Here is a 72,089-nt window from a genome sequence, read left to right as displayed (position 1 = left end):
CTCTTCCCTTGTGCACCCCTCATCCTTCAGTCATCTCTTTCCTCATCCTTTCCCTACTCTTTCCCTTTCCTATGCCTTCTGCTTTCCTCTCCTTTTCCTTCCAGTTCTTGGGTATACTGTTGCCCCCAGGCAACATGCCTCTGCCTCCTTGCCTCCCACATTCTTGCTGTCTTCTGCCATGCTCCTGGGCTGCTGCTACCTCCTTCTCATCCCATTTCCACCAACTCAGATCCTCAAGTAGAGTTTCTTAGATTGGGCTTCTCCCTACTCAGTGCTAAGTCTGATTTTTCTTATTGCTGTGTCTCATTAGTGGGAACTGTTGAATTATATATAACAGCTTCTTGAAAATTTGAAACAAAGATTGAATGTTTACCAAACCACTCTTTGGCAGATACCCAGATTTATATTCATATTGTTGGACTTCTGCCATAAATTGTTTTCTATAAAAATAGAATACCAATAGTTTTTCTGAAGAATATATACATCTGGAGAATAAATTCTTCCAAGATAATCAAAGGAAATATATAGTGATATGGCCTTGATGCCACCTGTCTAGGTGGGTTAGGTCAAGTTCTGAGGATGCTTATTTAAGCCCACTTAAATGTTTGGGTCCTCAATATTGCTGGCTACTTGGTGCTGCTTTTGGTGAGGGGTGTGTTGAGGCATCATTACTCATATTTTGTTGCGTTCACTGCCCAATTCGGAAACCAGGAGTTAAACTTTCAGCAGAAGTCTAATTATGATTCAGATCTGGAACTGTATTTGACTTGCAAACCAAAGTGGGGTGAAATTGTTTCCTGCAGGATTCCTTCCTCCAGCCTCCAGCATCCTGAGTGCACAGACCTCTCGTCATTTCCTCCACTCATCACCAAATTCTTATTCCTGGCAAGTGGCTTAAATTCTGCAGGCATAAAAAAACCAAACCAAACCAAAACAAAACGCCCACATTGAAACATTCTTTTTCAAAGCAAAACCCGATCTACATTAATTGCCAGGGAAAGGAAGTTTCGAAGAAATAGCTGTAGAATCAGGCTACTGTGAAAGTACATGGGAGGTCAGGAGCACACAGATGTCCTAAGATCATATGGCAAAGGTTGGGACTGTGAATAAATGTATTATAGGGTAATGAGCGTAATACAGAATTTCAGTGTAATTGCAGAACTCCAGCTAGCCTCTTAAAAGAGGAGGCCTGAGGTAAATGACCTCAGCTCTCCTCTTGTCCCTCTAATTTTCTCAGTGTTCAGGTACAAAAATTTATGTCTTAGCATTTGGATCATGACTAACAAATGCTTTTTTTGACAGAGGTATTTGAATTTCCATATGGAGCCAATTGCGTATTTTGTTAATATCTTGCAGTACTCTCAGGTCACAACTTGTGTGTGTCCTCTGATAGGAATGGATTTGGAGAGATGCGCTGGTGTGTTTGTGAGAGTAGTTCCCTGACCATTAAGTGTGTCATGGTTCAGTTGAATGAAAATCTCACTTGCCCGCCCTGCCTTGCCAAAGATGAAGTAAGCATTGACAGCATTGCTTTCATCAGGCAAAATATTTCTTGAGAACATTCTTTCCAGGTCACTGAGAAGCTCATGCAGAGTACCTTCCTTTCATTTTTTTGTGTGCTTTCATATATTTTGCCTATGTGTGCATACATGTGTATGTTCTGACTTGTAACTTGCTCTAGAAGAGTTGCTCAGTGATGATTTTCACCTGATTAGAAGAAAAGAAATCTTGATTTTGTAATAACTTCATGCTCCTTTACCAGTTTTTTGAGCCAAGCACATTCACAAGGTTCAGAAGCTGTTCATTTTTTGTCAAGTTCCTGAAGTACAAGCACAAAGATCTTGAGTTCTTCTCTTGGTCTCATTGATGCCCCATTGGAATCTTTTAGGCACCACCCGGATTCAGTGTCTTTGGGGAATTTGGCCTTTGTAACACTCTACTGTCAGTTATTTTTTTGTTTACCCAAAATATCAAATTATCATATGTTTTGCCAGTGATTTCTTCCCTTTGAGTCAGTACACTGACCCCCTCCTGCTCCACTCAGCCCTCATAAGACACAGCTGGAGTGCTGGGTCCATTTATGGGCTCCCCAGCACAAGAGAGACATGGACGTATGGATTGAGTTCAGCAAAGGGCCACAAAGATTAGGGCATTAGAACATCTTTCATACAAGGAAAGGCTGAGAGAACTGGGACTGTTCTCCCTGGAGAAGACAAAGCTCAGGGGTATCTTATTAATGTGTATAAATACCTGATGGAGGGGTATAAAGAAGACAGAGTGAGACTCTTCTCAGTGGTGGTCAATGAATGGAAAAGAGAGAGTGGGCACATATTGTTTAAACATAAGAAAACACTTTTTTAATGTAAGGGTGATGGAATGCTGGACCAGCTTACCCACACAGGTTGTGGAGTCTTCATCCTTGAAGGTTTTCAAAACCTAACTGGACTAAGCCCTGAGCAACCTGCTGTAGTTGACCTTGCTTTGAGCAGAGGGGCTGAGGTAGATGATCCCCAGATGTCCCTGCCAACCTCAACCATTCTGGGGTTCTGAAATTCTTCCTCATACCTCTACAAGATCCTAACTTTTGTCTCATTTTGCATGCCTTCATGGTCTGCTTTTTCTGAGACAGTTCAGCTGAAGAGCTTTTCTGTGTACATCACATACTGGTGTGATTTGGAACAAGCCTCTTGTTTTGACACAGGTCACATCTTGAGAACAGTTTGCTTAGTGATTTTCTTTTTTTCACATCTGCTTATGCTCTTAAATAAAAGTTAAATTCTTCTTGATCAAGCTTTCTGGTCCTTTTTTGGACTGAATATATCTCATTATTCTAGAACAATTTGCTCAGTGCAATTTTCTGACTCGCTTCTCACTGACATTTCCTTTTGCTTGTATGAGCTGCCTGGCTAGGTCTTATGGCACGCAGTGCCTGGGAAGTTGTATACGTACAGATATCAAAGCATTACTTTGTCTCAGGTTCTGCAGTCCCATGGAAGTTTTCAAACAAATTCTTCACAGAGCCTTTTGTACACATTTGGATAGAAAAAAATAACTCTGTATTACCATCACTGCCTAAATGTCATCAAAACCACATCCCTGTATCTGTACCAATGTTCATTGCCTATGAAGAAGTCAGAGCTTATATGTGGGTGGCTGTGAGTTTCAGCTCCTTCTCTGAAGGAGGGAAGGGGGCACCAGTTGAAAGGAAGGAAGGAAGGAAGGAAGGAAGGAAGGAAGGAAGGAAGGAAGGAAGGAAGGAAGGAAGGAAGGAAGGAAGGAAGGGAGGGAGGGAGGGAGGGAGGGACGGAGGAAATCAGTGGAAACACAGATTTCCTAAAGAGCAAAATAAAATCTTGGTGAATTGAACAGCAAAATTTCCAAAGTCTTCTGGCGGTCCACAGTTTTATCTTACTTGGCCTCACTTTATCACCCCATCAGTTTCATTCTCCTCTAGGCTGTTCATCAGCCCCTGCCTTTCAGTACCAGGAAAATCCTTCTCAAAACACGTGAAGTTACTCACGTAACTTCTATTGTGCTATTGATCACTTAATGAAGACATTTCCACAAAGCAGTCCTTCAGAAATGGGACCAAGAGCTAGGATTATATCATCAATGCAAAAACATGACCAGAGTAACAATATTGCATCTTCTGATCTGCCCACTTTTTTTTTTTTTTTTTTTTTTGGTGTGGGGCTGGGGCGGGATAAATATGTATTGAGCGTCTCTTTTTCTTGCTACAAACACTTCTGAAAAAGCAGGGTTTTTTTTCATTTTCTTCCTGACTATAAACTGACAACTGAGCAAAATGGAGAGGGCAATGGAGCCCTTCTGAGCCGTGGCAGCTGATAATTACCTTGCTCGGCGCAGGGCTCTCCATAACCCCAGCATTGTGAGAAGTGTACTTGATTACAGTGTGTAAGCCCAGCTCGGTGTGAGAGTTCTGCTTCATTAGGGAAATAGAGCTGCAGTGCTTTCGCTGATCTCAGTTCCATCTCCATTTTTGCCCTTGCGTGTAGAGCTAAACTACCTTTATGCTCAAATAGCTGCCATCCTTTTGTCCTCGGAGAGCCTTACAGGTAAATGCATGGAGCCAAAACAATCGGTGAAGTATTTGTAAAAGAGGGTAGGGTGAGGAGAGGATAACCTGGAGGACCTCTGGGTGCTCTCCAGAAAAGAAAGAATAAAATTGTGACAGGCTGTCTCTGGGGAAATAATAGTCCCTATCATTTGAGTGAGTTTATTTGTCCAGTCCTTGGATAAAAAAAAGGAAAACCCATCTTTATCCCACAGGGAAAGAGGAATGGTCTCCTTGTGGAGTAGGCAGAGACTAAGTGCAATGATAATGATGATGATGATTAGAGGCCTTTTAATTTAGAAAAATGGGTACACTGAACATTGTGGCTCAGCAGCCTGGCTCCAGCAAGGTGCAGGGAGAGCCCGTGGCACTCCAAAACACTCTATTAAAGTAAGTAGGGACTCAGGGCATGAAGGGGGCTTACCTGAAGAGATTGTTTTTACAACAGACTGACGTTTGCCAGGATGCATGTTTACTTCTGCCAGTGATCAAATATTTAAATTATAATTGTGTGGGTTTATGATTTGTCAGCATTTCAGGACGCTTATAATGACATTTGAAAGGTATCTGCTCTCAGCCCTGGCACTGTTCCTCAGCACTCAGAAGTGAGTGCCCGACCCCGAGACCAAAGCAGAGAGTTTGTCTTGGACAAAGAAAACTATTTAAGCATCTTTGGACCTAACTTCAGGTTTGGGATTATTTATTCTTTCATGGCCACAGTGTTCAGCTCTTAATGAGGTTGTGAGGGTAGCTCCGTTGGCATTTAAGGGATGGTGCAAGCTAAGGGATAATTAGGGTGTATCTACACTTTGTAATGGAGCAAGGAGATCGCTGAGCTCGGGCAGACTGAGGCTGGCGCACGCACATTACGGTGCAGTCAGCAGCAACTAGCCTGGGGCTGAAGGCAGATAATATCCTCCTGAGACCGTCTTTCTTCCAGTTTATTCAAGCACAGATGGCAAGTGAAGGTGGGAATTAGGAGGAGTGAGTATCCCCCTCCAGGTAATGTTGTTCTCATGCTCTGTTATAAGATACATTGCTGCCACATTTTTTTGTGGCTGTGGAGTCCCTGTGGGGTCAGGACTGGGTACCACCATGGCTGTTGCAGATCCAGCTTGGCTGTCACCCTACTGCTAGTGTAGACGTGCTGTAAGCTTTTCAAATCTCACACCTATGTTGCACAGACTATGAAGAAAGCTACTCAATCCACTTTCCTCAGTCACGTGCGTCTTCAGCTGATATTCCAAATTCTGCAGTTCAGCTCACAGTGATTTTCTGGATGGTTTTGAAATCTGTAGCTACAAAAAGCTGGTTTTTTTGAGCCTAATTTTTTCCTCATTTACATCATTAACTTTAAAAGAGCTCCTCACAGTTAGCTGTACAAAGGGAAAGACTCTGATCTGACTGTCAGAAAATATAAGCCTTAGCTCTCATTTACATGACCATTTACATCCACTCCTAAGACTCCTTTATCCTGATGGGCCTGCTGTGAATTTGGTTAGTGCTGGGCTGCAGCATATTAGGCATGATAAAAACAATGACATGGTGCTCTTGCTTTGCCAGCAACCCAATCCTGGTTTGCTGCACCTTCATGGAGCGACGCAGGTCCTCCCCAGCCTGGTGCCATTCTCATGCCTGTATACTCTGTAGCTTCTTCTTTGTTAATGTATAGAAGAAGAAGGTCCACCACGTCAAATCCATTCATAAAGCTACCTTGAACTGAATAGTGCTGCTCAAATGAAGTTAACACAGAAGGAAAGAATGGTCCGTGCTATTACAACACAGAGCAAGGTAGTGTAACTGGAAATTGGGTAAAACAAACAAAAAGCTGTCATTGTAAACAAACCTCTAACCTACTTTTTAACATTCCTCCAAAGAAGAATGAGTTTTATTTCCACCAGTGGCTGAGGTTTAAAATAAGATCTTTCCTATTATGCTGCTCATGACCTCCTTAGATCTTGTCTCAGTCATAGTACGTAGAATGAAATGGAGTATTACAGTGTTGGCTCCCAAGGGACGCTTGAGTCTTAGTTACCTTTTGAAGTAACTAAACCTTTTGGAAAGATTAAGCCATTCCCATGCTATTGTGTTTCATCTGGTCATTTTATTGTTTTAGTTAGCATTTTATGTTTTACCAACTTTGATCAATATTGTCAGGTCTCTCCCTGGATCAGAAGAATCATGAAGACAGTTCACCTTATGAAATTTTTCTCAGCTTTCTCACTTCAATACAGTCATTGGCCATGTCATGAGCAGCACACGTGGCTCCTGATTTAGTCTTTTCTGCCTTACTGTCAAAAGTGCTGTTTTTCTAGGACTGAGGATATTTATAATGTAAGGGCTGCAAAAGCTGTCTAAATCAAATCCTTGCAATATTTTCATCTCTTTCTATACAGTAAATGTGGTGGAGCCCTTGACTGCATACTATATTATATCTCCATTAGAGTATTGGCCTCATGCTCTGGTTGTCAGGCAAAGTTCTCTGCTTTAAATCATGAACGGGCGCAGAAGAGATATAGGCTAAACTAGGTTTGTAAGTCCATTTTGAGGCCTTTCTGAAGCAGTGCCAAGGCCTGCCTGCCTCATTTACATCTATAGCATTCTGAGTTTTGATGTGTTGAAGCACAGTCTGCTTTCACTACTCCCATCACACCTGAGGAGCAGAGTGTCACCAACAGAACAGACTCTTCCTGCTCCTTGCCTGCATCCTCTTTCCAGCTCCCCCTTGGACATTTCATATTCCTCTACACTGGGGTCTAAATTTATCAAGGCTTTTGTATAGAACCTAGGATGTCTGGAATTGCTTTCACAGAAATTGGATGTCCCCTTTTTTTCGCTCTTAAAAGCCAGGGTTCTACAGCAAGACCCTTGAATAACTGTAAATCAGCTTCAGTACGTGATTTTCTGTGTCCCCTTGGGAGGACAGAGCCTTGTGGAAGGAAATATCAAGCTGTGAGAGAAAACCTTCTACAAGCAGGGTAGGTGTTCCTCTATTTCCAGCTAATGATATTGGGGAGGGGGTAAATTAAGACTACTTCCTTAAGACTACTTTCCTTCCTAGTGTAGTAAGGAGTTAAAATCTAGAGGGCAATTAAAGCATTTGATCATTCAGCAATTACCTTCATTTGATAGGTAAATAATTAACAGTGCTTAGGTAGGCACTTGTGTGAGACCCATGGCAACTGGATCATGCATTTAACAGTGTTTGTGCCCCTCACACAGGTATGTCTACGTTACAAGCTAGAGAGATCCAGGATATCTTTTAAATCAGCTAGCCTGAGTCTGGGAAATGGTCTGGTTGTGGTTAGAGAGGGTAATTCAGCCTGCCAAGAAACAGGGAAAGAATCACATAAAGGTTTAGGGGGTGCAGGCTTGTGCTCTGCAGGTAAAAAACAATGGTGTTTTAGTCATGTAAAAATGAAATGAGAGAGTGTTGAATCAGGCTTTTTTATTTTTAACCATGGGAAACAGACGTTGAAATGTGTATGGGAAATGCAGCAGAATGTGCTATACAGCCTAGGAATCTCAGAAAGCCTGCTTTCACATTTTGGATAGACTGTTAAGGTAGAAGAATTAATAGCATTAGCAACCTCTGAGGAGATACACAGCTTTCAGATTTCCTAAGTGGGTGGGTGTTAAAGCAAGGTGGATGATGGCAGGATGATTTTCAGTTTTAAAGAGAGCACCCAGAGCTCCAGCAAACAGCTTTAACAGCACAAACAGCTCGCTACCAATCTGAACAGCAGTGCTAGGGCTGGGGAGGAGGAATGGGGAAGGGAAGGGAAGGGAAGGGAGGGAGAGGAGAGGGTTGGAAGAAATATCCTGCAGATTACCATCAGTCCCTGGCCGAGTTTACTGAAATACAAAAGGATGACTCTGTTGATTCAGTTTCACCTGCTGCTGGGAACCTTCTCCCCTGCCCTCCCTCACATCTGATCTCAGCTCTATGTTTAAGAGCATGTGTCAAGCACAAGGGAGAAAAGCTGCTGAATATTTTGGGCATAGACTCTTTCTTTGTGAAAAGTATGAGATATTTTGAAGCTGAAGCATGTCTCCTGGAAACACCTTTTCCCTTCTCTTTCCAAATCACATTTACTTTTTTTCCAACATTTATAATCTGAACTCAGGTCAATCTAATTTTAACCGTAAAGCCTACTCTGCTTTATCTTCTTTCCTGGCTGCTGTTTGGTAAATTCTTTCTTTTGCAAACACAATTCACAATACTGCAGCAATTGTGGTCTTTTAGTCCTCAGCATTGACTATGTAGTCAAATACCCTTTTTGTAAATCTGCCTCATGAGTATGATGTTGTGAACAATAAAAGTACCTCACATTTAGTTACAGTCCTCCATCTCTAAAACCATCAGACACTGGTAGGTAAACATTAAGATATCAGAATAAAGAAAACAGCCCCCTTCAAGACCCCCGTTCCCCGCTGAGAGGAAGCCCTGAGTGACCAGGTGCCCCAGCCTGCACTCCTGGCTGGCTCTGGACACCGCTGAGGGTTGCATCCCCAAGTCCCTGCAGCTGAGAACGGAGATGGAAGGGACACCTAGTAAATGCAAACAGATTTGATTCTGCATTTCTTTTTTGAAAATTATTATTATTAGTATTTTTTTTTCTGCTTAGCCTGGCAACAGCACGCATGATGAATCTCTGCTAGCACATGTTCCTCTTGCTGCCACCCCCTCTTTGTCTGTTCAATGTCCTTGTCAATTCCTGCCTTAAATTGGGCTGCAGCATCCCAGGTAGGGACTCTCCCTTCCTCAGTTTTTGTGTGTCCAAAGCCACCAGGACTATGGGGCTTTATTCCTGACTAGGGCTGGATTCAGTATTGCTGTAAAAGCAGGTCTTCTAGCTCCTCCAGCTCTGGGCCCATTACCACAGACTTTTGTCAAGCCCTCTCCACAGTTACAGCATGAAAGTAGGAAAGTGTCATTTTTCATGCCCTGATTGTACTAGCTTATCTATATTTTAATCACTGTTAAAGTGGCTTTTCCCCCCTGGGAGTCTCCTTTGGAAGATCAGCCTGTGATGGCTGGGGCTCCCAGACATGCTGCAGAGGAACACGGTTATGCCATGAGGCCCTGTCCTTTCTGCCACTAGGATTCTGGTGGCAACAGGCTGCCTGAGAGACCCTACAGATACGCGAGGCAAACGTGAAATCTCAGTGACTGCAGGTGCTATGTGTGTGCTAGGTCACAAAATTCGGCAGGAAACCATGTTCTGGTTAAGTGCCTCGGATTGGGTGATGCTTCTCACCCTCCCTTGTTCGCGTCAAAGCCAGCAAAAGACCAGGAGGTGGTGGGGACTTTCCCATGGGCCTGGACCTGGGTGACAATGGCCTATACCTGATGCTGGGTGGGCTCCAGGCATGCCATCAGGGACCACCAGGCACCCCGAAGGTGCCACATGGCATAGGGAGCACATGGGGCTGTGCTGTGGCATGATGGGCGGTAGCACCGTGCCACTGGGAAGGTCACTTCATGCCACCGCGCTTGTCACCCCATGCCAGGCAGGGCAGTGTCCCCATGCCGTGTCCCACACAACCCAGGGTGTCTGCAGAGCTCCACGCTGCTCTCGCGCCGCTCGCCGCCTGGGGAAGGCGAAGCAGGGAGGCCCTTCCTCTCCTGGGATATATAAATAGCTCTTGCTGAGGGGAGTGGAAGGGGCCGCCGTCTTGCCAAGAGGACAGAGTCGGCACGGAGAGGGCTGGCAGCAGCCTCCCCGCCGGTCTGCGCCTCTCAAAGCCTCCTCTGTCTCTGCTGGCTCCCTCTGAGCAGTTGCTAGGTAAAGGCAGGTGTGTCAGCTGAAGTAGTGGAAATTTCTATTCATCTTATAAATAGTTGAACAGCCCGACTTGGTGAAATGTGAAACGAGCAAACATCCCATCTTCTCCTCGGAGGGCAGATCGGGATTCAGTCTATAGTGCTGTCATGTCAACTGTGTCAGTGCTGCTGTTCATGATGCCAAGGCCCTATAAGTTATTCATGTGAACACAGCAAACAAAGGTTTAGCTTAACCGAGGGATGAACATTCCTCCACCTGCAGCTTTCTCCACAGCTAGACGCAAAAAGCACAGAGGTCACTTAATCTGTGACAGAAATAGATTGCACCGTCTTTGGGGTCAGTATGCTCTGCAAGTATAGTAATATGACTGCAGGCAGGCCTGAGGGCTTCTGGCACAACGTCCTTGGTAGTAAGAGAAAATGTCATTAAAAACCTAATGCAGCTTGGCTGGTTTGCTTTAATTTTGTCAGGGAAAATTATAAATTTCCCTTATAAACATGTTTATATACAGGCTTTTAGAAGGCCTTTTTCCTTCTGCTAATCCCCCACGCGTCTTGTCAGACTACATTGACCGTTGTTCTCTAGTGTATTAAGACAGATCCCCACCAGAGGTTAATACTCCCTTTGACACTGCGGGAGCTCTTCAGGTCTTTCTCAGCGACTGAAGAGTTTCTGCTCTTGAAAAGATGAGACTTCACAGACTGAATTTGAAGCTATATGTCAGCTTGGCAATATATTAAATGGAGTTTATTGTAGTATTTCAATCACAGTCAATTTTAAAGAAAGGAGGTAGCTCCATGATATTGCCTGAAAACAGAGGTGTCTGAGCAAGCTTTCATATTACCTCAAAGAATCGAGTCATCAACATCAACTAGCAGTCAAAGCAGAGGGATGGGAGTAAAGGTAAGCAGATCTCAGTTCTGCCACAAACCCTTTAGCTGGGCTGACCAAGTGAACCCCTTCTGCACCTTAGATGATCAGACTGCCGTGGGGACACTAAGAATGACACGCACAGGAAAGCATGGTGTACTCATTAGATGAAAGGGTGTCTGTAAGTATGAGTTTTTACTTGCTTTTGTTCCCATTTGATGTTGTTAACCAGGCAGTAGGATTACCCCGATCCATGGCTGATCTGCGCTCACACCTCCATGGGGAGGCGAGGACACCTCAGTGGCCTTGGGTAGTAGTTGCTGCCAGTTGCTCCAGTGACAGTGACTGAGCGATAATGTCTGAAACTGGACCAGCATTACATTTGTGTGCAAAACCAAACATATCCCTTCAGCTGACTGCTTAACTGGTGAATAAGGCCCTGCTCTCACTTGCCCAGGCTCTGTGTGTAGCTGCTTCTGGAAAAGAGTGGCTTGTGTCAGGGCAAAGGAGGGTGCTATGATGAGGAGTCAAAGGGGGTATGAGAATGAAAACCACGCAATTTAATACTGACTTATGCCTCTTCTGTACTCTCTTTTTTGTTAGACTCACATCCACAAAGAAGGAAAAATTCAGCCTTGTCACATTAGCTGTGACTCTTTACCCAAGTTTTACCGGAATCTGATCAAATAAATACAGGCAAAAGGAAATCAATCAAAATTAAGACAGATGACAATGCTCAGCACAAAGCTGGTGCTTTACCCCTTAACACGTGATGTAAGCCGTAAGTGAGCCTTGCTACCTTTCTGGGAGACAGGTAAGTAAGCGGAGCAGTCATATTTAGCAGATGTAGGAACATGAAAGCCTATAGCTACAGCATGAAGGGGGAGGATAAACAATTTATAAGTACTTGTAAGTGATGATGGCACAGCTCTGAGTTGCAGTTCTAATTTACTGCTCTCTGCTTGTCTCCCCCGCAAGCTCCAGCCAGCAGATTGCAGGGCCATCGCTTTTTGAGCTCTGTGCAGTCTCAGACACATGCCAAGGGCTATGCTGTATGAACCGCACTTGAGTTTTTGAGAACGTACACAAATAGCCTCACTGAAGTCAGTGGGATGCTTTGCATAAATACTCAGTCTGTGTACGGCTTACATAGCATAGTGCTTACGAGGTGAGCCACTTAGCCACAAAACTTAGCAAAGGCATAAAAATACAACTACTTTTTATATAGAGCTACTGCAGCCCATTGGCCTCAAAAGTCCTTGTTTTTAACATGATAAATGGCTAGCTCCCAAAAGCAGTCACTACTGTTGCGGAGTACAATCTGATACAGAATGGCAAACAAGGGTTTATTTGACGCAGTGTTGGAAGTGAATTCATGATTTTAAAATCACCTTCTCTACGGGTCTAACCCAGCACAGTGCTCTACATTGTACAATGAAATTACCTATGTGGACTTTTCATATGCATGTTAATATGGTATTGCTTAAAGTGTTATGTGGTCTCATTTAGTTAGATGCAAGAAGCCGTTTCTTGGTAGGATTCCTCATCGCCCGAATGGAAGGGTAAAGATGTTTTGAGGAACTGCGTGCAGATCAAAGGTGCTGTTTGAACTGTGCCTAAGTATTGGTGAGGCCTGGGAAATGAATTGTTATGGGAGATATATTTAACTGTGAGTGAATATATATCTTGCAGCAGGAGAAAGGAAATTGTAGTTTCCTTAGAACTTCAAAGGAAGGAAACTTTATAATGAAAACCTAATATACATCTTGACATAACACTTCAGATTTTGTGTCTCCTGCCATTGTGTAACCTTGCATCAAAGGATACCTGGGTTATTACTTGAGGGAAGTCATTGGCAAGGACAGCAGCACAAGCTATGGAGGGAGTGAGAAAAAGGGAGATATCAAAAGGATCTAGGATTAACTAAAATGAGCAAAGGATTGAATAAATTATGTTTCCCCATATTAAACCTTTATAGATGAGTAACAGCTTTAAGAAGCTGTTTAGACATGTCATGTGACATAGTTACTGTAAAAAAGTCCATAAATATTCATATATTATCAAAGTGATGCTTTCCACTGTTTTATTGTGCTTGCACATTGTGTGGGTTTTGCTTCCCACCAATATTCATGAAAGTTCTTAGGCTCAGCTACTTTCAAGCTAATGTTAAGAGATACTTTTGATCATCAAATTTTAAATTAAAAAGATATTTAATCTAGTAAAATTCCTAAAAATCTTAAATTTTCCCAAGAAATACATATATCCACCCAGCAGGTACCGTGGTGATGATTGCAGTGAGATCATTCTCAAGGGAGCAGAACCGGGTACCCAAGGATGTGGCTCATTTGTGCAGTAGACCTACAAATACAGTTTAAGTTTTGAGTATTCAACACCCACAAGAAACCACTGTATGCCGCAGATTATTCAAAAAAGATAATTAAAATAATTGTGAATACTGAATGAAAACTGCAGTTTCAGTACAGAAAAAAGAGGTAATATTAATTTAAGAGAACATTTGCTAGGGACTGTTTGACAAGTTTAATTGGTTGCCATCTTTTATTTTGCATTTTACTCCAGCTCTTCCACTGTTTAGACATTTTGTTGTTGAAAGTCCAGAACAGCAACTTAAGATACAAACAGGTACTTAGAAATCACCTAGATGGTATGTTAGTAAAGTGATTTTAGGTTTGCTTGAAATTTTCTTAATGAAAGCCAAAGCCACGCAGAAGCTACATAATACAGCACAGTTTGTGTTCTGCTGTTCAGTGAATTCAAACAAACACAAAAAGCTTACGCAGAGCTATGTGAGACAGTCCTTTCCTTTCTACAAATGTTATTTTGTACATAAAAATACAGATTTCTCTTATACCTTTGAAGTTAAATTGGTGAGCAACAGTACTACTCAAACCTGGTTTCCTATGGATTTGTGTGTTAAAGTTGAACTCATAGATAGTGACTGTGATGACAAACAAAGTATGAGCTCTCATTTTAACCTTTTCCTCAGTGAGGTTGTCATTGACATTCTCAGCCTTCACTTACTTTCTGAGAATTTAATGAATTTGGGATATTTTGCCATCCACTAAAGATGGTAGAAAATCAGCAGTGGATTCAGAAGTTATTAAAAGAACTAATAGAGACACATTCGCATCATGTAATCTTTGTTTCTTTCAGCAACCAGACAGCCACAGACAACAAAAAAAATATACTTTGGAAGTATTGCCCTCCTAGGTTTCTTCCTGGTGTCTGCAACAAAATCATGCTCCCTAAAACTTCAGGGACCACTTCTAAAAATTGACTGAGAAGGTCTTAAGCATGTGGAGTAAAAGCGTAACAGGTACTGGAATGCAAATGCTGCTTTCAAGAAAGCTAAAAATATGCTTGATGCTCTTTATTTGAGAGAGAAGAGAAGGAAGTCAGGCTGACCCACCAAAGAAGGCTGCTAGGCTGAAGGTACTGACAGTATGATTATTCAGCTCCAACTGAACAGTAGCACACAGCTTACCTCTTGTGCTATGTCTTCTGCATATTCTCTTTATCAGCAGTAAATGGGAAATTTTAACTTACAGAGACTAAGGTTAATGGTGTTGTCTTATTAACAAACAAGGGAGAGCGGTACACACCTGCCATTGTCAGTAACTCATTATTCACCACTGGGGATGCGATGTGGTGCCCACCAAGTCCTTCCTGAATGCAATGAATGTTTTGGCACCACTCATGTTGATCAGGCTCATACAAAGAACTTAAAAGGGATGGATTACTGAAAATGTGTAGATGCCATTCAGCTGTAAGGAGAGCTCACTCACTCGTGAGAGAAGATTTTGCTGTCCAAAGCCTTTTTTCCCTCTCCCTTTCTCTTTCCTTGGTGTTATGCAATAAGCAAATATGGCCTGAGGTCATGGAACAGGAGAAGGGACTCCATTTGCAGTATGCAGGAAACTGTGTATCTGTGAGAAGTGGGTGTTGTAACAGCCTATCTGGCACTCAGTAATGTGTAGTTAGTTCCCTACCTGCAAATCTCTATTTTAAAATATCCTAACTGTAACACTGAAGAGCTTTAGAACACGTCAGATGCCAGGCAGTTTGACTCTGCCTTCCTTGACTCCATGGGAATCTGTGTGAAGCATCTGGTTAGTACGCTGCTCTCTTATTTTGTGTACAACCCCACCTGCTCACAGAAGAGACTGTGATGTTTCCTCAACTCCATTTTGTGTTTCTTTCTGAGCTGTAAGAAATTCTCTTTCCAAGGATCTCAGCTGAGTCAGAGCTCCATTGAGGTTTATGGATTAGCATGGACACACGAAGGACAGAGAAAGGGGATATTGTGCTCTGTTGCACTGTTGCTTTCAGACCAGCCAGATAATTTCTGGAAACTGGGACAAGTCAGGCCAGGCACTAATACAGCTCAGAGCTGTATCACATCCTTATGGAGCTCCTAGATCTGCTGCTGAGCGGCTGCAAGTGGAGCCAGATCAAAGGCAATGAACATTTGTGTGCTGCAAGGAGGACGGGAAGCTGTACTCCACTGAGAGGCAGCTGCCCATGCTAAAGAGGATTCCGATTTTGAGGAAGCTATTTCATTTGAATTGCTTAGGTCCTGATGTTATTGTTCCAAAGCTTAGAGGATGCCTTGCATGGCTTTAAATGTGAAAACCCTGTTCTGTGGTACTCTGAAGCAGAAGGAAATGAAGCACACGATTCTTTTGACCGAAATTTTTTTCAGTGCTCCGTGATGACATTAAGGGATTATGAAAATAGCTGCTTACTCAGGTACTGAATTTTATTAATGTAAAGAGAACAGACCTTTCCCCAATTTTTCTTTTTCTCTGATAGCATGGAAATTACATGGCTGAAGGGTCTATGTTAAAAACACTTAACGTGTGCTTTAAAACAAGAGCCCAGGCCTACAGGAGTTAGGTTTGAAGGAAGGTATAAGTCATCATGAGTCTTATCAAAGGATGGCCAAAAAGATCGCACTAAGTGAACCGAATATGTTGCTTTTGGCAAGTATGTGTTCAAATGAGCTAGTCATATGTGGCAATTTAGTTCTCAAGATGTCCTTGAGGAGTGGCTAATGAACTGTATTTTTATTGGTGGTCAAATCTGCGGTGTAAATCTGTGTGTTCTACATTCAGAGTTTCAGCCATCTTACATCTCTTTACAACATGGATCTGCGTCAATGATTGTCCAGGCAATGTAAAGACAACGGTTTGGGAATAACATTGAGGACTGTATACATAGAGTTCTGGTGCTTGGTGAAAACAGAATTACTCCAGCTAGTTTTATCTCATAATTTATACTGAGTCATAAGGAATGAAAAAAAAGTGCCACAAGGTCAGGTCCTGCTGTAATTACTTAAAAGTCTGCCATCTCAGGAGTTACATTTTTTCCATTGTATCAGATCTTGTTTTTAAGCGATTACACCCTGAACACTCTGATGCCTGTTGAACCGTGTGCCTGGTCTATCTTTCTGGCAAGCATTCAAAGCATAAGAAATTATCAGTGCTTCTGGTAAGCAAATGAAATTAATGCTGATGCCTGACATCTTTATTGTTTTTGACTTACCACTTCACAAATCATTTTATGGAAAGTGCAAACAACAAAAAATAACACATACATTTACTAAAATATCCTGCTATATACAGTAGATATTGAATATTACAGGAAAAAATAAGCCAAGCTGGGCTTGTGTGTTTGCCTATGATTTGCAAGGGTAGAATAAAACTCAACAGTATACTGACAGGTAAAGACCAATCAACCACATGACAAAACTAGATTATTCCTGTTAACAGTAATTTATACTTTTTTTCGTTGCTGGAATTGACACAATTGATAAAACCTTTTGGTCTTTACAGTGCAAGCACTTGCAGTAGGAAAAATTACTAAATAATAAATAGATGACTAGAATTAGCATTCTCTTCATTCCTGCTCCATGCATTTCTGCATGTGACATTAGGAAGCTCTAGCTCTTATGTTGATGATAACAAAACAATGCTGTAAGAGAATCAAATAATAATAATAATAAAAAAGTATATATCCTGGCCTTAGATTTCCTTCCTGTTATTTTCCTAAATGTTTCTCCCCCCTCCTTTTTAGAAACACACAATGAACCTTTAAAAAAATAGAGCTGCTTTCAGAATTGCTATCGTCATCCAGATCAATTTGGAACAAAGTCCTGCCTCCCAATCTATTCTAATTTCAATGTACACACTCTGCTGGCTGGCTGCCAGCGTGGAGCTCAGGAAATGATGAATACCCATTTAGTCACAGAGGCACAGATTTCCCTGGGATGGTAGGTTGGGGCTGCTTTAATATCCCCAAACTTACTGCACATTTACACATTCACTAACGTCACTCAGAGTGATATTTATATGCTGGGTGTAGGAATGACACACGGTGGGGAAAGGACATAACTTACACATGCTCTTCAAGAGGACTGAAGCTCTGAGTCTTGTTTGCCTGCCCTGAGTTGATAGCCTTCCACCTCAAATAACTGCACATAACATGAATAGAAAATTAGGTTGGACTAATCTAGTTTGAAACAAGCTGGCCACAGCCAGATACTGTGAGTCTCAAATGTCTTACGAACTGGTTAAGGTAGCTATTTGGCACGACTATTGAGTTATTATACATATCTCGCTATTGTTTTAAAGTGCAATACACTACGCAAGGAAAATAGGCTGTATGTATTGACTTGTTTGCTCATGGGCTTGGTCTTTTTTTCTCTTTCTGAATTGCTGGGGAGATTTTTTTTTTGGTGTGTGTTCATCTGGGGTATTTCCAGAAAAGGGGTGAATTAATAGCTTTGGAGGATTTTTCCGTATGATTAAATCTTATATCCTTCTCTCCAGTTATATTGAGGACTGGATGTTTTGCAAAGGCTGAATCTAAATTCAGGGTAAATGCTTTCCAAAGTGGTTTGAATTTTTTGGTGCTTCTCTTGTTGATATGTTAGGTAGTTGAGTGCTGTTAAAAACATCAGCTTGAATAAAAGCTGGCAGCCTACAATGCAGGCAACCCCAACAACTGGAAAAATGTTAACAAAGAAGCTCAAATTTTTCATTTACGTTAACAAGTCATTGAAAGACCAAATATTTTGTTAAACAGTAATTATGGATATTTAAGTACTATTGTAGGCAAGAAAGGTCTCCACAGTTAACTCAGAGCCTTATAAACTATCTATCTGATGCGCGATGACAATGTTAAAAACACATTCCTGTTTTCACTCACATTAAATACAAACATATGTTTTGAGCTAGATTCTTTGATGTCCTGAGTTTTTTCTCAGTTTACTAAACAGGAGACTGCCATGGCCCTTCTTGGTCCTCTGCTCCCAGCTCAGTGCAGGTGAGAACAGCCTGTTCTATGGTTGCCCATTCTATGGGGATTATGTGAGTTTTGCTTCTTTTCCCCAGTCCAGTCCAATCCTTTCTCACACCCATGGTATGGTGTCCACAAAGATCCTCCTTATAATGCCTCCCCTAGACAGAAATTCTCCCAAGAGAAAGATGTGTGACATTTTTACACCATTCGCAATTCATGAGCGCCTCATTCAGAGCAGAAAAAGACAGAACGGTGGAGCTCTGTCTCTCCAACGCTGGACCAAGCGGCGCTCAGTGAAATTCCTCATTGTTATCTACAGACACAGGTACAAAAGTTAAAATAAAAGTAAATCACCAAGCAGACCATCTAAATGAAGTACACATCCATTCCTGCCTTTCTTTTTACCAAGCTTTCAAATGGCTGCTGCCTTTTAAACACCACCTCACAAGGACTGATGTGGCAACAGCCTCTCCCAGCCACCACCGTTAGGTCAGGCTGGCAGAGCAATGGTGACATTGCCTCCCACCCCTCTGAGTGGGGCTTAAAGGTTGTGATTGCCTTGCGAGAAGGTGGAAACATGCAGAGTGGTGGCAGTGGTGTTGTCTCAGAGACATAAGTGGTGGCAGTGGTGTTGTCTCAGAGACATAAGGTCACAATTAAAATAAGGGAGACAAGTACACAGCTTGCTCTGGCTCAGTGCTGGCTGTATGAAGAGATTTGTGATGGGGTCATTTCACTTAGAGGTCTACGGTGCAATGTCTACAGGTGAGCTGGTTCCTTTCAGCTTTATACAGTTTCATCAAGAGAAACGGACATTTCTAGAGCACAATTTTTAAGATTTATTTTAGACAATATGGCCCAAATCACTCTAAAAGTACCCTTGTCTATTGAGGGGAGCCCAGGGACACTTGTTCAGACATACATGTCTACATGATAGACATGTAAAATCAGGAAAATGAATCCTACCCCTGATTTCTGTTTAGGGAATAATAAAGGCAACTACCTTAAAAATTATCAGTTTGTTACTTAGAATGTTTAACTAGATGTTTATACTGGATGGTAGGGAAGTTTTAGTTTCAAATCTCCTAACAGGACATTGCTAAAGTGAGTCTGCTTTTGTAGAGTTCGTATTTAATAACACCCTGACTCTGATCGTAATGTGTCAGTAAACCAGTTTAGACTCAAAATAAGTTCCTAAAGTTTTAACCAATGGATATAGCTTTCATAAGCACTCATAAACTAAATGACTTGGGAATACAGACAAAATATGTAGAGAGACCAAAAGGAAAGAGGAAATCCCTGCTAAGTGTCCTTTTCAAGTTTCTATAAAGGCAAGCAATGTTTTCAAGTATAGAATTGCTAAGGAAGTGACTTTGTTAGCAAACTTACTTGATAATTAGTATTAATGAGTTTTAAATTTACATGTCACTTTCTTCTGTGCAGGCATGCAATATTCTTTCTGTATTTCATAGATCAATTTAGAAGAATGAACCTAATTGGAAACAGATGTTTAGCTAGGCCATCCCTATCTCCAGCCCCATCTTCTTCTAACAATCTACCAGAGTTGTTTCAATTGTCAAAATTCACCTGTCAAACATGAAATCTATTTTATAGGACACCTTTTCACTTTTTTCCAAATCGAAGTGTGTGGCTGGACCTGAGCGTGACGAGGGCTGAGTAGCTGCATGACCACAGCCATGTCACGGGATGTTGGATGCTGGGCTTGTCAAACCTGACAGTGACACGTGGGGGCTACTGCAGCCTGGACCTTAGCTTATGCCTAAATATGTTGTGTGTGAATAACTGCTAATTAAGTTGTACTGTAAAAATTAATTTGCAATCATAATGACAGAAACAAATGGGCATTTGCTTTGAAGAGTGTCTGTATTCCATATTAAATTAATCTCTAAAATGTTGCACTAAGCTATATTTTCTGGTTCTATCACATGCCAATTTTTTTGTCTTCTTGTAATGAACAATCTCAAGGGCACAGTATATTAACAAACATTACAATTAGAGAATAAGAGAGGAAAGCGAAGTTCTTATCTCAGAGAAAAGGAAATGTATTTTGGGAATGAAGTAGCTAAGATACAATAAATTAAGTTTAGCACTCACTCATATCTATACAGGGAAGTTTTTGCTTTCCTAGTATTGGTCTATGAGTCATTGCATCCTTTATCTAGTAATATGGTTAAATTCCAGGGTTATCTTGGCTTTTTCTTCCTCTTCAACAGTGACACAAAGATTTCCTTGAATGTTATATTCTCCAGGGTCAGCAAAACATTGTTTTCTTTCAGTGATCTGGGAAGGAAAAGCATTCCAGGCCTTTAAAAATATGTATTGTCTACTACTGGATTTGCAGAAGAAGCCTAATGGAATCTGTATGAACTAGAAAAGTTGTTTTGCACCAAAGCTAGTTAAAACAGAATCCAAGTTAATAATAACAACAACATATTTTGTATGCACAGGAGTGCATGTGAAATAGAAAACGCTATTCAATGCAGGCACTTACAGGAAGATTATTTCAGTTGTTACATTGATCACTATTAGAAATAAGACATATATAGCTGTCCAGGCCTAATGTCTTTTAGTGTTCATCTCCATCCTGGGATAAATAAAACCACACCATGTTTTGCTGCTCCCTGTTCATTCTGCTGAGAGGGAGCCTGGAGAACTTCTGGCTGAATTGTACAAACAAATAAAACTCGGTAGTACTTATTCCAATTTAAAATGGGCCTGGCAGTCCATTTGCTTACTAAATTTCAGGATAAGTTTTCCATGGACATTTCATTTGCTGAGGGTAAATTCCAAATATGCTCGCAGGAGGGAAATTGTAACCTTGTGTACTAATGTGCTTATAGACTGTTCACTTAAAAATTACACACATCTGTTGTTTTGGTGATGTGAGCAAAACTCTGCTAACACTTAGTACCAATAATAAATAACTTTCCTGAGGTGTCTGGTTGTTTCCCAGATATGAGCTAAAGAAACGAAGTCTAACGCTTTCCCCCAATTGCTTTTGAGATTGTAATTAAATCCGTATGAGAAGAACTGCTTGGTGGATTGGGGTGAATAAAGTGCTAATAAAAACAGCTCTAATTTCCTGGCCGGTCACTGTTTTCCTTCCCTTGTGCACCAGTGGCCATTCCAGGGATCACTGCCAGATCTGCAGCCATGTCCCCTGGGGCTTTGGTCTTGACACATCTTTCAAAATAAACAGGACAGAGGATGTGGACAAGCAAATCAGTTACACAGAACCAAGTAAAGCTTCAGAAGCACCATGAACACCCTGTGGGTCTTCTTGCACTTTGGAATCTGGTTTTTACCATGTACCATGCAATAAGGACATGGACATGGGTATTTCCAGTGAGGTAGTGCTTAATTCTCACTCTTACTTATTTTGAGATCTTTCTGACTAAACCCTGATCTTGATTAAAATGCAAGTCCTGCTGTATCCCCCTTTAAAGTTATCTTAAACATTTCCATTGCCTTAATGAAGTTGAAATAAAGCCTGTAGATTGGCATCTCAAAGGAAAATGTGGGCACTACAATAAAATGATGTGGGTGAATCAGTAGGTGTCAGATTGCTGAGTCCATAATGAATAATTATCTCAGCATAATTATGTGTGCTGTTTTTCAGGCAAGATGTAAAACTGAGGTCCTTTTGTCTCCTGGTAATTAAAAACACATCTCTTGTGTGATTGCACATTACGAAAGAGTCTCTCTTTTGCAGAATATGGTCTGCTAGTAGTATCCAAGGTTGGATAAGGAACTATTATACTGATAATTAGAATTGGCTGTTCTGTATAATTTTCTCTTCCAGCATCTCTGATATTCATTTTTGCATTTTAATTTCAGTTTATGCACATATTTTGTAGAAGAAGCTCATATGTTTTACTTTCTTTGATACTTTTTAGTTGCATGTATATGAACAGGGTTTTGATACTCCCCCTGGGTCAGCTTTGATATAATTTTGGGTTCAAAGGTCAACCGCTGGATTTCAAAAGCAACTGGATGCATTCATGGCAGAAAAATACCTGTAGGAGTGTTAAACTCAAAGGCACAACTTCTGGATCAGGAAATCCTTGAGTTACAAACTGGTAAAAATTGGGAGAATATCCTTAAGGTATAGACTTGAATGTTCTTAAACTCTTTCCTCAGTGTCTGTTGTTGACCACTGTCAGAACAAGATCTGGGGCTATACATATCTTTGATTTTATCCAGAATGGCCATGCTTAGGTTTCTATGTAATACAACTTAAGTGCTGAAAATAAATGTCCTACTGTTAGGATTTCTTACCAAGGCAAGGAAACAAATCTGGTTTTCAAAAAAAATATTGAAAGTTTAACTAGATTATTTTCTCTTGAAGAAATGTTACATGGGAAATATTTTTCTATAGAAATATTCCCAATCCCTTTTATTACCAAAATGGGCATCTTTTATCAAGACGTCTTGCACTTTCTGTAAGTTATGGTAGTTTTTTGGACATTACTCCTTGGCCTGCCCTTGGAGCTATTATGGGAAATTGGATGTAGGATAATAATTTCTTATGCTCCATCCAGCTTCTTCAGTATATCCTCTCTTGGATTTGCTAGGTGCCAATACAATTATTTTGAGTGGAAGAGTCACGAGAGAACAAATGTCAATGAGGCATAGCTGAAACCACTTTCATGCATCTATCCCAGAGATAACGGCTAAAGGATAGTTTTGTCAAGAACAGTAAGTCTGTCTAATTAAAACTGGATTTCTGACCTGCTGCTCCCAGTCAGATGAGAGAATTGCCTTAGTGTACAGTCACGAACCAGGCATTTGGGATTTTTCTGAAACTTTTTCTGTGATTATTTACTGACCACAACCTGTAAGGGCTGCTTTTGGCTTTACCCTTGACTGCCCATAGACTGCACCTGTGGTGCCTGTCAAAGTGTGAATTTGAGAAGAATGTATTTTTTTTTTCCTGGTAAAATTGGAGAAAAAAGAGTTAGAAGACATGAAACCTCCAACTCTGAAGGCAGGCACAAAAGATGGGAAGCTGGAGATGAAATCTACCTGGCATTTTTATATCTTCATAACCAGGACATGAAAGAAGAGGAGAGGGTCCCTTTCGTCAACCAGCAGCAGGGAGAAGGAAGAAAACAGACAAAGAGTGAAGAAGATGGCTTGGCCATTGTAATGGCAACTAGGAGATGAGAAGAAAACCACTAATTATTCTGTGATTGATATCACAGAGGAAGAATAGCCTCATGCTTTACCAATTCAGACATCAGATTCTCATGTGGAACTATGATAACATGGTGCATTTACTTTGTGACACTACATGATGAGGTGGCTATAAACAAAAGAACAGTTATTTATTCTGGCTGAAGTTTGACTGATCAGTGGTGAATGCAATGTTGAGCTTATCAAGGAATCATCAGGACAGTCACGTCTTTGGTTAGGTTTTGATTAAGAAGGAAACCTGAAGCACTGGAACTAATGTTTCAGACTGTTTGGAAAATAAGAGTATGTATATCCAGGTCCTGATCCTGCTACCACATTGTAAGTACCGAATAATGAAATAAATAATTACAACTTTATTATGTTTGAGTGTGTGTCCTGGGCTGGGGGAAGCGTGGAATCAGATCTGGCAGTCAGGAGCAGTCTGCAGTGAGCTACCCCTGAGGCTCAGGTGTACCCTGTGCTGATCGAATTGTGAGACTTGGGCTTGCCACGAGACATTGTCAAAATAAAGAGACATGTCATGTGCTCGGAGAGGTATGGAATAAGGCAGCTCTCAAGCAGGAGGCTGAGGTTTTTTTTTCTCTTGCATTTGCCAAGTGCATTTACACATGGAGTTCTTGGCTGCCACTTGTGCAGACTTCCCTCGGAAACATTTTCCATCTGTCATGCTCACATGCGAAAAAAAAAAACCCTGGAGATTCCACCCCCACCCCTGAAATGGAGCCTTTCTTTGTCTCATAGAGCTTTCAGCAAGACTTTTATTAAAGAGACAGGGAGGGGAGGCAAAAAATGCAGACAAGGTGCTTTCTAGCATTTCATACCAAGAGCTGCAGCCAGCAGGATCACAAATGCCTGGGATGGCAAGGAGAAAGAGATTCAGTTTCACCTTGACTCCTTGTTTCATCCGCTAGCAATCCTCCCTTTATCTGCAGCTCTCTAAGCTCCATCAGCTGCTCCATCCGGGCCTCCTAAGAATTAAGAGTCTCCTTATCTGTGGAGGACAGTCAAATAAAGTGCAGCCAGAAACTCTTGACACTGCCTCCTCCTATACTTAGAACCACATGTAAAATGCCAGCCACCTTCTTCACAAAAGTAGCAGAAAATTCTTTTAAAATATGTTTCCTAACAAGATTCCCCCTTTTAATACTTCACTGACATCAACAATAAAATAAAAAAAAAAAAAAAATCACTGAAACGATACAGTGTGAGGATGGGCATCCTAAGTGATGATGCAGAGGAACTACATGGGTCTGTATCTCCTTTCTTCAAAACTTTAATTATTTTGCAAATAAACCACTCTCTTGTCTAAAAATTGTGATTTGCAGAAGACAAACTTTGTGATAGAGCTTTATAATCTGTACAAGACATATACTGAATAGATTGGAATTTAGGGCATCAGATGGCAAGAAAGCCAATTGGCATTAGGGTAACTAGATCTTTGGACATATGGGGTCTTTCTTTAATAGAATTTCCTCAATTTACATTTCTGCTTCACATACCATGTGAAGCTGTGTATTCAGAAAAATTGAATGGCAAGGCCTGCTTAAAAGACTGGCTGCTGTGCCTATCATTGACAGTGGAATCCTGAAGTTTCTGTTGTATTTTGGTGACAGGGACATTTAAAATTATCTTTACGTATAAGAATGTTGGAAATAAGTCTAGCTCTTATTTTTCAGAAGGACTTTTTGGCCTTCCCTGTCTACTCTCCCCTCCTAACTCTACTCAAGCCATCCCCCTCAAGGTGCTGGAAACAACAGGTTAACACATTTTCCATGGAGACGTATTGGACCGCCACACATTAACTGGGTTTCTTTAGCTCTCCTGCACGACACCACACGGTGCGCCAGGCTGTGGCTGGGCTGACAAGGCTTTGCTGTGACTCATTAGAACAGGAGGCACAATCAGCTGGTGCAGAAAAAAAAAAAAAAGGTTTATCAAGGATAAAGAAAACAAGTTATTCAGGGGGAAATGATCCATAACTGCTTGTTATTAAAACCTTTAAGAATTACTCGTATAAGAAGAAAGGAATTGCATAATAAATTTAACTCTCCGGTTTGTTCTCAGAACATGAGTGAGTCAGGGCAAAACCATCCTGGGAGCCAAAACACACAAGTGCTGAACGTGCTCTTCGGCAGGCCTTTAAAAGGTGTTTTTACTAAATTTGATGTTTTACTGATTCATTCAGTATTGGAAGAAAAAGAAGGTGGCAACCATGTGAAAGTTTAATTTCTTTCAAGAAGACAGAATATGAATTGGAAAAGTTCCTTTGAGACCTCCCTCCTTACAAGTCCAAAAAATGAATATAAATCTAATGATATCATTGTTAATGAAAAACATATAGGCACAAGAAAGTACTCTCATCTTACCAGAACCAGCCCTGTTGTCATTGTATCCTTCTCCGTATCCCTTTCCAATTTTTTTCAATAGTTGCTGTACACTGTTATCCAGCACCCATGTTTCACTACAGAGGAGGCTGCAATTCAGTTTTGGCTGAAGAATTCACGGTTTGCAGGGACAAGAGGGGAAAGGGTATCACAAAATGGCAAAAAGGCAAGATAAATCTCGCAGTGCCCTCTGATCTCCGTGGTCTGCTGCCTGCCAGCAGTGACCCCACGCAGAGTGCAGATGCACACACACGGTTATATACCGCCAGCCTCTCTCTTCTTCCCTGCAATTGGCTTTGCCTTGCCAGCTGTCCCCATACCACAGGAAGATATTCCCTGTTCCTAGGCCTGCAGGAAGAGGGGAGATGAGGGAAGGAAGAAGAGGCTGCTGCCAGGATGTGGGGGCAGAGGGATTCTGCCAGACGCTCCTCCAACTTCCCCACAATGGCTGTCTCACTGTGCCCACCCCACCTCGGCAGAGACTGTTGGTCGCAGACTAATATGGGCAATTACATGGGATATGTCACACTCTGTGTGTCTGACGGACAAATTGCCATGGTACTTGCCTATCCACGTATTATATACACAGCAACGGATAGATTCCTGCTGAGCAATCGAGACTCTGTGCACATGCAATTAAAGATGTGGAAGGTTGATGCCATCTTGTTCCGGGTGCCAGAATAGCTTATTATGGTCACAGTGCTGAGGTTACATCATGTTTATATTCTAATATCCTGCTTTTAATGGCTAATAACATTAAGAAACTTTTCTCTGTTCCAGATGTGGTTTCCATCCAAATGTGATTTTATTTGGAAAGTTTGAACAAGAATGGTTCTGGTTTTTTTTTTATTATTATTTTATTTAGTTTGAGTTTGAGAAGGATGGGAAAATAAAATTGCTTTTAAGGCCAAAAAATTATTCAGTTCTGTGCTTTGGTCATGGGCTGATGAAAAAAGGATTTGAGTCAGACTAAATCCACCTGCTTTCTGTGGGGGCGTGCCTAGGGAGAGGCATCAGCAAGACTTCTGTTATAACAGCCTCCAACGCGTGTACATTAGGGCTTCATTTGTGTACATTAACTGAGTGCAGGACAAAAAATATCTCTGCCAGAGAAAATGAAAGATGTGAGGTCAGTATGAGAAAACACAAGGGCTGTGGGTGACAGAGGAAAGCGCGATGTGCTGAAGCTGGGTACGGTCTCTGAAAAAGACAGGGAGGGAGGACAGAGGGTGAATTACTCATATCTCTGATTAAAAAGGCATTACTATGTTTTAGTTGTTTCTCATTCTTCTCACCATTTTTTGGCAGTTGCATTGCCTCTGGGAAGGCCCTTGGCATCATTTCTTATTTTGTTCCTGTGAATGTCTTTCTGTCAGCTCCTGGTGAATGCTTCTTGCGCTGCTTGACTGAATTCTTTGCAGTGCTTCTCCGAGGGCCACAGGGGTGTCACGTAGTCATGTATTTTCTTTAGGTTGCCAGCATCACCTGCACTGACTCATCCATCAGGGAACAGAGAACGGGCTTTTGTTTAACAGCTGTCTCTCCCGTGCACTGCTACGTGGAATGTGAGTGCATTTTTCCTTTACTGCAAAGGGGGCAGATAACAGTCCATGATGCTGCACAGTCTTCAGTAAGTATGGAAGAGGCTGTGTGAGCTGTTTTGGTACTTTTCTGCAAGTACTCTGTGCATGCCATTTCCTGTTGGTGTGCTTGTTCTTAACAAAACATTGCAGGCGCTCTTGGGCAACATGACCGATTTCACTCCTGCTCTACCCAGGGCATTCCTTCTGCAGCTGACTCAAGTTCGTTTATGGTTTTAATGGCTTAGATTAAACCCTTTCCTGAACATTTTCTCCCTTGCTGCATGGGTTCCCCACTGCGTATGAGTATCATCTCATTTCTCAAATGGCACAATTTGTTTCTAAAACTTGTTTCTTTTTTTTCCTATCAACTCCGTGTGACCAACGCCGACCACGTACTTTGTGTGCTTAGTTATGTGACTAATCTCAACCTCTACCAATTCACTCTAGTCCACATGTTACACAAACCCTTCGGCTGACCTTTGCAGTCTCATCTTTGGAGTCAGGACCATGAGAACAGCTTTGCTTGTGCTTGTAAGCACCAACAGCAGATACCTTCTCTAGTTCCCCAGCAAATTAGTTATGCATTGTAATTAATTTGGAGCCTATGAAGAAGTGACACCTTTGTGAAATGTGATATTACCAGTTGTATGCTTATCTAATTGTTAAGTCCTTGATTACATTATTGTCTTTGATGTAGGGAGAAGAAAATTAAGTTCTGCCTGACTTAGGAAGTTGTTATTCCCAGTGTCTTAAGTTATTTGATTTTATTTTTTTTTTTCTGGTTAGCCAAGGTTCCACAGTTTGAGGATGTGAAATCACTTTTTTTTTTCCTGAAGACAAATTTAGTGGTTAAGCAGTGGAAACTGGGACGTATGGATATTCCAAATATTTGCGAATGAGCACATGGGAAGAAAGAAGCAGCAGCATCTAATAGCCTTTTTAGATGGCTTTTATTCAGTGTATTTCCAGAGTACCATTTTCCTCTGGTGCATATTTTTATATGTATATGTGTAGTTATACAACCAGCTATATGGTTGACTGTGAAAAGGAACTTGCCCTTCTGAAATCCCAAGTGAAAGGTGAGGCAAGAGTTGGGGTAGCTGTAGTGACCCTGACTGGGAGACCGCTGTACACTGAGGAGTGAGTGATCCACATAACAGCTATCCTAAGTAGGCAGAGGCCTGGGCTGTGCTGCACTGAGCTGCCTGTGTCGTGCTACACAAACCTTTTGGCTGCAGGACAGACCCCACCAGCACACTGCGATGGAGGAACCTGCAGGCACCTCCCCCTTGGTACCAGTGATTAAGCCTCCTGGAGGGCCTCCCCTTTATCTAACAGTGCAACGAGAAGTTCTCATGGGAGCATCATCTCTGTTTGACTGTAGAAATGATGGGTAGGGCTGTTTTCTTGTAAGAAAAGCCTGTAATAGCTCAAATGACGGAAATGGTGGAAATTCTTCTATGGATGGGGTCTGGCCAGTGCTGCTGCACATGGACTGGAGCCTGTTTGATGCTGCATCACTTGGGGTCCCCACCATCTAAATGGATGTAAGATTGTCTATGCTATTCTCTCCTTATTGTATTAGCTCTGATAAACAGTATTTTAAATACTCTGCAGAGTTTGTGTGCCTTTCTTACTGGGCCAGTACATCCTGTTGCAAAACATTAGTAGGAAGCAGAATTGCTGTACAGATCTCTATTTGCATCAAGATAAATTTTGATAAGACTTTTTATTGATAGGTCCAAAATATGTCTCAAGTTTTACAGACCCTGATGTGCTGAATGTAGAAACAACAAATTTAGGAGAGTGCCATAGGAAAACAGGAGTGAACTGGTAAGTAGTTTAAATGTAGGAGATTAAAAACCTACACATGAAGGAAAAGGTCAGACTAGATCAGATCAGCTTTTATGCAGGGTTAAAAGGGGGAAATAAATAGAAATTTGGTGTTTCTTCAAATATATCAGCTATTACTGTCCAATCTGGGAGTGACTGTGACACGCGACGCTTCAAGAACGAGTTATTAAAGAAGTGTCTAGCAGCTTCATGCTAGTGTTACACAGTTCATGATCAAAAGCGAGCAAATGGTCCTTACAAAGAGCAGATCATTTGTAGACACAATGACGGGGAAATGGGAAGTTGTTGATGCAAGGAAGACACCTTCAGCATCTGTTGGACTCATGTGAAGAGCTCCAGAGAGACGACTTCTCAAACTCCGAAGACACTGAGGGCTGGAAAATCACAATGCAGTTCATTTCAGGACCTGGAATAAATTTAATTTATAGCAAACAACAATGCTGAGGGGAAAACAGGGGGAAAACAGTGCAAAAAGTTAATTGTCAGTCAATAATCTCCAATCACCATAGATGACATGGGAAATGGAGCTTGCACTGAACTTGTGTCTGCGCACACTAAGGCTCTGGAGTGACTCATGGGATGAATTCATCCCATCTGCTTGCGGCACTCTGAAAAACTGAAGAGATTGGTTGGCAAAGATCAAGGATTTTGAAGATGGTAAATTTGGATGAAACCAAGTATGTGATAAAAGAACCGGAGATCTGGCTACAGAGCCTATTGCCTGTGTTTACTTGCTATAAACAGGCAAATGTACACAACAGTGCCCTGCTGTGCTCATTAGCTTGGAACTGCACCTGTGGAACACTGAAGTGGACATGCTTAGCATGAAAAGCGAGGTATGCAGGTGAGAGATGTGAAAATCAACTGTGGTGTGTGGCTTGTTGCAGCATCAGGAATAGGCACCAATCTCAGTTACGAGAGTAGCTATGCTGACAGAGATATGACTCATAAGCTTCAGTGCAGCTCATGAAGGATTATCAGTGATCTGACTAACAATTCGTCATAGGAGAGGTTCAAAATGTTTGCCAATGAGCTTATTGGCAGCAGTAGTGGAGCATCTTCATTGTTACACCTCCTTGTGTTTCAAGGTACCTTTTCAGTTTAGCGTGGCTGTAGATATTAAGTATGGGATAGCAGTTTTGACTTGGTTTACCTCTCCAGAAAGGAACATACGACAAAGGAAAATGCAACTCCATTAGCGAAAATGTCTCTGCCTCTGAGTTCATCGGGAATGACTTGAAAGGGCTGCTCTTGGAAACACCAACTGGAGATCAGCCGGTGCTGACAGCATGTGACAACTTCTCCAAGTATGAGATAGAGCAGCCACACAAGCACAAAAAAACACTGACAGTTAGAGATACATTACATAGTCCTTGTTGGCCTTTAGCCATCTTTTTTTTTTTTCTTCCCCCTTCCCTGGATTATTTTAGGACTACAGGAACCTATGTTTCCCAGAAAGACTATGTATTGATGCTGAAAGATGATGATGACGTGAACATCCAGGACACGGAACAGATGTGGCTAAGCAGCCAGAGAAAAACAGAGGGAAAAAAATCCTAGAATACTCCTTTTACCATTCTTTTACATATCTGGCATAGTTGTTATGAATCCAAAAATTTGAATTCAGAAAAACAGAGCCTGCTCTTTGCAGCAGAAGTGAGAAAGGCGAGTAAAAAGAAAACTCAGTGGATGGACAGACATGACAGAAAATCTAGAATTATTCTGGTAAGTTCTACATATCCCAATTAGTTTTGTTGCCTTGGTTGTCATGGAGCAATTTGCAGCAAAGAAGAAATTGCTGCTTTGCCACCTGAACCTCAACTCACTGCAGCCTGTATCTGCCCAGAGGATAGGCCTGACTCTGCAAACAGGAGACCTGCGACCACTGATAATACAGACATGTATTTGAACAGTGACTTTGAGGCTGAAGTTAAGGCATGAGCATATACGTTACTTAGGAAAACCATAAAAGAAGATGAACATGTGGATTCCTAGGGTTTAAAGGAGTGATAAATGCTTATTAAAGCTGTCTGGTTTGTAAGGAGTTGCAATGTTCAATGCAGGCAGCACAAATAAGTGCTAATAGTTTTGAGGTCTGAGTGATTTTATGTTTATTTACTGACATCTAAGTTATAACCTCCCTGAATGTGCTGGTGTTGGTACTCATGTTGTCACTTTAAATCAAATTGTTTCTGTTTATGGGTATTCAAGTATCTTTACAGGAGGTGAACTTCTTGGTTTTCCTCCATGATATAATGTCATGCTTCACATGGCTATAAGATCTAGTAATTGGATCTAGTAATTGTGTATGTATGCACGTGCATATGTATTTCTTTACTTAAATTTACTTTGATGACTGCTTGATACTCTTTTGGGAAAATAGAATAAACGGTGCAGTGTATTCAGATGTTGTCTCCTAACTTTTTTATGAGGATACAGCTTTCAGAACTCCTATCAGCATGTTTGATATTAAGATAGACTTTACAAATAAGAGCTGCGTTGAGTCAGCTTAAATTGCGGTGACTGGTGTGCTCCGCCTCTCGTTGTGATCTTTGCAGAAATATGAATTAAATGACATTTGGAAATGGTTGCAGAACCACAGCCATGCACATTTGAGTATTTAGTCAACTAACTGTGATTTTTAAAAATTTATCACTGAGTTTCTTAGAAATGTCCCACCAGACATCCCAGGAGAATTATCTCTCAGTGGGCAGGCTTGGCTTACAGAGTAAGCAGAAGTTGTTCCTGTCTTGTAGTGTTTTTTCTGCCCTTTTTTTTCAAGGCAGGATATTGTTGCTTTTTCATTCCTTTTGTTGAGAATTTTGCTGATAGACAAGCACAATTCCTGGTAAACAGGAGGGTACAGCAGCTCAGCAGCTGGCTAAGGCAGAGGCTTCAAAGTGGGCAAAAAAACCCCAAGGCCCTTTTTTGTAAAAGTATCATGGTTTCAGCTAGGATGGACTTAACTTTTTTGCTAGCAGCTGGTATAGTGCTATGTTTTGGATTTGCGATGGGCACAGTGTGATAGCACACTGGTGGTTTTGGTTGTTGCTACGCACTCGAGGCCTTTTCTGCTCCTCACACCGCCCTGCCAGTGAGCAGGCTGGGAGTGCACAAGAAGTTGGGAGGGGACACAGCCGGGACAGCTGACCCCAACCGACCAAGGAAATATTCCATGCCATATGACGTCATGCTCAGTATATAAAGCTGGAGGAAGCAGAAGAAAGCGGGGGACGCTCATAGTTGTGGTGTTTTGTCTTCCCAAGTGACTGTTATATGTGATGGAGCCCTGTTTTTCTGGGGATGGCTGAACACCTGCCTGCCCATGGGAAGCCGTGGATGAATTCTTTGTTTTACTTTGCTTGCATGCGTGGCTTTTACTCAACCTATTAAACTGCCTTTATCTCAACCCATGAGTTTTTTCTCATTTTTCCTCTTCTGATTCTCTCCTCCACCCAAACCAGGGGGAGTGAGTGAGCGACTGTGCGGTTCTAGCTGTCGGATGGCGTTAAACCATGACAAAAAGTGATATAGGCTATTAGGACAAACACAAACTCTGGGGAATCAACAGTGTTCAAGGAATTGTGGCACCGTATGCACAGAAACAAGGACCCAGCCAAAGCTTTTCTGATGGCACTGGAGCCAGCAACAGCTTGCGGGTCTGTGGAACGAGCTCCCGAGATGGATGCCAGCGACAGCTAATTGCCTTATGGAAATAAAAAGGGGCAGCAAAAGGGGCATAGGGTCTTAGACAACCACCTGAAGTCTTTAAAATGATTGGCTGCAGTTTAAGAATCTGGCTAGGTTATTTCCTTGAATGATTTCTTCTGCTATCATTTTGAGAAAAACAAGAAGAATGACTCAATCCCCTAGCATCTTACATGTGTCTTAGTCATTGTCAATCACAAAAAAGTTACAGTCTGGTTCTCATGTTGAATTGAAACACTTCCTGAGAGAACGGGCATACTTGGTGCAATGCTGAGTCACTCTCAGCTGCTCACCATTATTAGGTATTCAACATTGCTAAATTGATACAATTAATTTTCCTTAAGTCCCATAAAAGTCTCTTTATCCTCCTGACAGTATTATTCCTCTTCTTTTTATTATGGTAGTCAGTGTGCTGCTAAAACAAAGACAAGCCAGCTTTTTCTCTTGCTTTTATATTTTTTTACTCTCATTTTTGTTCGTTTATTTGTGAATCACTGCATCTTTCAGAATATGAATCTGTAGAACATCATGCTCTTAGGTATAAAGTGAAAGGGAAAAAAAAAACCTTAGCCATCTTCTGAGAAAGTCACGGAAAAAGAATCACTGGAAAGGCTGACCTACATACCACACAGTGTGCCTTAGAAAAAAGAGAGTTTGAATACTTTCAGTGAATTACCAAGGCAGATATTATCATTGAAGATAGGACACACAGAAATAGTCCAGAATAGTTTTCATTTAATGTTTTTAATGTCTTGTTCTTCAGTTTACTTAACCAAGTGTTCAAAAGTTATTACTTACACCCCTCATTTGCGCACAACTACCATTTATTTATTTATTTATTTTAAGTGCCCCCTCCATATGATTTTTGGCATGGGTGATTTCAAGATATAAAAGAAGAGTCTGACAAAAGCCGTGTCTGAAAATAGCTCCTAACCCATCCCTCTGGAGAAAAGCATGGTCACTGCAGATGTTCTTCTCTCCAGCCAGAGGAACTGGCTGAGGCAAGCACCTTGATCCTGGAGTTCAAGGTACCGTGACTCTGCCTGATAAAAGCAGAAAGCAGGTTTCAGAAAGAAATGCTGGGACTGGCTTGTTAGATCTGCCTTAGCTTATCTCAGCTGCCAGTCTGATTTACTGGGAAAGACTGATTTCAGGGGAGGCAGATCCCAAAATGGGGCTGGCCACGTTGGCTAATCAGCAGACAATGAGCTCTGTACGTGACTAGCACAATGCAGGGAACCCAGCTGTTAGAGGTCCACTGGAGGAGGTTTCTTGAGGGAGCAGATATTGTATTTGCACTTCCTGAACAATCTTTTCAGACCCCTTTCCTGTAAAGTACAATACTGCATTTCAAGCTGAAAGCAAACAACTCCTTCTCCCTCTGAAAAACAATTCCTGTTAAACCATGGAAAACTATTGTGAAGTCCTTACCGGGGTGGAAAATTTGCACTCTCTCCTAGTGCATTTCACATGAATGAAAAAAACATTCCTGTACTTTGGGAGCTGCTAATGGCAAAAAATGAAGAGGCTTTCCAGATTTTAAACCCAACAGAGAACAGGAATAAACTTTCCAAAAGAGAAAGGAACATTACCTCTTCTAACTGCAAAAGCATCTCTTCTCCTGAAACATCACCTTCCTTTCATCTCTCAGCACATCCACTTTCTTCAGTGCCCTTTCTTGACCTCCCCTTCTGTGGCTTGAGCCCTGCAAATTTCTGGGTCCAGGCTAAAATAAAGACTGGAGCTATGACACTGTGACTAATGAACTAGAACCCACATTTTTCTTATGGATGACGTAGAATTTGTTTTTAAGAGTCATTGCCTGTGTAGAAACTTGAGTCAATGCAGACAGTGAGTGTCAGTCCTTCCAAGAAACGGGATAATGTGTATTGCAAAAGAGATCCCAGAAAGAATAGCGGTTTTCTCACATGTAGACTGCCACAGTCTGTTTAGACCAACAAAGAAGCAAATGACATGACAGCACCAATCTTTTTGACTAGAGTTTCTCCCCGACACCTTTCATCTGTCTAATGCTGTGCCAAGAACCTATTTTCAAACACAGCTTAAATATTGTCACAACTCTTGGTTTTGTGGGTCTTTCCCTATATCAGATCATAGATTGCAGGGCTCTTGATAGCTTCTCTTTGGAAGATAAACAGGAGTGGACTTTAATATAAGTAATCTGAATTGAGTAATCTTAATTGAAAAGAGCTCCAGACTCATCACTTCCACCATTGGAAGATTCTGGACAGTTATTACTGTGTTTTCCTATTTATTTTTTTAGAAAAAATACTAAAAATGTGGGTAGTTTAGAAAGTATTTTGTAACAAATTCTGGACAGCTGAGGTATTTAAATACTTTTAATGAGAGATTTGCCTTGAGCATGTAAAATTAACTCAATTGCACTTAATTAGGTCATCAGAAGTTTCTAATCTTTTTGTACTTTGTGGATGGATTTGAAACAATATATGTGAGGCTGCAGCTCTCTTAGGAAAACTGGTGAGGTCTGTAAACTTTTAGACATATATGTGCTGCACAAAATATGAACCTGATCTCTTGATTTTCTTGTTCTCAGTTGCCTGTGGGACTTTTGGTGATTTTTCTACCCTAGGGAAGGGTGCTGCTTTCGTAGAAGACTGCAACAGATTTCTGATATGGATACACACTTATAGGAAGTATGTAGTGTGTAGTAGTAACCAAAGGAAGCATTTCTATAGTTATGTTCATGGCATAAATTCGCTTAAGGCAGGACGGATTTTTACAACTGAAACCCTCTTATAGCACTATGATTTGTCTGTATGGGGAAGTAGATGTCCACATAAAAACACAACAAACTCCATTGTCGTTCCAAGTTTCATGTGAGTTGGATCCTCAGTTGATGTAAATGTGCACACCCTCATTTATGGCAAAAGACCTTTAATATGTGTTGATAGCTGTTCAAACTTCTGCTTTCCAGAGCCTCATTTTATTATATTAAATAACAATTGGATGTTCAACTATACCATTGTTACATCCCAAACGAGCACTTTGGTGCCACTGTGTAGAAGGCAATTTTCCCCCTGTTTCTTTGCTGGAAGTTTTGCACTCAATGAGGTATTAACTTGTATAATTAGAGACATCCTGAGCAAAGCTCAATAAGTCTTCCTCTTTTTGCTAGTTCTGCTTTGGGGGATGACACTATTGGTGTTTTGCTGCCAAAACTTCACATTAAGAAGATAAAAAAAAAAAATCAATTTCCACAACTAATTGATGGACTGCTGAAGGACTTTGTTCCCTATCTGTGCTGACACCTTGAGGGTAACCAAAGCCACTTGCTCTATATTTGAAAACCTAGAGAACTAACTCATTTTCATGTTCTGTCCATTTATCAAAAGAAAGAGAAAAAAAAAATCATCAGCAGAAGCAGGAAATGCTAGACGGAGGCTCAAATTGCCCTCTGTGCCCAGGTGATGAATTTTAGTCATACCAAGGACAGTCTTGGAAAGCTCATTTTGTTCCTCTAAAAGCAGGCAATGGAGGGAGGAGAGTCACTGATTATATTCCTCATCTGACGCAGAAAGTCTGGATTCAGTTTCTTGCTCTGCCATGACCTCAAAACCTCCAGTGATCCTAGAATGATCTTTTTCTGAGAATTAAGAAGCACCCAAACCATTTGCTTCTGCAAATGAAAATGTCTTCTCTTGATCTTGCCTGTTCTAACATAAATTCACCATAAATCTATATTCTGATATGAATTTTAGAGGCTTTTTTATGTAAGCACAGTAGATGGGCAAAATGAAATTGCTTTGTGGATTGAGTCTTTCTAACAACTAGACAAGAACATGGGGTCCTATATGCTTTTATCATTTTGCCAAGTCTGTGTGAAGGACAGGCAGAATTGCAGGCTCTGTGCTAAATGTGGAACAGGAATTGTTCTCCATCTATTACCTCAAAAGGGGCAGAGGAGAATGGAGAACAGCAGGACGAGGCCTCGGCACCAGTCTTTCTTGGCTGCCTGTAGGAATGGAAATGTGCCGCAGCACTTCTATACAGGACTTGCTGTCCTCCTCTCCTAAACAGAAATTATAGGTTTTTCCTGGGTTGCAAAGGTGCCTGTTGCCCCACTGAAGGTCTATGCCTACGAGATACAATTTAATGCTCCAGTTACCTTTGAAAAGGAACCTCATATACATATAGATTGAATGAACTTTTTTTTTTTTGCATGTATGTGAGTTGTGTTTATATGAGATATATATTGTGTAAACACATACATACCAATATGTATTTATACCACTGTGGGTTGTAATTGCAGAAGACTGGGATTTTCTTTTCACTATATCTGGACATGTTGGCTTGCAATGAGGTACATCTAAAGTCTCATTCTGATTATCATTTACAGGTATTCACAGTTTGTCTCGCTGATCAGAGCAAATTTCTTAAACATTTTAGACATTCAGGAGCCTGGAGGTGCCAAACCCTTGTACTGACTTCAAGAGAGTGCTGTTGGCTCTGGAGCACTGCAATAACCACGGCTAACCAGCCCAGCTGGGGCATGCAAGGTGGTGTAGTAATTTCATTTGTTGAGATAACCAGTGGTGACCATGAAGATTATGCTTTTTTTTCTCCATGTTACCACTCTGAGTGCTGTACCTTCCCATGGTAACATTGCCACGCTGTGCTGGGGGTAGACAAACTCATGTTGGAGTGACCTGCATGGAGACTGTAACAAGAGAAATACGACTGGAGGCTCATGTTGCCCTCTCCACCTGTTTAAAAGCACAACTATACCCTTGGTTTACAATACTGCTATATCCCTTGCCTTTCTTCAGGCTCATGCATCCACCAGCCTTGCCCTGTAAGTGCATTTTTTTGATTTTGCTTTTGCTAAAAAGAACATAATGATCAGAATGAAAGCAATACATCAAAACTCACTCGAAATTAAATATTGTTCTCCCTTATTACATTCATATGCTTCAGTAAAATGAAGTCTTTCTGACATTTTTGGAAATCATCGGCTGGAGCCATCACTAGAATGACGTATCATTTGCTGTTGTGTCAGACCTGCAAGCTGTTGCAGAAGTTAATTTCTTTTTTGGCCCTTAGGGAGCTTTAGCATATCCGTGTTAGAGAGGAAGACACAGCGGCATAGTTTCAGTTTGTTTGCCCACTGACATGTTTTTAGGGACTAAACGACAAGTGAAAAGACCATCTCGTTTTGGGCTGTTTTTCCTGCTTTATGTGTATCAGAATGCCTCAATAAAACTCTGTCTAGCATGCCATTCCTCAGCAATCAATGCTCATTCCTAACACATCTGCTTGAATTTGGCTTCAATCCTTCTCTCCTTCATCTGTATTTATCAATATTTCAGAAATTTAAGTGTCAACTAGTCTCATACCGTAGCATATCTGCAGTATTGACTTGATAATCCGAAACTTTTAGGAAAAATCAACATTGAAATAAAATAACACAGATATATTTAGATCTGACAAATACGCTGTGACTAATTGTGCCTGTTGGCATAGCCGTGTCATTTTAGACTTTAGTTTTCCTGGCGTCCACTTAAAAAAACAACCATATTTTAATGAAAGAAAACTTCCTAAGAATAGTCAAAAACATTAGATTGCAGCAGCATATATTTTTAAACCCGTATTTGCACATTGCAATGATAGAGTAAAGCAGTTACTATCAATAGAAGATTAAGAAGAATAAGAATGCTGTAATGATGTCAATATATGTTTATTAACGAGATTTTAGAATGATATTTGGCTTTTTAATCTGAAAACTTTGATTTATCTAGTGTTGGAAAATCCAGTAAATTCATATGATAAAGACATTGGTAATAAATATTGTAAGCCAGTAAGTTATCGTGGTGGTAAATTTAAAAAGTGTACAGTGCTGCAGTCGTTCTTGTCCAAAGTGAGATACCTTTTGTTTTCGAAGGTAACAACCAGCCCACAAAGCAAATGAATCACAGGGAAGGACACATTTTCTTAGATGACTGATGTAATCTCAGTCAAAATCTCAAGGATAAAGTAGTTCAAATGTCAAATGAACACCACCCTTGACATTTTGTAATAGTTCTGTGATAATTTTTTCCCCAATCAGTATAATCTGAGAGGCTGGTCTTCCAAAGTTTAGCTATCTCAAAAGAGTTCACGGTCAGTATTAAAACAGTAGTCAATCCAATTTATAATCACTCACTGACGACTTAGCGTGGATTCACACTTGTGTTCCAGAGATAAAGTGACCTCTGTGCCATTCAGTGAGCTTTCAACCATTCCACCTCTTGTGAGAACAAACTGAAACAGTGGACAAATATGTATTTGTTAGAGGAAATACATGCTGCAGCATCTGGCATGTTTCTGAGGTTATGTGAAGACCATACAGGATTAGCAATTTTATCAGAGCTACAATCTACTTGTTAAAAGGATATAGACTCGTTGAATTGCTATTAGTACTCAGAACAGATGGAGCTCCTGCAATTCAAAGTGTTGCAAACCTTTAGAACCAATTTCTGGACTCACAGGATCTGCAGATCTAATGAAAGCCTATGAACTTTTCCCTCTCTAGTGCATAAGGACTTTTATTTGTTTGTTCTCCACTAAATACTTTTTTAATTTTCCTGAAGTGCAGCCTGTGTTTTATATTAGGACATGTTGATCCCTCCAAATGCTGTGCTGGCAAAGCAGATGTGCTGTTACCTCTAGAGCATGTATCTGGTTATTTACTACTTCCCCCTTCTCTTTTAAGCTTGTGCAAGGGAATTTCTTGGGAAATTTAAGAGTCATCTGCTTCCCCATTCACTCAATGTGAAACACTAGCTATGAATATTTCGTCAGTGAAGGTCTAAAGTCATGAACTACGGTCTTTTTTTCTGCAGATGAACTCAGATGTCACAGAAAGAGCAAGTGGCATTATCCCAGAATATGCACAGCTTCTCTTAACTGATTCTGTAGGATTCTTCTCCTTTTTATTTCTCATCCTCTTTCAAGGTTCATCTGAAATTGGTGCGATTAAAACAATAAAACATTAATGTTCCTCCGAAACGTGGAAGACTCTAGTTAAACAGTAGAGTCCTTAACAAAGATATTCGCTAGATAGGCTTTTAAGGCTAAATTAAAGTTTCTATAGGTATAACAATGTTAAAATACCTTATAAAATGAAGCAGTTAGAGGATTTACACCAGTAAGAGATAAAGTTGAAACGTGGCAGGCAGCTTCAAGATATCTCTTTTTTACGTTGTTTCAGCCTTTGTACTGATACTATTCTGCCTGTTTGTGCTACCAAAATAAACCTAACCTGTATGCTGATTTGTGATAACAAGGGGAGGAATAAGACCTAAGAAATAACAAAAAGAAAAAAATAACTGATACTCTCAGCATGTCTATTTTTGCTTTTTGTTGTTATTGGTTTTCATTTCTTTCCCATGAAACTTCTCTTAATTTTTTACCTTTCTGAAAATTACCTCTCCCAAATCCTTAACTCACCAGAAATCTTGTTTTTAAAAGGTCCACTTAAAAATTTTGCAGGCCACCTATTCACACAGAGCCTTCAAAATGGGAAGGGCTGGCATCCCAATGAAGAACAGTCCCTATCTCCTGCAATGGGATCCTGATGCACTACTCTGATCCAGAACATCTGCCTAGCGTGATTAACCCCTTCTTTTCCATGATATAAACGTATGCTCATCTGAAATGATGTTGGGTCATCCCTGGAGCTGTGGGAAATGTTAATTTTCAAGTAATTTTATCTACTTTGTCAATAACACACAGTAACTGTTCACAACAATGGGAAGTAATTAGGATTTGAAATTAATGGATTTCCCTGTTAGCTCAAAGTGGACTTTTGCTTCTAGCCTTTGATAGAACTGCTTTATTCTCAAGATTCTGATTGCTTAATATAGCTAGTTTCTCAGATTGGATGCTGGCAGAGACCTATGAATTTTATTAATGATTGAATAACTAATGAGAAAATGCTGTAGAGCTTGCAGATTTTTAAATTAATCACATTTACCTTAGAAGACTTCTGCCCTCTTTTTCTGATTGCAGATAGAATATACTTCAGCTGAGACACTTTTCTACTGATTTGATTTCTATGGGATATTTTTTCTGCTGCTCTGGAAATCAATTACTTGGATGACATAATAGGCCCCCATTAATCTGTATGGAGCATAGTACAATCTGTTTCATTCCAAGCCAAGGAAGGCCAACTGATGTAAATTATAGAGTCACTCAGTTTGTTGCTATTTATAAAATTAGTCACCTGCAGCATCATCCTGGATGAAGTCCAGTGGATGAAACAATGTTGTAACAGTCCTGTCAGCACTTAAAATATATAGGACATGGTGTTTCCCTTTTGCATCTGAAAGTTGCACGTCTCTTACTTTGAGGATGGGAAGTCCCTTTCCATTCATTCTGAATCAAATATAAAAAGATAATAAAAACATTTTAAAAATGAGATATTTTGTTTCCCAAGCAAAATTTTATGTCTCAGTGATTGAAAATGACAAAATTGCAATTAGAAATTTGGAAGATGAATATGAAAATTTTGCAGTCCTTAAGGATTATAAGAAAAACAATTCTACTTTTCTTTTGTTGTTCAAAATCTTTCTAGCATATTGCCCAGGTTACACAAGTCAAGAAAACATATCTTCAAAAAGTAGTGGGATTAATCTAGTGTATGGCTTCTGTTTACCCAGAGTAATCATGGGTTATGCTTTTGTTGTTTTGTAAGCAAAAAAAGTTATGACTTTCTCCCACCTAATTTTCTGTAGACAAGATGAAAGGAGAAAGATTTTGCTGTTTGCTATTACTCATGATGACTACTGCATTAGTAGTTTTGTTTTTCTAAAGTGACTGTACACAGTGCTATCACGATGAGATCTGTTGTAGCATTAATAGTAACAAGCCAATGTAAAGCTTAATTAGATTAATTCTCATTCGGTGATGTTAAATTTACATTCACATCTGTGAAAACAGAATTTGTCCAATGTGCTTCTCACGTAACACAGAAGTTCATTTCCTCTTAGTAGCTATTTGACCTTATAAGGCAGAAGACGCTTTGTGCCACTAACAGGTGCCACTTTTACTGGGCATGAATCAGTTAAGCAGCGCCATGCTAAAGCTATTAGTGTTAAGAAGGTTTGTCAGCTGCTTTTGTTCAAAGCAATGCAGCTTAAATGTAAAATGTGTATGTATATACATATTTTTATACACATAAGTTTGCATCTATAATTTAGAAACAAGCATTTAGAAACAGCTTGCTGTAGCCTTGCACAACACAGAACTGAAAAGTGAACCGATGATGCAGACATACTTGGACTGGTTTTAATTAACTTATTTAGTGCATGGGTGATTCTCAGTGTCAGAATGTGATTGTAAGGGTTTGGGATGTGTCCAGCTGATTCCTGGGAAAAAAGTGTTGATTCTTATTTGATTTGGTGCTACTACTCACTGTGAATAGGCAACACCTTCTGTCAAGAAAAAGAAGTTCTGCTGAAGAAAGTTACTTTGTCAATAATTTTGATTAAGTGACTTGTGTCCTAAAAATCCTGGATCTGGTAATGGAATGCCAACAGTCAACAAGTGTTCGTAGAAGTCTGAAATATGAGTTGACACCATTTTGACTGGGACCCTAACTTATGCTATATCTCATTCGTGATCTAGTCCAAGATCCTTTCTCTAACTGTGGCTGGTGCCACTAGTTGGAGTTGACTGATCGATAGTGTCTGGTTCATGCCTGAGCCACAAAAAATAAAGGGGTTAAAAATTCAGGCCAGATCAACAAAGAAGATCAAACAGGTATAATTAATTTTTATTTTGCATTTGCCTGAAATATTTCAGGGAACCCAAAATGAAATGCTGTGCTTTGTTTTCAGGTTATTTAGCCTTTTCAAATACAAAATAGACAGCATTTTCAAAACAAAATTTCAAAACAAAATGCTGAAATTGTTCTTTGTCAAATACCTGAACCAAAGGACTTTCTGAAACAATCAGTTGCATTAAAAATTCAGACCAATTAAACAATGTTATTTTGTAATAAACATGCATCCAGTTGTGTCAAATCTGTGAATCATTACAAAGTGATTTTCTGTGGTTTTTTTACCCATCTTTATGAATATTCCCAAAAGGGCAAGCACAGAATTATCTGACGATGAAGAGAGCTTTTTCTTAGCTCACATTTCCCAGATATTGGTTTATCTCCAGAAATATTGCAAAATTTCCCTGGCTTTGTGTCTTTCTCTTTTAAAACTTCAGGTCTTTAGCTATGTGTAGACCTCTCCTACTTTGAGCAGGAGATTGGACTATAGAAACCTCCTGAGGTCTCTTCTGACCTGAACAGTGTTAGGATTCAATCTGTATGATCAATACTTGTAAATTGCTTTTTAAAGTTCTCTTTTTCTGGTGTATACCTTCCTCTTCGCTACTGAGGGAATAAGACAGAAATATTTTACCCATCTCAATAAATGGTATTCACAACAAATTCTTTAATTATATACAGAACTAACATATCATATAGCAACGTAAATTTATTTACCAGTGTGCCTGAACTCAGACAGGTCAGGCTACAATGAGGAGCAAGAAAATTGTTCATCTTACTGGGCTGTTCACTCAACTTCGGGCTTATGCAGCAGGGACATCAGAGTAGAGCCACCAACTTTTCCTGTGGGTGCCTTCACTTGCATTCCTCAAAGTCTCCCTAAAGTAGTTAGCAAAACGTACCTGCACTACTCATGTTACTATGAGTGAGAGAGAAAGAAAGGGACATCTTTTCTGTTTTGTACCACTTTTAGGAAGGAGGTGTCAGTTTGTCTCCATTGCCCAGCAAGAGAGCCTGCATAGTTACCGTAGCCCAGGCAACTAACTCATAACGTTGCCAAACTTAGGCTGTGTGGGTCTCATCCTCCATTATTATTGTGAAGGTAAAACTGGAAATCTGGAGTTTAAAGCTTTCATTGAACATCACAAAAATCTTGGACACTTAACACCCATAAAATATTTTTGTAAAATCTCCCTCATTAAGACATCTTTGAGACACTTACCCTAGTCCAAGACCACAATCAAAATCTCTACTCTAGAAGGGCCATAGGGATCTCCAAAGCTTTCCAGATGTCTTTAAAGATTGTATTTCTATTAGCATTTTCAAGGTGTAACTGAGATGAAAAGAAGAAGTTGTAAATCCTTCTTAACCAAAGGAAATCAAATGCTTTCAGGATATCACAATTTAGATACTAGTGTGATAGACACCTAGTTTTACTGCTCAGTGCGTATTTCTTTGCTTGTGAAGACGTTAAAGTGCATCTATTATGACTTCTAGTAAGAAGAGGAAAGTTAGTGGCTATTCATCAGAAGAGTAAAAAAAGGAAAGCATGAGGGAATTAGATCAATCAGTTTAACTTCAATTCACAGATACATCTGGGACAGTCTGCAGCACTGAGAAAACAACAAGGAGAAGGGCAAAAGCCAACATAGATTTGCCAAGAACAAATCAGAGTAAATTAAACTCTTTCTTTGACGAGGTAACAGGTCTTGTGGATAGATGAGAAGCAGAAGAACTCATGTACCTTTACTTAAGCAAAATTTTTGACACAGTCTTATTTGGTATTGTCATACAAAAGCTAGGAAAAATATGGCCTTTATTCTTTGGGCACAAAGCTGATTAGATAACCATACCATAGAAAAGTTAATAAAGTCTAATTACGCTCAGGGTTCTGTGGGGGGTCTGCCTTAGATCTGCTTCAGTTCAAGGTTTTCATTAGCAAAACAGATGGTGGAATAGTCAGAATGCTCATTAGTTTTGCAAATGACACAGTGCTAGGAAGGACCTCAAATGTGTTGGATGCTAACAGTAAAAATAAAAATCTGGAGAAATGGACTAGAAATATAGAATGTAACTCATCCTAGACAAGGGATGAGGGCAAGGTTAAGAGACAAGGGCAAGATACTGCAGGAAAAATCAATGATACAAATTCAAGATGGCAAACACTAGGAAGCAAGTTCTTCAAAAAGATCTTAAGATTATAGTGGATCACAAATTAAGTCTGAATCTACAAGTTAGATTCTTTTGAAAAGACAAATATTCTGCTCATGGTGCATAAATAGAAATATAGGCTACAAAATGCACATTATGATCAGAGGTTGTAGAAGCCATGAGCTAGGAGGTAAGATTGGAAGAACGGATGCTATCAGGCCTAAAATAAAAAAGACAGTGAAGGATGTTGGTGGCAAGAAATTTTAATAATCTGAAGCTGTTCCTGTTACTGAAAAAGGGAAATAATACTGTTCTCTGTATCCACAATGAATGGAACAAGAAGTAAGGCAGTTAAATTGGCACAAGAAAGATTAAAGTAATTAGAAATGCTTTCTCATAATAAAGCTAATTGAGCATGTGAACACATAGATTGGGAAGACTGGATACTCTGTCACTGGAATTCTTTAATGAAAGTTCAGTTATACATCTCTCAGAAATGACATCAATATTTCTAATCTTCATTAGAGTATTTGGATGGATCAAATAATTGTTTTCTGGTTTTGAGTCTGCTGGGAGGCCACAGCACAGTAATTAAGATAAGGACTGTTTTTTTCTCATGACCATTACTGTAAATCGGAATTTTACTTATCTAACAAGTCAGTATTGGACATTAGTGCATTATTTCAGTAAGGCTGGACACTTACATTTCAGTGTATTTGCTTTCAGAAATTTTGCTTTTGCTTAATTGAGATATAACTGAAGCTGGACATTATAACTTACCTCAGTAGCAACAGCTGCTCATCAGTGCTAGTTCTTAACTCTTAGAAATGTTTTTCCATAGGTATAGCTATTAGCACTGGTGCATACTGCAGTGTGTGGTCAATTGGTTTTTATATTTATTCTAATTGGTTGTACAGCATCCAAATATAGCGGCCAAAGAACAGAAATAATTAAAAAAATGTAATGAATATATATGAATAATATGAACAATACATATATGTAACTGCAAAGATGTCAGCTAAAAATTGGTAAGAATTTTAACTCCGTTAGACTGGAATGTGCATAAGTGATGACTTTAGAGACATTTAGAGGTGCTACAATCCCACTCTGTTCTGTAACTGCAGCGTATCTCTCCCTGTAACAACCTGGTTCCATGGGGTCCAAGATTAATGAAACCATGGACTTATGTCTTGTAGTTGGTCACCTTTTTAACTAAATTACTACTAACATTTCAGTGGAAGCTCGTGCTCTGTCTTTCACTTGGGTGAGGACCTTCTCTGAAAAAGCAGGTTCTCGAGAGCTGAGGGCATAGGGCATGCTGCCTGCCTAAGGATTTCCCGAAGTTGAGGCATCCAGAAAGTTTTCCTTTATTTGGGTACCCTTTTGTCTAACGCAGGGCAAACTCATGCTGTAGTCTTTCCCTCAGTGGGGTGGTATCTAATCTCCTCAGCCAAGCCTCTTGTTTTTTTCTGTATTGAAACTCACAGACAGGGCGTAAAAGTCAGGTATATGTCAGAATGCATTAAGGACTTCCCTGTATTATTATGGCACTGCAAAATTCTCAGCACTACCACAGCCTTAATTTCCCACAAACTGTCTATACCACCCTGTCAAAATACACTCAACACCTCACTTTTGTTCCTATATGGATTAACCTCAGTTCTCTCTCTTTTCCTCTATTCCCCATCATAATACTCTGTGTTCCTTCCTGTATTCCCTACCTACATTTGTTTAGCCTGGAGGCTGGCCAAGAGATGATATCTGCTCTGGCTAGCCCAGACCCATGTGTTTGTGAAATGGTCAGGCTGGTGCTTCCCTTGCCTGGCTAAATGCCTGGTGCCTTTTCATTAATGAACTGCGACACAGATTTAGTCCCAGAGCTGGCCCACGAGCTATGTGCACTGACCCATCATAGCCACGTCAGGGGGTAAGCCTTCCTTTGCCAAGCTGAAAGTAGTTGGTCAGGGACTGAGAATTTTTTTTTGTTGGGACTGGCAGATAGACTTCCCCTTCCTTCAGACTGATTCCTAAAGAAATCTTTCATTGCGGAGAACAGGACAAGTTTTCCCTCCACCACCTCCCCAGTTTCTTACATAAAACTATTTAATCTGCTAGCTGTAGATCACACAAAGAACCTAGTAGCAACCCTTGCTATTTCCCACACATAAGTGTATTTGCCATGTCTGTACTGCTGTACATCTTAATAGATAGGTAGTACCTCTGCTAGATAGGACAAGAAGTCTCCTTCCACCTACCACAAGCAGCAGAAAAGGAAATGTGGAAACAAAACCTGTTATGAAAGGAGACAGCAGAAATCACTTCCAAAATTTGATTAAGTGCAAATATCTGAAGGCTTACTAGCTGTTTTACTGAATTTAAGATGGATATTTTTCTACCAATGAGAACAAATGGGAGACCAAATTCTTTTGCTTGAGTTTCAATTAAAAAAAAAAAAAAAGAAAAGAAAAGAAAAAAATGTTTTATACATTGTTCACCTGGTGTCTATTATTTAGTGAGTCATGAGCCTTTCATTTATAAACAGAAATGTTCTTAGAATTTGAGAGACAGAAAAATATTTTGTGCACAACTACTTTTGGAAGAAAAACACTCTTGACTAAAAATATATCCCGAGCATTGTCTGAAAAATAAACGAACCCACAGCAGTATAATTTGCTTTAGCATTAGTTACAGAACTCTTTCAGTTTACCTCTCTTGGCACATATACTAGGGAGCATTGTCCTATAGGAAAAGGAAGGGGCTGGAGTACCTCTTCTTTTACCTGCAAATTTCTGCCATCTTATTTGTGAGTGTTTCCCGGTGCTTTTCCCCAACCTGGATCCCATGAGCTTCTTTTAATCAATGGGTGTGCAAGAGGCCGTGGTGCTGTGCTACGTGTGTGTATGATATTTGGTTCTGGCAAGGGCTCAGTCAGGTGTGTGGAGCTCACAGTCACGGAGCACTAGCTCAGCATAAAATTTTCTGATGGATTTTGCTGTAATTTGACGTCAAAAGAAATTTCTTGTAAAACCCTTCATCCCTGAGGCACAAATTGTCTGAAAATATGGCTCAGTCTTCACCTAGGAAGGTGAAAACAAATTCCCATTATGTACCATTTTTATATACACAAAGCAATAATCTCAGTCCCAGCTTTGAAGCAAAGTAGTTCCAATGAAATGCAGATTGGATCACCTGCTTTTCAACATGCACGTTAGGACCAAATAAGGATCTTTGCCCAGACAATGTTATGAAGAAGCAAAAAGCTGCCCAGTTTTAACATTTCTGCCCCAGAAATTTATTGATGGAAACCATTCTAGATACCATTAATATTAGTTACAGATAATTAATAATTTAGTACTTGGGCCTGATATATTTGCATCTTTTGCCCTGATGAGAAGGATTTTGCTGTTTCCTGTCAGGAGCTCCGTACGTGAATTCAAGAACAAGCAGTTCATCCCATGACATTTCCTTACGCTCAAACAGACAAGGTGACACATAAAGCCCAGGGGCAAAGGGAAACCTGATAGCTATATGGCTGAGCCGCAGTCGGAAGTGGTGAATTCCCTGGACCACAGGGAAAGCTTCCTGTTCTTTGTAGATGAGCCTATTATTGGAATACACTTGCCTGCAGTTAATCCTCAAAGTAATTAAATGGAAAGGAAGCAATTAAATCACTGAAAAGGAATTGCATCTGGTTCAGAGGGAAAAATCCAGGCCTAGGAAGTATTTCAGTGATAGCTGGATATATTCAGTGTAAACAGGTATCTTCCTGTTTGCACAGATAATTAACATATATATGCTAAGAATATCTTCTGGCAATCAAATGAGGTTGAAAACCAGAAGTTGTCATTATTGTGGCCTATGAAATACTAAGCAGAGAAATGTTGATATATATTTTTCCTATGGTGGGATAAAATTAAAAATCGTGCCCCATACCCTCATCTTGCATGCATTAGCTTGGTACCTTGAAAGCTAGTAAAACAATGTTCATATACGTCTACTAAGAACCTAGCTCAGCATTTCAGTAAGCACACCCCAGAGAAGGAGGACTGCAAAAATGAAAGTGAAGGACATGATTCATACACGTCTCCAAAGAGAAAGAATGGCCAAGTTCAGAAGGAGCTTGAAGTGAGTCCTTAAAATCAAGTGTCAGGGCTGTGCAAAGCAAGACAGTATGTTTTAAAGATTCACAGAAATCTTTAAATACAATTTTAAGTGTGTTGAAAGCACTAATTGCTTTAGAATTCTCTTTTACGCTTTTTGGTATTCACAAGACAGGGAATATTGCGGTATTTTTAAGGTGCACCCTTTGCTCAGGCTGTAAGAAGGGGTCCCATATATTGCTCCAGTCTATAGGAAAATTGCTGGAAAGCCATCAGGAGGATCTTGGAGAGATGTGCTCATCAAAGTTCTGACTAACACTTTTGTATTTTCAGTGCTAGAAAACAGGTAGTTAAAAAGCAACTATATTAATTAAAAATCTGTAGTAGAGAATAGGGATTCTATTGTAAGAGCATAAGGAACTATAAGCCTCTGTACTCGGCACTGGTGAGGCCTCACCTCGAGTACTGTGTTCAGTTCTGGGCCCCTCTGTACAAGAGGGACATTGAAGCGCTGGAGCATGTCCAGAGGAGAGCTACCAGGCTGGTGAGGGGTCTGGAGACCAGGTCATATGAGGAGAGGCTGAGGGAGCTGGGCATCTTTAGCTTGGGGAAGAGGAGGCTGAGGGGAGACCTCATTGCTCTCTACAACTACCTGAAAGGATGTTGGAGAGAGGTGGGTGTTGGCCTCTTCTCCCAAGAAAATAATGACAGGACCAGAGGAAATGGTCTGAAGTTGCGGCAGGGGAGGTTTAGGTTAGATATTAGGAAGAATTACTTTCCTGAAAGAGTGGTCAGGCACTGGAACAGCCTGCCCAGGGAGGTGGTTGAGTCACCATCCCTAGAGGTGTTTAAGAAATGTCTAGATTTGGCACTTCAGGGCATGCTCTAGTGGCAGAGATTGTAGGGATTTGGGTTTTTGTGTGTCTATATGGTTGGACTCAATGACCTGAAAGGTCCTTTCCAACCATGAAGATTCTATGACTCTATGATAAGAGCTTCTCTTCTTTTTGTTATCTTGCTTAAGTCTTTTATTTTTCCTCTGCCCTGCTCCCTGGCACACTCTGGTGTTATACAGGGTCTCACTGTTTTCACTATTGCTGTCACCTAAGAAGGTGGAAGCTGGGCTGGCTGAAGGCAAAAGGAACTAAGACCTGAGAGGATGAGGGTAGGGATGAGAGTTGTAGGTGTTTAATTGGACAGCAAAAGTCATATCTGCCAGGTGATTCCAGTGGCAAAGATGCAACTTTTTTGCTCAGATAAAGATAAATCTGAGCTGAAAAAAAGTGCCTGGATTATTGATCTGAGACACAAGCATTTGCTGTTGGGGCAGGGAGATGGGAGAGAAGAGCAATACTGACTGACCTTTGGCAGCAAAGGTTACATACAACCCTCTTCATTACTTAAAGTATTTCACTAGATGACAAGAAAAAAATGTAATTATGTGTTACATATGAAGAACCAAACTTCACTTACGAGTACACGTTGGTGTGCTCCTCTTGTTATTAGCCCAGATCCAAAACAAGCCCTTGCTGTAGCCAGACCTGGAACCTTCCTTTTTATCTTCTATCAGTCTTTACCTTGCTTCAGTCTGTCTCTTGCTCTCAGAGAATCAAATGTAAGATGTCAGCCAGCTACATTATCATTTCCTTTTAGACTAACCCCTCGAGCTATACATCTTCATTGCTATACTACAAATAGTACAGCACTTGGATATTTAGTTCCCCATAAACTACTGTCTACCTGTGTCAGAATTTTACAGAAAGGAGTTTTAATAGTCAGGTTGCAGGGTGTGGGTTTTATTCAAATGGGACATATTAGTATATCAGATAATTTAGTTATATAGTTCTCACTGTGTAATATTCCCTTGCATTCTTAGGGACTTGTCTGTCAGGACCAATGCAATTGAAGTTTACGTGGTACTTCCAGAAAGGTCCAGTTTTGGTACTCACCTAAAAAGTAGTCACTGCGATGATAGACATTTTTTCAGTGTTCAACACTGCCACGAGCTGTTTTATTTTGTTTTCTATTCAGATGTTTGCAAAATGGGGTATGTCTGCAGGAAATCAGGTTCTTCAGCCCATGCTGGAAAGATTCTTTCTCAGCAGCAATAGGTTTCTTATCTTTGAGGCAAGGACTAGCTACCGGGTAGCAGGCAACCTTTGTATCAAGAATCTACTTTCAGCTGTCTGTGATCTTTGCCAAGCTGGAAAGTTTCAGAAAAATTTCTGTTTGTTCAGTAGAGACTACTGAGACTTTAATGAACAAGCCCCATTCCTCCCCCATGCCATCTGCAGCAACATGCTAGAAATCCACTGAACTGCCAGAAAATTATATTCACCGTGTAAATGCAGGTACTGCAGCTGCCTACCATGGCTCAGTGGGATGCTGGGCATAAGGAAGAAGAGAGGGAGGAAGAGGAAACTGTGGGACTCAGCAGTTAGAAAAGAATTGGGAGCATAGAGAAGGAGGAATGGGACCAGAAATAGGGAATATAATTTAAGACTACATCTTGGTATATATACATGAAGAAATGAATTAAAGTTGATCAGGCAGCCTTAATAGTCTCATTTCTCAGTTCTGGTGTCCCTTTCGATACAAGGTTGGTGACCTTTTAGGCTTAGTTCTGCTTCAGCACTTATTGCTATTTGCAATGCTCTGGAATATCTGCAGGGAGTTGACAGTTCACAGGACCTGCAGATTTGTGCACTGCTGGAGACAGGCAGGATACCCTGCAGCGTTTCACATGGTACTAGACACCTTTGTAAGGGCACATGAGTTGGTCCCTCAGTGTATTTTTGGGGAGGTAATACATGTGCTCAGGGTGCTATGTGCTATTTGTGTTGCTCGGAATCAACATGCAAGGTTCCCCCCTTGCACTGAACTCCACTTCTGGCTTTACTACTCCAGCTCAGCATTCCTAAGTCATCTGGGCATGGCTGAAGGGGAGCTGCAAACACCCATTAATTCTTGCAGCTGCAGTGGATTCAAGGGAACTGTTGCCAGGTTGACACAACTGAATACTACCTTAAGATTACTCAACTTTCTGGTGTGACTGTCAGTTTGGACCCTGGCTATTCAGTTTCCTCTCTTTCCTAGTCTTGTTCAGAAATAAGCCTTTGATATCTCACTGAGAAAGGGAACAGACCAAGATTGTACCATAGTGTAAGATGCTTTATGAATTTGTATGAAGGGCAGAATTTGGCAATCAAAAATTTTTCTAAGTAGATTCTTGCACGTAAACTCCTTATAAATACCATCTGAATTTACCAGTCCAAAAGTTGTGTCAAACATAGATGCTGATCATATTCTAGTTATTTATTCATACAATATTTTCCTTCCTTTTGAACTCTTTTGGATCCTGCACCACCTCAAGCGTGTTCACTCCTACTGCAGCTGGACTGTTGCAAACAAACATCACCAAAACAATTTTGAACTGAGAATGCAGCTGTTCTGCTAGGAGTGTTGTACATTGTCCACATGAACAAAACCCACAAGGTTTTATCTGGAACCCTAAAAGGCTTGTGCTGGGGGAGAATACAGGACTTATGGAAGATTTAGGTCAGTTATTTCTCTGTTCCAGTAGTTCTAGTCTTAGGGCTGAAATTGTGGATAACAGAGGGTAGTCCTCAATGCTGTTAAACTTTGTTTAGTTTGGAGTGCTGGCAATAAAAGGCCAATTTCATTTACATTTTCTGCCATTCCTAACTTACTATACCTGAAGAATGACTTCCCAAAGGCGTGTAGAGAGCAGTTATCTCTGCAGTATGCATTTCTGGCTACTGTGAAGAGGGAACAGGAACACATAAACTGCCAGTTGTTTTGCTGTGGTTTTGATAACTGTAGAGTTTGTCTTACTTTACGGCTGGAGACGCTGTGGCCATGCTGCCACTGTGCTGTGTGGGGAAGGCAGAACTTTGGAAATGTTGGAGGTTGTTTGCTTAGTCTCTTTGAGAGCAAATAAATAAACAAAGATGTATTTAAAACTGCCTCAAAACTGTGCCAACGCTTAAGTAATAGAAGCTGCATCAATATATCAGTGACACTGCAAAATCCTCCCCTTTTCTTTCTGCATCCTGCAATGAATGAAATTCTTGCAGCCTCAAAGCGTGGAAAACTCATGATTCAAGCTTATTTTTTTTTTTTCCACAAGTGTCACATAACACTGTGAAGAACATGGTGCAGCTGCTAGGCAAATAGGCTAAAGCTACAGGACTAGTGAGTACAAGAGTGAATGCATCAAGCACGCAAAACCGGGCAAGCTGCAGTACTTCATGCCCTTATAAATCAGAATGCCTGCTCAGCCTTTGCTTTGTGCTATAGGGAGGATATGATGCATAGCAACCAGCAGATTACCTAATGACGCTACAATATTTTAAAATTAAGTTATCTATCTATCTATCTATCTATCTATCTATCATATTTTATCTCCATTTGCAATAATTCAAAATTAACAAAACTGAGCTGTTCTGTGATGTCATTTGAATAAAAATTCGACCGTGTTGCCACAGATAAAGCTAAGCAAGAATAAATAGATGTGCTGGTACACTAGGTGCACTGTAAAGCTACATGGAAAGAAGAGCAAGGCACAGCAGGGATACCTTCTGCTTGTTGGAGAAGGATCCCAGGGAAAGATACAATTGTGAAAAAAAATATAAAATAGATCAGTCACACACACTTTTAGATTGAAAAGCATGCTAACCAAATATAGGAAAAAGATCCTCCATTCCCAGACTGTCTGGTAAAATGAGACGCCCCTTGTAGGGGTCCTTTAAGTCCAGGGCTGGTGTGACCGCACAAGTCACACTGTGCGAAGTCAGGCCTGCTGATGACATAACCTGCCAGCTGGAGGGGACTTCCCCAAAGGAGCCCATGTCATCGCTCGCTTCTCAAAACACTCCAGAGGCTTTCAAGGACTTCTGGAAACTGGATATAGCCAAGAGCAGCTGTTGTAACAGGTGTGGTGTTCAGTGATCCCTCAGGGTTAGATCCACAAGGGAGTGAAACCTCCACTAACTGACTCTTAGGGGACAGCTTGTGAATCTATTGATCCTCGCATCCTTTTTTTTTTCCTTCCCCTCCCCCCCTCCCCAGCTGTTTTTGGAGGGGTTTAAAGCCCATCTGAGCCTCAGTCTTGGGGAGGCGGAGGAGGCTGGCTTGTCTCGCCAACACAAGGATTGAACCAGGACTTCCCTCTCCCTGGTGAAGGCTGCAAGTGGCCAGGGGATGGCTCCTCCTTTGGTCCTTGCCCAAGCAGACTTTCCACTGTGCCACTGGAACAGCCTCAAGACAGGAAGCATCGAGTGCAACCTCTCCTCCTCTTGGGTGCCTGGAGCAAGGCTGGAGCGTCCTCCACCATGTGGCAGGAAGTTGGTGGCTGTCAGATGAGAGGAGGGGGCCAATCCCAGCGTGAATGTGGCAATCCCAGTGTAGATGCTGAGCTACTGACAGAGGCAGGCACAAGACACACCTCCAGTCCAGTAGATCACCCAGTGGAAGTATGATGCACTAACTGTGAAATATGTCTTTTGGTGATTCATACCATAAATTAAAGGTTATCCTAATTCTTTTCAGCACAAAATGTACTTTAAAGAGTTATTCTCCTGGTATGAATCACCAAACCAGTCCTCCCTCTAGAGTAGCAGCAGAGACTGAACTACAACTGGTCAGGAAAAATAATATAACTTAACTGTAAACTTCTCTACTCATTTTGAATTAGAGAACATATTCTGTTGAAGATAACATTTTCAAGGGAACCAAGTCTCCAAAAATTGAATTCAGGCTCCCCTAAATGCAGACTTTCAGGCTTGCTTCCTGGCATGGGTAACTCATTTGGCCAGGCAGTTCCCGGTGTTGTCCCAGCCTGCGCTGGGGCGGAAGGGGACTGGCTGGATGAGGAGCAGTTAGGAAGAGGAACCAGAGGCTCAGCTGCCTTTCAGAGTTCTATGGGGGATGGTGGAGAGCTGTAAACCTTGGAAGTGTGACAGTGGCAGATAGAGGTCAGCTGGGCAATTTGGGGAAGAAATTGGCAGGGCATCCAGAGCCTGGAATTCCCTGGCATCCAGCTGGGGCACCTGGGGGAGCAGGCAAGGGGAGGCAGAGAGGTGGGTAAGCGGGGCAAATCTTCTCCTAGGCTGCCTAATTTTTGATCAAAGGCTTTGACAGAACTGTGTATTCCTTCAGAAAACTGAATATGAAGCTTTTTCCAAAGGAAATGTTTCAACTAGTCTTCTTTAATTTCTTGTTTTTTGGATCCTGCAGGCTCAGAGCCTTAAATGCAATGGTAGAAGCCTTTGCTTACAGATGTGATCTTCAACCTGTTCACAGCTCTAGCAGCGTGCTGTCCCTGAACATTCAGATTAACGTTTGAGGTTTGGAGCATGGGGACAGAGCAAGACCTCTTGAATTGAACTTGAAAGAAAAGGATGAGAGAAATAGTGGAAGGAAGAACTACCCACACCCAGAACTGCGCGCGAATGGTATTGTTGTGCACTGGAGGTGTTTTTAACACCAAGGTGTACTGAACCCTACCAAACTAGCCGCAGCCTGTCACAGCACAGTTCAACCCCTCGCAAAGGGTTTGACTCTCACTGCTGCAGTGTGTTACACAACTTCATACTGACCAGCCGTTCGAGCAGCGATGAGCCCTGGAGTGTACTCCTGGGTCAAGGTGAGGGGCTGGGTATGAGGAAGAGAATAGTTTAAAAAGATAAGGATATCTGTAATTGTTTAGTCATCCCACAAGACACTGTCAAGCACTAGATAAGATTACAAAGAGTTCAATGTGATCTAGAGATGGTCTGCAGTAACAGGGAAGTCATGGACAGGGTCTTCTCTAATTTGAAAAGTTCTGATTTTCCCCAGCCTTTGTTTGGTGAGGTCCATGAGTTCAGTCAATGATAAAGAAAATTAATTCTAAAAGTTTTCAGGAGAAATGAGAGGAATAGGCATAAGTTTTGGCCTAGGCAATGTTTTCTGAAAAGATCGCTGTAGCCAAGCTCTACCACTGTATAAGCACAAGAGGAGAAAAAATGTGGTTTAAGAATAGTAACCAGATACTTTTAGGACCTTATAGAGAAAAAAAAAAGAAAGACACACTTTATTAATAATTTGCCAAAGGGGCTGAATTTCAACTCTTTTTCTTTCTGCAATGCTCAAAACAGTCACGTTTTTATCAGACCACCAGAATAAGTTGAAAATGTTCAGGATTTATAAACTGAGTTTTAGAATTTGGAATAGCAACAAGATTTTTACTCAGGGAAAGTTTAAAGAGCTGCTGAAAACTGAATTACTGCCACTGAACCATAACTTCAAGCAAGAGGAAAGGAACTAAACTATTAAATGCACCAGAAATAAATGACAAGTTTTTTCTTCAGTGAGTTTATTGTTCCCTGTACTTGGGATACCACATACAAAATAGTAGTTATTACAAGCAGCTGCTATCTCTAACTGCCCTATTATTAGCACTTACTGCTCTCAAAAGTCTTAACTAATTTACATTTTTATCATAAAAGAACAGTCTACTTTTCTTTCTAAAAGGGAATCTACTCCACTCTTTCTTTATCAGTCTTACTCTTCAGCTTTCTGACCGTATTTCTTAAATCAATGTGCATTTTTACTGCTTTCTACTGAACTCCTCCTGCCCACAAAACTATTCTAAAACCGTTTTTCAAATTCAAAAACGGTCTAGATGAGTATTACACAAAAGTGCTATTTTCAGAACATATGCATGCTTCTCAGATTACTGTGTAAAGTCACTCTTACCTAAAGATGTAAGAAGGCAGATATGTTTTACTATAAAGAAGTGCCTAGGTGGGCAAATACTATCTTCAGTTTTACGACTTTAGTTTTGAAGACATCTTATTATATTTCAAATGAAATACAGATAATTAGAGAAGAAAATCAATGAAAAAACTTCTGAACAGAGTAAAAGAATAAGAAATCAAAGAAGTAGCTTACGGGACATGTTAAATTTTTATATGACTTGAAAAATCTTTTCTGCATAAACATTTATTCTTGAATTGTTTATATTCCTAAGTGATTCACATTTATTTTTGCAGCCTTACTGACATATGCTTGTTAGGCTTGAGGTCAGTATGTAAGCCATAAAACACGAAATACCAAATTGCATTGCTCTCCGAAGCATCTTAAGCTTCTGTTGCACAGTATTGTGATTTATGACGACATGTTGAGATGCTCATATCAACACATATCATAATACATGGGTATACTGAGGGTAGGAAATGTAGATGAAGAATTGGTTGACCCTGAGTGAAGAATTTATACTCCCTCGTCTCCTTTAATATGTGTGACTATGAGAACTTTTTCCATCAGTCCTTCTGTTCTGAAAAAAGAGATGTTCATGGAACTGACCACCAGATGCTTCATTATTGTTAAACCACTGCCAGAATAGTCAGGATACCATGTGACCGCTACCTCTCTGTATGATTTCTTGCTTGGCTTGTTTTCTTCTCCTTTCAGATTTAAAGCTGCTTCAGGCAAAGCAAAATAACAGAGTTGATGTGTTCCATACATGTAAGATGAATATTGCTTTTATTATACTGTTGGTTTCATGAGGCTTATTCAAAATTCATATAGTGATACACATCGTTTTTCACTGCTGTTTCATTTTCATAACCTGATCTGTCCTCCATGAACAGCATGAAAGTTGTACTACATACAGACATGAATTTTCATACATTTATTTCATGTAAAAGCATCGTTATATTGCTGCACATGGTCTTTAGCTCACATCGATAAATAGATATTTTGGTATTGTGAAAAAATACAAAAGAGTAATTGTCTACCTTTTTTTCTTCGTATAGCTATTACAGGTCCAAAGGATGATCTATATCTCATCATTTTGATGAGTGTTTTCATATTTTAACTAGTGAAATAGAACTAAATAATCCTTTTAAGAAAATTTAATATTGTGAATATTTCTTCTAGATTTCTCCCAAATGCACAAGCATGGCCTCTATCTTCAGTTTTATTGTGCTATGGATCTGCACACTTGCTGTGAAACACAAGCATATTTTCATGCTCTCAGAGAGGACTGGAGTTTATATGCAATCATCTGACAACATAATCATTCTCTTAGAAATCATCAGGTTAGAGCTTTGCTTTACATTTTTCATTAGTATCCATTAAAAGAGCAGCATAGATTTCTTTGCAATGCTGTAGCATCTCCATCATTGGAGATCTCTTAGAACTTGCTAGACAAACATCTATTTTGAGCATCATAAACCAAATTAATCCTACTTTTGGACAGAGTGATGAATTAGGCAGCCCCTAGCACCACTTCCAATTCCATGATTAGATCATGTTTCCTGAAAAAGAGCATATAATATGATTTCAGGCACATGGAGATTCTGAATCAGGCTGTAGATTGACCCTGTTGACCAGATAGTCGCTTCTCAGCAGAATGGCACAGGGTGTTGGAAAAAAAAATAAGCATAAGGGTATTTGTAGGTAGATGTTGAATAAAACCTTGTGGGGAATATGACGAATAGCTAGAGAACGAAAGACATTCCATCATCTGAGAATCCAAGAAAGAACTCTTTGTCCTAGCACGTAGCCTGAGATGCCTCACAGAGATTAAAAAATGGTGAAAGAACAAATTCTAGCTGCTCATTTGGGGTGGGATGAAAGAAATTTTAAGTGTGCAGAAAAATAATTTTTGCCACTCTTGTCAATAGTTTGAAGAGGAAAAAAACCACATGGTATTTACCATGGTGCTAAGGTCTTAGGAGTAAAAAACAGCAATAATCAGAAAAGGCTGGAAAATTTGTTAGAACCTCTGTTTTTCACCTTTTCTCTGTCAGCCTGTGAACACTGAGAATTATATAACATTTTAGATGTTCAAAACCTTTATATTCATGAGAAATTACTGTCGGTGCTACAGCAGCACCTGGAGACTCTAAAGGAGTTTTGGTCTTTTGAAGGTAAATGCCTTTCCCACAAAGTTCAAACTCCAAGCAGAAAAGACAAGAAAGATATTCCTAGTTTGTAAGGGGTTGTTTTTGTTTTTGTTTTTGTTTTTGTTTTTGTTTTTGTTTTTTTTTAATTTGTAAAAAGAAGTGCAGAGAAAGAGTACATATGTTGCCTAAAAATCACACAGGAAACCTATGGAACATATCAGAACTGAGTCCATCTCTGCCAAAGGTTCTTCTGTAGGTGTATAATCATTTTGGTTGTAAGCAGACAGTAATTACCCAATCAGATCTACAAGTTGCAAGAGAGCACTTGAAGGTATCCAATGCCAGGCCCATGACCTCTGCTTATAAACCATTTAGGAATCATCAAGTGAGGTTGTCTATTTGTATGTTTGCATACCCTGTTGTATGTATCTGAAACTGAGCTACCGCTTATGCAATGTATGGTTATTTAGTACATTTGTCAGAATAGTATCAACAATGCAGTTGATGAGAAAAAAGTGAGTAATTGAAGAAGGTTACTGGAGAGGGAGAACATTTCTGGTGATGGCTTAATAGATACAGAAGGGAGATTTCTGTATCAAATGTCTTAAGTACAGTCTCTAGACAGCATAGGGTACTGATGGAACTGCATTCCCAGCTTGGGAGGTTTGTCAGGAAGAAAATGAAGATCTGCTATCATGTTTTAGAAGGTAATTTTTGAAGTGAAAACCTTCGTAAGATTAAACTGTGGGCACTCAGACATCCCATGTGAATCCATAATTTGTCATTCTACAAGGTCATAAATCACCATGACATCAAGACATCCCAGAAGACTTAGCTTGGATGACACAACTGGGAATAATATTAAATGATAAAAATAAAAGAAAGACCACACGGAGAACAGGGAAAAACAACAAGACCTAAAGTACTTCCTGTAGTCACACATGTCACAAATATTATTTTTGCACGTAGTCAAACCAACATAATCTGCTTGGTGAAGACAGGAAGAGAGCCATATGAAGTAGGTGGAATAGGAAAAAGATGAAGCATGTCTTTTACAGTTTGTGAATTTAATAAATACAAATTAAATTTTTTTCACTTCCATTCCATATTAGAAAAATCAAACAATAAAATCCATGATATACACTAAGTTTATGGATGAAATGAAAAATAAATTTTAAAAAAATCTACTTTCATTCATCTGATAGAGTTTTTAGTCACGCTGAAGGCATGTTTCCTCAAATTGTAATAGAAATACGTTTTACTATCCATTGTCTACCTTGACAAATACTTTGTTTGCAGATAAATGAGTTTATATACACTCCAAATATGAAGGTTTATTTTTAAGAAATCTGGCTGATTGTTACTTTACTGTTATGCCACTAATTTATTAGAAATTGGCTTCAGTTCTTTAGTATTATTTATCTAAGGAAATCATTACAATTAATACAATTTTGGAAATCTCTACCTGAAGGAAAAAAGTTGCTGGAATTGGTTAAAATTATTATACTTAACACTTTTTATTTACACTAGTGCCTTATATCACTTCCACAGACATTTTAACTTGATCTCTGCTTTATTATATTTGAGTTTGGTCTACAGGCAGTACTCCTGGCAGTTGCCAAGCACAGAAAGTTGTGGAAACCAAAATTATGTGCTTGTTCACTGTTCAAGTATAGGGTTCCTGAAGCAGATCTGACCTGGACTGGAACATGGGACTATTTATATCTTGATGCCTACTGGGCTCCCAGTGGAGAATTCCTGCCTGGCTGCCAATCCATGGGTTACATTTTCCAGCCAGTCTCCACTGTGACTGAGACCTTCCCAATTGCTCTGTCAGTGGGTGGGAATCAAATTACGCAAACATGGCAGAAAGACTGAGCACAGTGGAGAGGGAGGTGGAAACTTTGGCTGTGGAAGGTATAGGGTCTGTCCAGCTGGAGGGACTCATCAAAGGGAGCTCGGGTTTAGCACCAACTTTCTTTGATGGGGTACATTTGCGAAGAACAATAAAACCCCATGTTATGGTTAGAGCACAGTGCCTTAACTCTTCTTGGACAGTGGGAAAAATTCCCCTGAACAAACCTACTTGCAGCTCTTCACTCGGCAGAGGTATCCCCATCCACTATTGCTTGCCATGAAAGGCTTGTCTCGGATAAAGTCTATATTGGTGTTTGACCAAGGCAAACAGAAAAGGAAATGGGAGACTGAGAAGACCTACTCATGCCTGCCTCTGAGCCTCCCTCTTGAGGCCCTCAAGAACCCTGAACTGACTGCCAAACATAAAAAAAAAAAATAAATAATCAAGTTATTAAGCACTGGAATCTTTTTCAGGTACTGTTACCTATGTTGAGGGTTAAGGAGAGGGAGGTGACAGAATAAAGGCAAAATAAAAAGAAACAAACCCCCTACACCTGCAATTTAGCAATTAGAGTGCCTAGCCTTTAGGCACTTATATCCTGAAAGAAGACAGAGGCACAGGGCACAGAGTTTGGTACCTCACCTCCATGCGCAATGCCTGCAGGGCGTTGTGAACCTTGGAATGAACCCTTCAATTGCAACTGAGGGACACCCTGGGCTATGCAACAGAGAAACAAGAAGCTGTCAAATGAAGCTGAGATGTCAGTGGTTCCCACACGAGGCACACAGACAAGGAGTGCTCTGTCCTCTTGATGCCCAGGGCCTATAACCTCCTTGGAGTGAGGGAAGCTGAGACTCGTCTTGCAGAGAAGGAAGTGCTGTCTGCTCTGAGCAGTGGAGGTGGCAGGGAAGCTGTTATTGCTGTGCAATAACTTCGTGGCATACTGGAAAGGTGCCACCCCTCATCTAGTAGACCCACTTAGTGGATGAGGAAAAGGCTGTGGATGTCGTTTACCTGGATTTTTATAAAGCCTTTGACACAGTTTCCCACAGCATTCTCCTGGAGAAACTGGCTGCTCATGGCTTGGATTGGCGTATGTTTTGCTGGATAAAAAACTGTCTGGATGGCTGGGCCCAGAGAGTTGTCGTGAATGGAGTTAAATCCAGTTGGCAGCCAGTCACAAGGGGTGTTCCCCAAGGCTCAGTACTGGGGCTCCTTAATATCTTTACCAATGACCTGGATGATGGGATCAAGTGCACCCTCAGTAAGCTTGCAGACACCAACAAGTTGGGTGGGAGTGTTGATCTGCTTGAGGGTAGGAAGGCTCTACAGAAGAATCTGGACAGGGCTGAGGCCAATGGTATGAGTTTCAACAAGGCCAAGTGCTGGGTCCTGCACTTGGGTCACAACAACCCCATGCAGAGATACAGGCTTGGGGAAGAGTGGCTGGAAAGCTGCCCCACAGAAAAGGACCTGGGGGTGTTGGTCGATAGCCAGGTGAATATGAGCCAGCAGTGTGCCCAGGTGGCCAAGAAGGCCAACAGCAACCTGGCCTGGATGAGGAATATTGTAGTGAGCAGGAGTAGGGAAGTGATTGTCTCCCTGTACTCAGCACTGGTGAAGCCGCACCTTGAATACTGTGTTCAGTTTTGGGCCTCTCACTGCAAGAAAGATACTGAGGTACTGGAGTGTCTCCAGAGAAGAGCAACAAAGCTGGTGAAGGGTCTGGAGCACAAGTCTGATGAGGCGCATCTGAAGGAGCTGAGGTTGTTTAGCCCAGAGAAAAGGAGGCTGAGGGGAGACCTTATCGCTCTCTACAACTACCTGAAAGGAGGGTGTAGCGAGGTAGGGGTTGGTCTTTTCTCCCAAGTAACAGGTGATATGACGAGAGGAAATGGCCTTAAGTTGCACCAGGGGATGTTTAGATTGGATATTAAGAAAAAATTTCTCCACTGAAAGGGTTTTCAAGCATTGGAACAGGCTGCCCAGGGCAGTGGTTGATTCACCATCCCTGGAGGTATTTAAAAGACGTGTAGATGTAGTGCTGAGGGACATGGTTTAGTAGTACCTTGGTAGGGTTAGGCTAATGGTTGGACTCGATGACCCTTCCAACCTAGACAATTCTGTGACTCTATGATTCTATGATATAACCCCCCAAACATGAGGGAACTGCAAACCAACAATTTTTGCTGCAGGAAGAGTGCTTTTACCACAAGGCTGGAGACATGGAATGGCATTTTATGTTACTCCCACTGCTGTGCAACTATGTAATAACTGTAATAACTGCTGTGAGGGGACAGCAAAGAAAGAGAGGAAGAGAGTAGAGGAGTGAGTAGGCTTGCCAGCTGAGTGGAGGGCATTGGCCATGGTGGCACATCTGGGGCAGAGAAAGTGTGGCTCTCTCCAGTTTTCTGGTCCTAACTGCACTAAAATGTGGAGGGAGTGTGAGGTTGCATGCATAAGTTTCCTGACTCGACCCCAAGGGGCTACAAGTTGGATGCTACTCTTGTCCTAATCCACATCCAAAGCCAAGAAGATTTGGCAGAACCTGTCCTTCATGTAAGAACTTCACAACTGGGACATTCACTGTGGAAAGAGAAGTTTTCATTGCATCTTCTTTGATTCAAAATCATATTTTCTATCTCGGAGGTAACTTTGCTGGACAATGAGGTGTGAAGGGGAAGAGACACCCTTCACATCCTTAGCTGAAACATACTGGTGAGTGAAACCAAATTCAAGGTTTACTGTAGGAAAAAGGAGATGATTTGAGCATGCAGTTTCAAGGTGATATCCTGAGCTACAATCTTCTGCGCGAAAGAACAATTTCTGTGTTTTGTATTAAAGAAAAACTGTTCCAGCATCAGAAATACCAAAACTCTACATTTCCTCATCCTAAACAACTGTCTTAACACTAGACTAGAACTTTTCTTTCTTCTATTGTTTGTCGTCTTCTCCCTCTGACTCAGCAAACCCCTTCTATACAGTGACAACTTGGATGGAGAGAAATGGGAAAGAGAGAGATGGAGTGAAGGGTCAGAACCAAAGATTATAATTTTGTCTCTGCAGCAGACTGTGCTCCCACAGTTGAGGCATTATTGTCAGATCCAGTTTGCCTGGATCTGAAGACTGAATTGAACCACAAGTCCTTCTGTCTGGGTGGAAACCTCCTAATATGATGCTGTTAAACATTTGTTCTTCTGCATGTTGTGCAAGAAAGAGTGGCTCTCATTATTTCTTGGAAGGAGTTATTTCCCGGAAGGAGTTATTTCCCATTAGATTGTTTTAGGAACACTCCAACTGAGCCTTCCATAATAGATCTCATGTTAAATAGCAAATATTACGTAGAGGAAGCACGCTAAGTAGGGGAAGGCCTGGTTTCTGAACCTAAACAGGGCTCAGGCACAAGCTGCAGAGACCGGCCAAGCCTGAGGGCGTTTTAGACCTGCACAAATTTTATTCACTTCTCAAAGTAGAGTTATGCCCAGTAACATATTTTAACTTCTTAAACATTTCCAAATGCTAGGCACCACTGTCTGGGCTGCTTTGCTCTGTTTTTGTCTTCAGATACCTTCTACCGAACCTTTCATCTCGCTTCTGGTTTGTTCTTTATTATTTGCCCTTTGAATTCAGCTGAGACCCAGATTCCTGACTGCCTGCGCAGAAGGAAGGTGAGCCTTCAGCTTTGGCTGCACTTAAGCTCACCCTGGCCTGATTTTCCCCAAAAGGCCCTGGGTTAGGCCATACGTGAGTAGGGATTGTCAGGATTGCAATTATGGCTGCAAGTGCCTAAGTCCTCCTCAAAGCCCCTACTTAGCTGCTGTAAGGTTGAAATCAATAAATTAAAGCCAGGAGGTTCTGAGACAGATATGAAAACTCTGAGGTAAGGAGTTAAAATAAGTGCCTTATTGGTGGTACGTTTTCATAAGGGGGTGGGCATTCATTCATGCTGGAAGCCTTTGTACTGGGAATGTATGAAGTCTTTAATTAAAGTTGATTAAAATGGTAATTTTGAGCTCTGATAGTTTAGAATAACATTTTTTTTTCTCTCCTCGCTCCACATCTGAAAACCTTTAAACTACTTCAGTGGACTGCAACCTAAGTAATCCTGCTCCTATTTTTAGGGCCATAAGCCCTGGCTTCAGCAGGGCCGTGGCAGTTAGAATAAGAAGATTTTGCAAGTGTGGAGGATTAGCCTTTGCAGCAGTTGTATGACAAAGCAATATAGTCTCCGCTGATAACATAGGAGGAGGAAAGAATTTATCATTTATTACATATTCATATTTGCCTTTTTTTAACTCAGCAACCTGTCAAAATCTATCCAAAATGACTCTTTTTTTGGATTAACTCAGAGCTTTCAGTCCCACGAATGTTTCACCTCACTGCAGAGCAGAAGAAATGAGTAGTGGATGCCAGCACTGTCCTGGAAATGAGAACACTAAGCATCACAGTTTGGGTCCTGTCTAATCCTCTGGTGTGGAGTTAACCTGCTGAGACCTAAAAGCTCCTCTCTTCCTGGGTACTGATCTTTGTAATCATGAGGAAAGCAGCTAATTAAGTACACAGATGAAGGGACATTTTATTATTCAGCTCTTAGATATCTGTGCTAGCTTTACTCTTCCTCTAAAATCCATGCTCCAGCTGAGCAAGTGAACTAGTGCCCTTAAATTTTATGACATCAATCCTGCACTGGCAAACCTGCAAGATGACAAAGGAGAGAAATTACTGAAACAGCAAACCCGCAGAGGATAGCACAGAAGGCTAAGAGGTAAAACTTGTCATTAAAGCAAAAAAAAAACCACCAAAGCAACCCACAACCTTCCCCCTCGCCCCCCAGAAATGCCCAAACAAAAAGCCTCAAGCAGTCAAACTCAAAACTCTGTTACAGCCCAGCTGGGTGAAACACGCAGGACTTCAGAACTAGCATGGATAAAACAAGGTCAGAGACATGTAGCTCTGTATTTCCACCCAGGTGGAATAAATCTCCCCTTTCAGTTCCAGAAATTTTCAATGTAAGGAGATGACAACAGAGGCATCAGATATTCTTGGTTACCTTCATTTAAATGTCTGGCCCTGCTTACGTTGCCTTGAAGTTCACTCTCTCGATTTTTCAGACATCTCCTTTATTGACACAAACATTCACAGACAGGACACTTCAGGCTCATGCATAAGTGTTTACAGCTCCTAGGGGACACATCTCTCCCTTTTTAGGCCACCTTATGGCACGAAGCAGCCATCAATTTGGTCCATAGGTACCCTGACAGAATACCCTATTGCCCACATACTGCAAGCTGCTGGAATGATTTTATGTCATTTGCCCCTCTTGTGGTGCCTTAGGTCTTCTTTCAGGAAGCTGTTGTGCTCAATGGGAAAATCAGGCAGTCATAAAACCTTGAAGGCCTCTCTAAATTAAGGTAACTGCTAGTGGGCAGATGCAACAGCCAAGCAGAAATTTCTGGAGAGGAAGTCCCAGGCATCTTTCCTTTTCCAGGACAGTGCTAGCTCCAGGGTGGTATAAAAGCACAGCAGAAAGCCACCGTTACCAGACGCTATGTTTATTATTATGGTGGTTCTCATGCATTTTTCTGGGTGAAGAGATACTTTGTGGTTTTTTAACATAATAAAAATAGCAAGCACAGGTGAATCTTCCTTGGTGAATCTAAATGAGACTTAGTATGAGGAATTTTGATCTTTAAGCTGTTTCACTGGTTCTGGACATAAACAAAGTTTTCATCCTCTGATACAGACCCATGATCAAAGTGGCAAAACATCTTTGGTGCTGATAGATGTGCCCAGCGGGATTTGCAAAGCACGTAAGGAATCTAAGCACCAAATTTCAATTGCTTTGGCAGAAATCCTAAAAGAGAGAGATCCACTAGATGACACAAATATCTAAAAATGACTTAGGGTATTGCCTAAGTTTCAGGTGTCAGCCCTACCAAGCCCTTAAAAGGGGCCTGAACCTTGAAGGAGGAGTCTAAGATCACTACAGACCTCATGGGAGACTCAGGCGCTTCTGTATGGTTTGCAGCAAGCAACATGTGAGTGCCTAGAATTAACTCATCAAAGTTCTAAAGAGCAATGTCTGAAATACCGATCATCCTTGTGGTTGAGGCCCCAGATTCAGACCTTAAGGGTGTTTTGAACAGTTCTGAATCCGCAGACAAGTGTGGTTTGGTGTTTTGTTTTGTTTTGTTTTGTTTTGTTTTTTCCCCCTGAGAATAGATTTATCCAGCCTTTCTTTTAAAACAAGCAGAACTCGCTGTCAGAACTGTACCTGGTAGCAGCCTCCTTCTATTAGCTTGGTTAAAAAGTCCAGACACTTCTTCAGCTTCTGCTTCCTCCTCCCTAGACAATACCCTAAGCATCAGCCAACACGATGCTCAGGCAAAGCCAGACTTTAACCTATAGTAAAGCTAAGCCATTCTGTACCAATATACAGGATAACAAAAACCAGAGAGAAAGAGTATATGAGGAAATTGTTTTGGGAGCTGAAAATAAGGTATTCCACTAGAAAAGCACATTCCCGGTGCCAGCTCCTGCTACAAAGACCTTTCTTGGGTTTTTAGTCCTTTGGCTAATGAATGCATGAGAAATGAGAATTACTGCACAGGATTCCCCAAAACTACGCCTCCACCACCCAAGAGTTCCTGCTATATGTTCTTTTCTGTAAACTATGTCAGTCAAGGTTTTTTCTATGCAGTGCAGGAAAGACAGCATGTCCCCGGGCTGTTCATCCCATCAGGATCTTTTGGATATGTGGGTTGGGCTCTGCTCAAGTTGCAGAGTCAGCAGAATTTAGGGCTACATTTCCCAGCTGTTCTGCCACTGAAAAACATCTGTTTCTGCTGCCTCAACTGTAGAGAAATGGATCCCTTCATTACTTTGGAAGTGTGTGGAACATCTCTGCTGGTGCAGGATCTTCAGCAGGTGTGGGGTGTGTGCTGGCCATTGGCATACACAACAACAGGCATATGCAAAAGGCACAGGTAGCTAAAAGAAATCTTAATTAGGAAGTATCCAATGAAGTTTGGATGCCTTGAAATTTAGGTGACAGGAGTGTGGGAAGGATGCTGCCTTCTAATTTGGGATTGGAAGTTTCAATTCCTCTAGTTACTAAAGCCTGACTGGAGAGGCAGTTATCTGATTCTTTGCAGCCTTGCAAATTTAACTTTGGGGTTCTTTTGCCCTCTGAACCCTAAAAAAAGCAAGTAGAAGCTTTTCTTTTACTTCTATCCTCACTAGCCACCTCTGTGGAGCCCCAAGGCTTCACTTGCTGTCATGGCAGTCCAGTATGACATGTTTGTAAACCTGAACATCAGCATGACACTGCAGAAGAACACTGGTGATTTAGGTGTAAGGTAATTTCTGTTTGATTTAGTTCTTATAAAAAATGAAATGAAGGAAAAATATTGCAGGGAAATTTCACATAATGTCACAGACCCTATTCTGGCATAATTCCATGCCCTCCAGAATATCCTTCCATTAAACCGATTGCAAAGCTTATATGCACTAGAAATTGAAAGGCAATGTAGGTTTATCACTTAATCTTCAATATTAGTTTTTCTTTTTTTTTATTTATTTTTTTTTATTGCCTAGGACACTTTAGTCAAATCTCTTCAGAGATGGTATAATATCTTTCCTGGTTTTCCATTTAAGATTTGTCAGTGGAACAAGTATTCGTCATAGATCATTTTGACCTGAGGTCTCCTCATCAACAATGTACACATCAACCACACTCTGAAATACGTTCAGCTTTCTTTTGAATCTGTCATGAATTTGCTAATCTTCAGTTCACCCTCTATGTCACTCAGATAAATTATAAGCCTAGAGATTCTGCAAATGCAGAGCAGCATCTCTCTTTTTTATTACTTTTTCCTTGCAGCAGAGATTTGTTTCATGCACAATCACTTTAATTTGTTTATCAGGATATGAGTGAGACATTTTGAATAAGATAAACACTGAGCTGAACTTTCACCCAAACAGGAACCAAATTAATCTCAATGTTAGGAAAATAGTCTTTAGAAATACTAAATCTCTGTTTTGCAGAAATGTGGCAATTTCTTAAGAAAACCAGAATGAGATATTTACAAAATCATTTATATGACACACTCAGCTGATCTTTGGATAAGAACAGGCTTCTAATTTTTGAAGTTTCCCCATCACTGATTATATTGGCTCTGGCTTTTTAACAACGTGTGTAAAAATAAATTTCTATGAATCTGGTTCATTGGTTTTGCTACTCTTTTTCACACTACGGTTTATTATATTGCTACCTCTTAGCTTTCCCCTGTTATAGTGAGGTAAATCCCATGGGAGCTGCATTTAGATCAAACTATGCATACATAATATGCAGCTGACATTTTATATGAAATGCTAACGGAAGCGTCTGATTTTGCTTCTAGTGAAGTCAGTAACTGCAGACTAAGTCCTGAAATGAGTATTTATTCATGAGTATTAGTTGCTGCACACACATACCCTTACCTGGCAGATGTGGTAGGGACAGGCAAAACTGCTAAGAGCTATGAATATGAAAAGACAGCATAAATTTTAGGAAGAATTACAATTGCTGAACTGTAAGAAGAAGTAATGGTTCCAGCTTCTCAGATAACTTATGCTGGGATAAATCTGAAGTGCTATGGTTAATAGTATATGTGTTTGCTCCCAGGGATATATTCCTATTGGAAAATGTAATTTTAATCAAAGCAAAAATGGTTAGATGAATGTACCAATTTCACTGAAACCTGGGGGGAGGTTGGAGGAAGGAGGGCTTTTGTATAAAAAAAACATTTTATACACACAAAATATTCTTTTTCCAGGTCTCTAATATTTTGATTTTCCATTATGAAATGGCTTTTGAATTTTAAAAATGCATAAAATCAAAGAATCAAAGAAAAATTCTGGTTGGAAGGAATTTAATACAGTGTCCTCCTCATAACCGGGTCAACAAGATACAGATTACAGTGTAAAAACTGTAGAAAAAAATAAAATGTGAGACAAAATACTGTGATTAATCATAAACCGAGGAAAAATAATAAATTATGCTTTCAAGACAATTTGAAATTGTCTGCTTTCTTTCTGGTAGGTTATGATCCAATTTTGAAAATATGAGTTTCCCAGGAAGCAGAAACTCTTTTATAACTCATTTATAACTTCAGTTGACAGCTTCACGATGTACCAAAGCCAACACAATAATATAAGAATCAGATTCAGCCACTGAAAATCTCATGTGTCTAAATTAGAGCTGGTCAAAGGGCGACACTGTTGTAAATATTGTGGTTGATTTACTCAGAGTGAATATTGACTTTCCATATACACAAGAATAAGTTTATATCCTAGAGGAATAGCAATCTGACCTGCATGCTAAGCTCAAGCAAAAATAATATATCATTTCAGCATCAAATGGAAAAGTTTATTCCAAACAGTGAGGTTACCTGACCTCTCATCTTTGGATTCTTCTGCGACTCTGTAGCAGCATTTTAAGACAGAGGTGAAATTCCACATTCAATGTTCCTGGTTCCCCAAACGTGCTAAATCCCCTTCACTCATCCGGTTCTCACGCTCCTGGCAAAAATTCCACCTCTCTCCTGTATCAGCTTCTTGCAACAAACCAAAAATTAAAAATGAACCAAGGATCCACTGCTGTCCTGAAAGATAGAAAATGAAACCAAACAAGCTTTTCCATGTGCCTCTTGCCCACATAATTGATACTATAAGTTAGGAAAGGGATGTTGTCTTTAAAAAATCAACCTTCAGGTATAAAAGGGGTGGATCTTATTTAAGCACCTAATGCAATCCACAGTGCTTCTTTTTAGTGTTTTGACACTTTGATCAGACAAAATATTTTGTACAGCGTTTTAATGGAAGTATGCTATGAATAAACAGTTCCAGTTGCTAGCATGAAAAAAAGACAGGAAAGGGAAGAAAACAGAAAACAAACACATACATAAAGAGACAGAATGAAGAGGAATAACAATAAAAAAGTAATAACAGTGAAATTGAATGGAGAACTACAGAAAACAAAAATAAATAGGAGTGGAAGGGAATTAGAAGACTCAAAGATGAAAAATGCAGTGAAGCAGCAAAATGGGGGATCCAAAAAGTAGAAAAGAAAAGGAAAGCAAATAAAAATGAATTAAAGAAATCTCCATGCAATCACACTGCATAGAAATATGGAAAGTAGAACATCTAGGGAGATAAGGAAATAATCTAAGAATAAAAATATGAACGTAAATTGAAATGTGTGTTTTTGGAAGATGGGAACAGCAAACAAATTCTGTAATGTAAAATAATAATGAACAGCAAGGGGGGAGGCCAATAATTTTGGAAGAAAGTTCTTGACCAGTTTGAAAACATTTCAGGATCACTGACTTTTAGGATTTTGGATTACAGTGGGCAAATCTTTCTACGGTGGTTAAAGACCTCACCTTCCTCAGATGCTCTCCCTCCTTTTATTTTTCACTCTAGTGATGGATACCCTTGTTGGAAAGGGACTGCTGCCTGTCCTTCAGCCTCAGCAGTATGCAGACGGAAGTACTGGGTCCGAAGTGCCTGGGCTGAGGTCTGGGCACAGTGTCTGTATGGTTTTTTGAAGGTTTGGCTTAGTTCATCCACCAAAGCCCTGCTATCAACGGCTGTCTGGGGGAACCAATGTCAAAAAAAGTAATAGAAGGAAACATACCCTTGCAAAGAGCCTGAACAGTCCAAGTGCTTTGTGAGGGAAGAGTAATGGAAACCTACAGTAAAGTAATTTGGTGTATGCAGGCAGTGCATCCTTGAGACTGATGCTGTACTGCCTATGCTAGATATCTGAAGGATCCAGAGTCTCCTTGCTCCTGTCCACCTCTGCTAAGAGCTTATGTAGTTTTTGCTATTTAAAATGGTGTTTCCTAATTCAGAAGTGACTCTACAGGTGTGAATGCTGGGCATGTTACTTTTCCAAATTTGGAAGATCGTTAGAGCAGAGCATCAGCAATGCCAAGGTGAGTGTCAATCTGTGTGAGTCTGTAACAGGGAGAGAAGGACCCAGGCGATACAGGAGTATGTGTATATCTCAGGACACCAGGTCAGAAGGCAGATGTACTGGTCTTGGAGGACTGGCAGGGAAATCTAAGTGGCTGAAAAAAACCCAGGACTTGAACAACAGAAAAAAGGATGTTTTCAACAATATAAAAGGAAACAGGACAGACAGAAGGGGATCAGACCTGTGCAGAGGAGGATCTGGGGACATCTCTGTTAGATGTTCATCCTTCTTCTTAAATACCCACTGTAATCTCTTTGGCAGGTCCTATCACTGTATTATTTATTTGAGCACCTCACAGTCTTTAACACAATTATCTTTTCAAAACTCATGTAAAATAGAGAATAATTATGATGCCCCAAGAGGCTGAACAATTTGTTCAAGATCACTCAGAAACTCTGTAGCTGAGCAGGAAGCTAACACGGAGGTATATTAATCCTATATCAC

This window comes from Rissa tridactyla, chromosome 1, assembly GCF_028500815.1.
Source record: "Rissa tridactyla isolate bRisTri1 chromosome 1, bRisTri1.patW.cur.20221130, whole genome shotgun sequence".
In the NCBI taxonomy this organism is placed as follows: Eukaryota; Metazoa; Chordata; class Aves; order Charadriiformes; family Laridae; genus Rissa; species Rissa tridactyla.
The sequence above is the reverse complement of the archived record's forward strand: the minus strand, read 5'-3'. Positions refer to the sequence as shown.